At 35.6% G+C, this 53357-nt stretch overlaps 2 protein-coding genes across 2 annotated transcripts; one reads left to right on the forward strand and one right to left on the reverse strand.

The window, feature by feature from the left end:
* The first annotated feature begins 20217 nt into the window (after window positions 1–20217).
* On the forward strand, window positions 20218–21935 carry LOC138322410 (uncharacterized). The gene is made up of 2 exons (XM_069266439.1): window positions 20218–20549; window positions 21778–21935. Exons 1-2 carry the CDS (start codon window positions 20219–20221, stop codon window positions 21846–21848), a joined length of 402 nt encoding a protein of 133 aa, XP_069122540.1. The 5' UTR covers window position 20218; the 3' UTR covers window positions 21849–21935.
* A 16926-nt stretch (window positions 21936–38861) lies between these two features.
* On the reverse strand, window positions 38862–52755 carry LOC138320754 (speckle targeted PIP5K1A-regulated poly(A) polymerase-like). The gene is made up of 11 exons (XM_069263936.1): window positions 52488–52755; window positions 50583–50776; window positions 48941–49549; window positions 48319–48433; window positions 47962–48071; window positions 47290–47528; window positions 45883–46112; window positions 45380–45466; window positions 44933–45057; window positions 41936–42130; window positions 38862–41539 (listed from the first exon to the last, which is right to left on the reverse strand). The coding sequence occupies exons 1-11, from the start codon at window positions 52528–52530 to the stop codon at window positions 40727–40729; spliced, it is 2760 nt and encodes a 919-aa protein (XP_069120037.1). The 5' UTR covers window positions 52531–52755; the 3' UTR covers window positions 38862–40726.
* Window positions 52756–53357: the final 602 nt, after the last annotated feature.

The following is a 53357-nucleotide window of genomic DNA, read 5'->3' on the forward strand; positions in this document are numbered from 1 at the left end:
GAAGTAATGATCATCATAACATCATTGTCTCATATTGGACTAGCGATACAGAAGTAATGATCATCATTACATCATTGTCTCATATTGGACTAGCGATACAGAAGTACATGTAATGATCATCATTACATCATTGTCTCATATTGGACTAGCGATACAGAAGTAATGATCATCATAACATCATTGTCTCATATTGGACTAGCGATACAGAAGTAATGATCATCATTACATCATTGTCTCATATTGAACTAGCGATACAGAAGTACATGTAATGATCATCATTACATCATTGTCTCATATTGGACTAGCGATACAGAAGTAATGATCATCATAACATCATTGTCTCATATTGGACTATCCATACAGAAGTAATGATCATCATAACATCATTGTCTCATATTGGACTAGCGATACAGAAGTAATGATCATCATTACATCATTGTCTCATATTGGACTAGCGATACAGAAGTACATGTAATGATCATCATTACATCATTGTCTCATATTGGACTAGCGATACAGAAGTAATGATCATCATAACATCATTGTCTCATATTGGACTATCCATACAGAAGTAATGATCATCATAACATCATTGTCTCATATTGGACTAGCGATACAGAAGTAATGATCATCATTACATCATTGTCTCATATTGGACTAGCGATGCAGAAGTAATGATGATCATCATAACATCATTGTCTCATATTGGACTATCCATACAGAAGTAATGATCATCATAACATCATTGTCTCATATTGGACTAGCGATACAGAAGTAATGATCATCATTACATCATTGTCTCATATTGGACTAGCGATGCAGAAGTACATGTAATGATCATCATTACATCATTGTCTCATATTAGACTAGCGATACAGAAGTAATGCTCATCATTACATCATTGTCTTATATTGGACTAGCGATACAGAAGTACAGAAGTAATGATCATCATTACATCATTGTCTCATATTGGACTAGCGATACAGAAGTAATGATCATCATAACATCATTGTCTCATATTGGACTAGCGATACAGAAGTAATGATCATCATAACATCATTGTCTCATATTAGACTATCGATACAGAAGTAATGCTCATCATTACATCATTGTCTTATATTGGACTAGCGATACAGAAGTAATGATCATCATAACATCATTGTCTCATATTAGACTATCAATACAGAAGTAATGATCATCATTACACCATTGTCTCATATTGGACTAGCGATACAGAGGTAATGATCATCATAACATCATTGTCTCATATTAGACTATCCATACAGAAGTAATGATCATCATTACATCATTGTCTCATATTGGACTAGCGATACAGAAATAATGATCATCATAACATCATTGTCTCATATTGGACTAGCGATACAGAAGTAATGATCATCATAACATCATGTCTCATATTGGACTATCCATACAGAAGTAATGATCATCATTACATCATTGTCTCAAATTTGACTAGCGATACAGAAATAATGATCATCATAACACCATTGTCTCATATTGGACTAGCGATACAGAAGTAATGATCGTCATTACATCATTGTCTCATATTGGACTAGTGATACAGAAGTAATGATCATCATAACATCATTGTCTCATATTGGACTAGCGATACAGAAATAATGACCATCATAACATCATTGTCTCATATTGGACTAGCGTTACAGAAGTAATGATCATCATAACATCATTGTCTCATATTGGACTAGCGATACAGATGTAATGATCATCATTACATCATTGTCTCATATTGGACTAGAGATACAGATGTAATGATCATCATTACATCATTGTCTCATATTGGACTAGCGATACAGAAGTAATGATCATCATTACATCATTGTCTCATATTAGACTAGCGATACAGAAGTAATGATCATCATTACATCATTGTCTCATATTAGACTAGCGATACAGAAGTAATGATCATCATAACATCATTGTCTCATATTGGACTAGCGATACAGAAGTAATGATCATCGTTACATCATTGTCTCATATTAGACTAGCCATGCAGAAGTAATGATCATCATTACATCATTGTCTCATATTTGACTAGCCATACAGAAGTAATGCTCATCATTACATCATTGTCTCATATTGGACTAGCCATACAGAAGTAATGATCATCATTACATCATTGTCTCATATTGGACTAGCGATACAGAAGTAATGATCATCATTACATCATTGTCTCATATTAGACTAGCGATACAGAAGTAATGATCATCATAACATCATTGTCTCATATTGGACTAGCCATACAGAAGTAATGCTCATCATTACATCATTGTCTCATATTGGACTAGCCATACAGAAGTAATGATCATCATTACATCATTGTCTCATATTTGACTAGCCATACAGAAGTAATGCTCATCATTACATCATTGTCTCATATTGGACTAGCCATACAGAAGTAATGATCATCATTACATCATTGTCTCATATTTGACTAGCCATACAGAAGTAATGCTCATCATTACATCATTGTCTCATATTGGACTAGCCATACAGAAGTAATGCTCATCATTACATCATTGTCTCATATTGGACTAGCCATACAGAAGTAATGATCATTATTACATCATTGTCTCATATTGGACTAGCAATACAGAAGTAATGATCATCATTACATCATTGTCTCATATTGGACTAGCCATACAGAAGTAATGATCATCATTACATCATTGTCTCATATTGGACTAGCGATACAGAAGTAATGATCATCATTACATCATTGTCTCATATTGGACTAGCGATACAGAAGTAATGCTCATCATTACATCATTGTCTCATATTGGACTAGCCATATAGAAGTAATGCTCATCATTACATCATTGTCTCATATTGGACTAGCCATGCAGAAGTAATGCTCATCATTATATCATTGTCTCATATTGGACTATCCATACAGAAGTAATGCTCATCATTACATCATTGTCTCATATTGGACTATCCATACAGAAGTAATGCTCATCATTACATCATTGTCTCATATTCGACTAGCCGTGAAGAAGTAATATATCAAAGGTACTTACGACGCAGCAGAAGCTTGCTATCGCAAAGTCTAAAAAAAGATGGAAAAAATGTAAGAACACAAAACTAAATAATAAAATAGATATAGAAAAGTAAACGTAAACAAAAATGTGGATTTTCATATTTGCTAGAATCAGTGAGGATAGTCATTTGTCATTAAAATGTTCAGCTGTAATATCTTATTCAATATAGATCTCTATCAAATAAAGGGGCCGGCGATTTTTTTAACCATTGAAAAGTTTAAGCTTGTAATTTTAAAGATAAAAATTCTAAAATTAATTATTTCCGTCCCGAAAAAATCTGTGGCAATATGTCCTATATGTAATGACGTACATTATGTAGTGGATGTGCATGCATCATTTATTGTATCACATGTATGTTATCATATTTACGAATTTGCAAAATGGAGGAAATAAGGAGAATAATTATATGCCAAATCTCATTGTATTAAGTCACACATACCAAAGTAAACACTTGAATGTGTTAACTGTGAATACTCCAGGTAAATATGCATGCTGTAAACAAACAAGACAAATCAGTACAACTCAATGCTTTCTTATCTCCTACTTAAAAACCTTACATGTTTATGGCCTAAAGAATGTTTATGACTGTCGCACAATGTAAATACAAAAAAATTATAAAATCTCACTCGGAACAATCTGTGAGAATTAATGATGTTTTGTACGATTCTAGGAAAGTCAATACTGGGGAGGGATTATGTTATGTCTATTTTATACCCATAATGCATTAGCTCAACACGTGACAATGTATTATTTATGTTACAACAATGCTACAATCGCCCACATCGTGGCAGTCTGAGATAGAATGAAGGTAGTGGTAAATGTAATAAAACTCACCAGCCTTTAATAGGATATCTTATGCGTCAGATATTAATGTATACTAACATCGCATTGATAATAGATGAAGGTTTTAAAATTCAAGTTTTATATTATGCGATTGGTTAACATACGAATTGCCTCAGAACATCGCACGAAAATGGAGAGAACGGCGCGTTTTACATCTGCGGATTAGAATTTTTTAACTTTATTGCTATGCCGACCAAAATTAAGTCAAGTAAAGTTTAGATGACATTTAGATAAGAACTAGTAGCGCATACGAAAGGAAACAACAAGATATATCTGATTCACATTGCTCTATTTGTCTATCTATATGTTACAGAAAGGGTAATCGCATAAAATATTTCAACAGATATAAAATATTCGGGACTACATAACCAAATGATAAACATAAGAAAATATTCAGTAATAAGTAATAGTAAATAGATTTTAATATACCCCGGTAATAAAAATACAAACCTTATAAAGTTTAAACTTCAAAATTGCATCAAATCAACAGATTTTCCTTTCATTCGGAACTGCTATTTTTGTCAATAAAAGGCATTTCGTGATTTGAGTGGAGTATAGTTTTTATAATGTACAATGATTGATACACGTTTCCAAGATAACCACTTATGTCTGTAAATCTGCGGTTACACGGCTTGCCTCGTATATTAACTGAAGTATGAGACAAGCAGAAGCAGAAAATGAACAACATTACCTATAATAATTATATAGTATATACTTGAAACTTGATCCGCGAAAATTAATAGCTGTGAATTTGTTTTGATTACAGGTAATCTAAATCCCGAAATGAAGTCGACGTGAATATGTCGTTCGGCCCGCAGATAAAAAAAACCAAAAGCTGTGTAACAACAGCAAAGCTCGCCTCTGCACACTAACGTGGTTATTCCGGCCCATTATGCCTTTTGGAATTCTCCAAATCTAGCATTTTTGTCATCTAAATAATTGCCATACCCATAGTAGCAATTATTATGTATAAGAATTGTAGACATCAATTTCGAATGTTACGGATAACAGTATTTCAATACTAGCACCGAAACAATAATCTGGCCATTTCGGCGCAATAGCCATCTTGAAATTTTCAAAATCAAGCATTTTCTTCTTTCAAATGATTGTCTGTACCAATTACAACAATTATAAAAAAATATCATTGTAGAAATTAATATCAGTTGTTAAAATTACAGTATTTCAACTCTTGCATCAAAACCATAACCTGGACATTTCCATCGCTGACGTCAGGGTGTTTCCATATAACCCCTCTCTTCGCCGAGAAAATAAGTTTTACTCATATAGTAAACCACTCACAACGATGAAAATCAGGCACGCTATAAATTATTTGTCTTAAAAGTAAAGAAATTAACTCTTCTTATATCTATATATATGAGAAAAACGAAAAAAAAATATAAATCAACATGATAAGATTATTTAAGAAAGAAGATCTCAGCCAGGATATACACCTGTGGTGCAAAACAGAACGAATACAGAAAAACTAATCATGTATTCCGAAACACGTACACACAAGCGCATTTAAAATTAGGCTTCATATTTCCAACAAAAACCCATTATTTAACACACTCCATACATTAGTTATAGTGTAAATATTCATAGAAAATTATACAAAATGCATTTCATACATATTCTGAATTCCTTTCCTGGTAAGGATGGATGACATGAGTGCAAGAAATCTTTAATAACAGTAAAAAATCTAGATGCAGCACTATGCAATGCTTTTGCTAGTTGCGTTTTAAGTCTATTCACAATTCAGCTGTTTGTGGTAGTGAAAGTCCGGAATTCCACAATTTTCGGACAAAGTAACACTGCGGCCGAGGGCTCATATCAAAGCATACGAATTACGACTCACTTTGACACCTTACTAAAAACTGTTAGGACTTTTTTTTCTACATGTATTAATCTGTTTTTGTAGAGATTCGTTATTGTAATTATTTGTTACCTGTCCTTTGTTACGAGTTACTACTTACGTGAATTACTTACATGACGTTATCATAAGATTTCATTTCATATGAAATGTACTTATATGTTCCACAACGTAAAAAACGAAAAAAATTATCTGCATGCAACTTATATTCAGATATTTGATATAAATTCCGGGCTTCTCAATGGACTTTATATCAATATATCGATTTAAGTATGTGACATACAAAAGGGTAAGAAATGAAAACAAAAAAATAAAACTTCGAGCTTGTCTTAAACTGCATTTGTCAACAAAATGTAAGGAAGTCCGTACGATATGAATTACAATGTATTTTATTTTGACAATTACTATAATAAATAAACGATTGGCGGTATATAAGTCACAACTATTCCAACCTATTTGGCAAGCACACATACTCGCGGAAATACTTGCCAGCTGTGTGACAACTCCCACACATACCGATATGTAAAGGTAAGATATGAAGCACACTCCTGAATACAATTATGTTAATACACTTAATTCTTATGTCATATACACTAAACGTGTGAGAACTATTCAACATTTACGATTTCTGTGTAGAATTTACGTATTAATACTTCGTTCCTGAAACTATATGAGGTATCACAGAGGTGAAATATGCAGCTTTAGAAAATACATTGTTTAGTTATCTCACGTTTCGTGCTAGCATTATAGCGGTAGAAATTAATTAATATTAAAGAAAAAAATGAAATCCATTTTTTTTATTTGTGTGCTTTTGTCTTTTTGTTTTTTGTTTTTAACTTTTAAAGTATATAGATTTTCCACTTATGTTTTTCTACTCTATCTTGTTCTTTTGTTCATTATTGTCCAATTTATGTAACTCTTTAATATAGAGGAATCAAGAATGAATGCATCTACATCACCAAACAAATAACAGATCTAATTATACGTCATTGGTCAAGAAGCTCGTAGTAATCAGGTTTTGGGACGTGACAAACCACCACCTATAGGCACACTATGGTATGGTACAGGCTATAGAGAGTACAATAGGGTTTTATGTACGCTACAGTCAATTTGTGCTATCCTACTTTGGTAAGAGCGGCATAGCTAACGTAACGTTCCAATGACTTACAATATAGGAGACAGTCCAAACAGATTTCCCTGAAAAGAAGTCAGTGGCTATATTGTCACAGTGCCCTGACTTTAGCATGAGGCATAACGTCTTATTCAGATGAAGCTATATATCGCGTATGAAGTCCAAATGCCTGTTAATATGGAGGAAAGCTTCGACATATTTACCGTTCAGCAAAAGTCAAAATGTAAGTAACAGTTACGATTAACTGAGGCGGAACCGTATACAGAGGATGACATTTTGGGACAGACGAACGGAGGGATATACAGCAAACTCCAAGTATCATGGAAGAACTCGTGATTTAATTAAAAAAACAACCCACAAGACAGTCTATTGGTAAAGCTGTCAACGTTGAAAGGTCTGTGATACCTGTTCTGATGGGCGTAGTTTAGACTTAGTGTGGAGGCGAAACAGCCAATAGACAGGCCTATAAGGCTTCTGAATGGATCGTTGGCGAAAACATTCCTCCGGGATTAGCTTTCGTTTTTCACGAGGTTTGAATTGAAAGTTTGATAGTTAAATATATATCGTTTTAATATCATTACCTGATTTTCTGACAACCAACCTATGATAAACAGAGAACCATCGATTTTGAACTTTGAATGGTGGTATCAAAGTAGAAAAATAAGTAGTAGTAGTCTTCAGTGTTCAAGATGAACCTGATTTCTCTACTTTTTCATTTTCGATAATACAGTTTACAGTATAACAAAATGACCACAGCTTCTTCTTCTGTGATAGTAAAAAATCTACTTAAAATAATTTCTGAATTTGATGTGTCGCAACCAGTGCACGTGCATAAAAAATTAAACTCTCACTTTCCTCATATCAACCGGTACTATCATATTTTCATAAAGATTAAGGCTCTGCAATTTTTTTTTTATCATCATGTGTCCTTAGTGACTTACATGCTTACCCTTGAAAATGTAACTGATACTTAATACTATATTTGTTATTCGTACTGTGGATTATTTTCGCATGGTGGATATTTTGCTGTATCGCGGGATGTAGTCATGACTGTGAACATGTAATCCATGATATGGTCACACAAGTGTAAAATATATAAGATTTAGCTGAAAAATTTCGAAATTTTCCATTCATTTACCATTTCTTGATTGACGTGAACGTTTGTTTATAGTGAAAGCTTCTGTCCGTGAACGTAATCATTTGGAAAATTGTTTGGGCTTATTACACTCACAATGCTCCAGTCCAGTGATTTTGTGTTACTGGCTGTTCTTGGACCATATTTGATATTGGACTACACTTAGCCGTCTATGGCTGGTACTTTTGATGGAGTAGCTAGAGATTATACTGGTTATATATACTAATACCTGCATACTTTTCTTCTGAAATATGTTTTATTTGTTTATGTATCCCTTTCTATGAATTACTTATATGTTACCGATATTTCATTAGATAGAGAGGAGAGAAAAATAAAAGATTTCAGAATGTTTTGTCATTTTAAGTCCCCTGCCTCTGGCCGTGAAACTGTAAGGGGACTATAATGTTTGTTTCCGTCTGTCTGTCTGTCTGTCTATCCGGATTTCGTTTCCAGACGATAACTTGAGAACAAATCAACGGATTTTGATCAAAATTCACAAAATGGTAGCATATGAGAAAATACAGCTTAGGCTTGGATTTGGGGTCAAAACGTCAACTACAAAGGTCACTGTTATTAAAAATAGATCTTTTCACAAATTATTATATTCCAGACGATAACTTGAGAAAAAATCCACGGATTTTAATCAAACTTCACACAATGGTAGCATATGAGGAACTATAGCTTTGGATTGAATTTGGGGTCAAAAGTTACTGCATGGCTTTTGAAAAGTTCCTACTCGCAAAGTATTTTATAATTTAATTTAAATACTGATTTTTCTAACACGTTTAGAATAGCTCGGAAATCCGGAACTGTCTTATCTATTCCAATTTGTAGTGTATTGCCGATGTTGGACACGTGATACGACTCGGGAGGTTCCGATATGTACGGGTATAGCTAATGTCGGTCACGTGATGCAACGCGGATTTTCGCTATAACCCGAAAGTTTTAAATATGACGTTTGTATGTAACCGCTTTTAAAATGCATGGTATTTCTTCCCTCTAACTGAAGGTGTGCTTTTATCGATGTAAAGCATCATATGCACAGTATGTATCCATATTCACACATTGTAAGTTTTACAACCGGTTGTTAGAGTGAAAAAAGATGAAATATAATTTATAAGCATTATCATTTTACCAGCCTTAAAATAGAAAGTGTAAAATCTGGGTAGCTAGTTCGAAACCCACGATAGACATTCTTTGTAGATACTGGCCGTAGGGTTATGACTTCTTCTTTGCGCAATCCGACTTTCTGCTACATCTTAAACCGCACGTGCCCTTGAATAATTCTAGTTGTTCATAGGATTTAAAAAACACAAATTAAACTTAGACCTAACGTCTTCATACAATCTTTGTTTTCGTTTTGTTCAATTTCAAGCAGTTTTATTGGATGAGACGTCAGGCATTGCCAATATAAGTGCTCTCTGTATGTGATAAAACACCAAATAAAACACACCTATCGAGGGCCGACTACCCGAGATAGAGAGGCCCGAGATAGGGTTTTTTCTCTGACCAATTCAACTTAACCAACTCGTGGTTTATTCAACTCACAAAAATCTCATCCCCCTTTTCAACCACATCAAACATTGCAACAACTCTACTATCCAACTGTTAGATAGCTGTATAAAACTCAATTGGTTACACATGTAAATTAACACATACAGCTAAGGTTTATATAAAATTACACATGCATTCCATTTGCCATATCATAGTTCCATGGCCATCGGAATAGAATGGATTTAACACGCAGTTATAATGTTAATTAATCATTATTCTTGTTTTATTCTTGTGGATATCAAATGTAGATTTGATATCGAAAATTCATATTTTCAGTGATACTTATGATGAGGGAATTTCAAATTCCAAAGGAGCAAAGGTGTTCTTGGAATCCAGGTCATGATAGGTTCACACCTTTAAAGAGAGTTGCAAAAGATAACTTTAAAATGGGATGTAATTCGACACCTTGGCAATTCACTTATGGAGAGGTGTCATGCAGATACAAAGGATATTGTTTAATGATTATAAATCCTGGATTATTTTAAATGTAAATTGAAGTTGACTTTATTTTGAAAACATTGATACTGCAAACAAAATATATCGGATATGTACTAAGTGTTCATTGTGCAGGAAGGGTCATTTTGAACACATGTTAAGGACCAAGAGATATTCGTTAATTAATTGACATTTTCGCAAAAGTTACTTTAGGGATTTTCTTCTCTGACATAATAGCTTTACGTAAAAGTATTGCGTATTTTCTAGAAAAGTAAAATATTATTGTTCTCAATGCTTAAAAACCATGGATATTTATCACTAGATTGGAAGTGTTAAATATTTGAATATCCAACGGTAATACTGTTGGATAGTAAACTATTCAACTGGCCACAACTGAATTGTGAGTGAAACTATATAAATGTTGTACACAATGGATGACGTCACAGGATTTTAACCACAAATGTAGAAACTTTCATTAACAGTAACACACACAACACAAAACAAAAAGATAGCTATCTCAAAAATTCAAATTAAGAGCAATTAACCCAATATGAGTATTACATAAGATAGTTTTTATTAAGTCGTGAAAATAGATGTTTAAAATGAAAAAAAATAATGAAAGAAATATTTAAAACAAATAACTTATGGCATTAGCCCCTGCTCAAACTAAAAAATAAAATGAAAAAATAATGAAAGAAATATACAAAAAACAAATAACTTATGGCATTAGCCCCTGCTCAAACTAAAAAATAAAATGAAAAAATAATGACAGAAATATACAAAAAACAGATAACTTATGGCATTAGCCCCTGCTCAAACTAACGTCACTTTATATGCCTACGTATCACTATCCAGGTGCACAAGAACGTAATTATGCTGATAAAAAGTTGTGTATGTTTCGGACCCAACCCCAAGTATTACCGTTTTCTCGAAGACCGCTGTGTTGCCTGCAAAGTCTAGCAAAAAAAGCAAAAAAAGAAAAACCCCTCAAGAAGCCTACAGGGCAAACATTTATGACAACAAACAACCATGCAACTAATTACATATGTTTTTTCTTTTAATTTTTATGAATGAAAAGAATGATAAAGTAAAGCGCACTGTTATGTATGGCGATTATTTGTTAATTGTTTCTTTTGTCATTCTTTAAAATTGTGTTGGATCAAATAATTACTTGATCCGTTGAATTCCTCCCCTTGGAAAACTCTGTTTCTGGATAAAATTGAAACTGTTGGTGGAGATAAAACTTTTAAAATGAAGAGAGAAGGTCTTTTAAGAATTTCAAATTCCCTAAATATTTTCTGGAAAGAGATTATAAACATTTGGGCAGATTTGTCTGGTGATGAACTCCCCACAACCCCTGGCAAAGTTGCATCTCAGCCAATCTGGTATAATAATTACAAAAAAATTGATAACAATATAATTTTATATAAACAATGGTGTGAAAAAGGTGTATATTTTATTGGAGACCTTGTTGAAAATAATGAATTTCTGTCATAAGAAAACTTTTGTATGAAATTTAATTGGAATATTAATTTTATTGAATTTTATGGAATTTTGAATGCAATACCTAGATTTTGGAAACATATTTTGTAACAAAATAATACACTACTGGACATAAAACCATGTAAACATATTCAATACTTAAAAAGTCATAAAAAGGTTACATTTTTCTATAAATGTTTACTGACAAAAGTTACGGAAGTACCAAAAAAGAGTCAAGATTCCTACCAGAACATGTTAAATGTCAATATTCCCAAAGATTCTTGGTCTAAGTTTTACCTTATTCCAAGATATATTACAGACGACAAAATATTGAAAAATTTTCAATTTAAACTTCTTCATAGAATAGTATATACAAATACCAAATTAATGCAAATCAAAATGAACGAGACGGAAAGGTTCATGTTTTGCGAAGAGGAAAGAGAAACTTTAATGCACCTGTTTTGGGAATGCTGTCATATACAATCATTTTTATCATCTTTTTTTTACCTTTGAAGAACAAAATATCACTTAGAAGTGTCTAGGACTCCAATTATTATGTTGTTGTTTTTTTGGAATTTTGGACAATGAATAAATAGATGTGATCAATTTTTTTATTCCTAATAATAAAGTATTATGTATAACTGTGTAAATTGAAAAAAGAAAAATCCCTACAATTAGAGATTGGAAAACACTTAACATTATAGAATTGTAGAAATGTATGGATTACACACTTATTCAAATAACAAACAAATTACTATATATCAAAAGTCGAACTTTATTGATAGACATTTAGAATAATAATTAAAGTAATAAAATTGGAATTAGTTTATGATGTCATAACTAATAAGGCAATGTCATTTCAATAAAGTTGTTCTTCATTGTTTTTCTATTAAACTCCAATATTGCAATATATTATAGCTGGTTATGCATGGATGGAATTACATTGAAAATTTTGGTGCTATGTAATATTTTTTGGTCATTTTTTTGTTACCTGAAAGTCTTTTGAATGTTGTTTCTTTACATATATCTATTCATGAAAAAACTTCTTTTTTTCACATTGTAGATTTACTTAGCAAATAGTGTCAATAAATTACCGTAAATAATAAGTGTTCTCCTTTAAACATATTGCTAAGACCGTGTTTGTTTTCAACCAAAATTGCTTACATTGCTATATATCTTTCATGTAAATAATCTAGACCTCTTGTGTACAAATAAGCTCTCCCTTCAAAGATAAAGCTCTTTCTTTTTATTGTAATTAAAATTGTGTATGACATATGAATGTGACATCAAAAAAAATGAAAATTAAAAAAAAATAAAACTATGTTTACTTGTGTCCACAACATGAACAAGGAATGCCTATCTATGTGAACTCGACCCCCATCCCCCCCTCAACCCCCAGCCCCACACCAAACAAAAAAAATACAACAACAACAAAAACACATCGAGCCCCCCTGTCCTTGTCATGCAAATTGCGGTTGCAAATTACTTCACGCAAAAAATGGCATATTTCTTTCGGTTCTTCTATATAGCTATGTTAGAAGATTTCTACCGCAATATTTACCTATGTTCAAGCTGCACTTATATATATGCCCCTCAAAGTCACTAGCAGGCTATCTGGCAAATCGAAATGTCCTTAATGCAGATATCGGACTATGTATTCAGTATCGACCGCAATTAGCCAGTGGAAAATCACTGTATTTGTCGGTAAACGTAACGACCATATATATATCACAATGTAAATCACAATTCAGTGTCTAAAAGTGATTTTAACGAAGTTATGTCGGTGTACAAGCATAGCATTGAGCAGTATAACGGGAAACATCGATGTGACATACGATATTGCCAAAAGTATTGATCGGTATGAAGATTCAGCTGAAACAGTAAACGAAAATTGAGAACAGAATAGTTTTTCATGTAATATGTCATTCATTGTTTTCCGAAAAAAAGGTTTTTTTTTCATTATTTCTACAATAAATTCTAGACATCTATAACTATGGATAATTCCTCACGTCGCAACGAATTCATTTTCCTTATATTATTACCGAAAACTGATCCATATTGTCAAGGGCGGTTGATATAAATTGTAGTTTCAGGTTTCATCAGCGATATGATTGGTCGCCTAAGTAGAATGTATACATAAATCCTGACTTCCGGTGTCAATTGCCAGTTGGAATCATATATAGGCGCGTTTGATGATAGAACAAAGCAGGCGGACCCAAAGGCTCACAGAAACAGGTGAGAGAAATTCTTTTGATATTTGTATGAGGTAGAATGGTGTGTATGACTATCATACGATAACACTTGATAATTGTACAGCTCTGCAGTGTGGAGTAGTAAAGTTTCTGTCGGACGACGAAATCAAGTAGATAAAAGGTGAGAAATTTTAAATAAAACTGCTCCTCCGAACCATTTTCACATATATTTTTTCCGATTTCGAATAGAAATATAAGTGTTAGCTATATTTTGTAAGTAAAGGAGGAATATATGTACCATGTAAATAATTGTGTTTTATAATGTTTTATGCATGTAAATTTAATTTGAGGTTTTGACCGTTTTTATAGTACATGCACCTTTTTTGTTAGGTTGTTATCGATAGCAATACAATGCGTTTTGTTATACGGTACTACATAATGAAAACAAGACATAAACATATGTTTCTTTTTTTCTATGACATAACTAGGATATTTATGTTAAATCTAGAATCATGGTTTACGACATGATAATATGATCACCCGTGGAGCTTTCTATATATCTGACGTTTCTATCAGTACGGTTCTATTTATTTACAAAAAAAAGAGAAACATTTATCAGTATCGGATAGTTTTTTGTATTTAAAAATTTCCAAATTTTTATAACATTAAAAACACGAATCAGCTTTATAATGTTAAACTATTTTAATAAAATAATAACATCTACATCAAAAAATTAATTATGTAATAGGCATATTATTTATAGATCACTTTTAAGACATTTTGTTGCCATGCATTTAACTAAACATAACATTCATATCTAATGTATATAGCCATACCTTTAACCAAGCAGAGCATAATTTCTACACAGAAAGAAATTTTCTATTGCCATACTATTAAATCTATCCAAAATAACATAATTTCATACTTTTAACCCAACAGAACACAATTGCTGTATCCATAATTTTACCTAGCAGCCTATGACAATGTACAAGTAACCGATTAAAAGTAACAGATTACGTTTGATATTTTGCTAACACGATTTCCATCTTAATTTCAATGTCTATGTTAGTTATTTAAATAAAAGAAAGTCAGGCAATGTCCAAGTTATACTAGTCACGGGATTGTCCAGTGCTTTGTTACATGTCATTGTAAGTTAATGCATGAGAGACGGATTGCAGCATATAATCTAAATGATTGGTTAGGTCGTCAGAGGTCAACAGTTGGAATGTCCTGATAATATCTGACAAATGTGGACTGTGGAGCGTGATAAGATGCTTACGATATGACCGCCAATCATTTTAAATGACGTCATTTAAAAGACATTGAGTTTTGCTTTTTTAATTCAGTTTCGTTTTAATACCATAAAATATATTTTAATCGAGTATTGACCCGAAGACGTGCCTTTATTTTGCATATATTGATGGATGTAAGTTTGGAAGCAGCAAAAGATCGAGAAAAGACAAACGATCATCATATAATAACTAACTAAATCGACCGATTGAAATCATATTCTAATTTACAATTATGACTTTTATTAATTAATTTTGCCCGGTATACGAGAATCTTTAAAACCCGTCGCCGTGTAATAGCGTAATGGATCTTTTTTTCGTTAACAATCAACATTCTAACATTTCTCAAAAATAGATTAAAAAATATCTTTAATCTATATGCTGCATAATGATATTTGGTCATTGATAAACATTAGTTATTCCTAGCCTTTATACACTCAAATTCAATGGTTCATGGGAAATAATGAAAAAAGTCTCACATGTTAAGTTGCGTGCTAAGAGGACATACGTTTTTATTCACATATGTTTCTGAATAGAGATTCGCTACAAACAAAGCAGATATTTCTTCCCATGTTCCCACTGGTAAGAGCTTCTTTCCAAATAAATATCTACATAACAGGGGCAAATCACGATAAACATACAACTATAGAAGCTTTAAGATTCCCAGCTGATTCTGGAAAATGTTTTCAAGGATCGTATTCCGACAATATAATGAATTTTGATGGATATGAAACTTCAGGAATATATAGTAAATCACAGTGCTATTGAAGCACTTCTGTCATATAGGAGAGAGTGTGAGAACACAATTCTCTTAATTATCAAACGTTACACGTCAACTGGGGACAAATTTAGCGGAATGGCAAACACCCTGACGCTGACGACGGCTGTGAAGCCATTACTGGCGGAGTTATCGCCACATACATACAGGCTAACCACACACCGAGGATCAATAGACACGCCTCACACAGACAACAAAAACTTATTCGCGTTTCTTACTTTTCAAAAGTATCCTAATGTCTTCTTCGGGCCTTTAAACGTTGTCAGATTAGCTTTAGATTTTAAGCGGGTGTTTCGTTTGATTATACCCAAAACAACATTCAAACATTTTATCCGTCTTTTTAATCTAATTGTAAATTACGCGCAAGAAATATTTCTTGATTACAGAACTGTCAGCATATTACTGTCACTCCAAACGTCTCGTTTTATTTTTTTCTCTCATAAAATCAATAATTCTTTCGTAATTACATCGTCTACAACTAATATCCTTCGCTCCGTGAGTTTGCACTCAACAGCATTCTGGGATGCATTTAACGTAAGAAGGTTATATAAATTCCACGTGGAATTTTCAAAGTTTCACGTGGACGCGTGGCATACATACTTGAAAAAGGATATCACCAGAGAAATATTGATGAAGGCTAATCCTGAATGATGACAATTGTTGTGACCCCCTACAAGGTCAGCAGATCAAAAATTAATACCTTATTGTATTGGTGTTGAGACAACGATATTGCAAGAACAGTTCATTTAGATGAGAAATATGATTTTTTCATCGAATTCTCGACGCGGATAGTATTTCGTTGTCGGTATCTTGTGATGTCGATAGCGGTATCTAAGGACTACTATACCTCTGGTACCAGTAATGACGTTTATATTTAAGAATGGTCTGAATACCACTACTTGCTCATCAAGGGCGAATAGGATCGATGACGATAAGGTCAAGGTCACAGATCCATAGAAAGAACAAATTCCAAATGGACTTTTCTGCTCCAACATCGTCATCAGACTCAATATTTCTTACGTAATGGAAACGTATCACGTTTTTTATACAGCGTCATACCACTTTAAAAATGAAGTTTTATAAATAGAGTTTTTAGTCTTCTTTGTTGACTAAAAGATTAGCGGCCGCCATATAATGTATTCATGCGTCTTTCTCTATACATCCCGCTCCGGCACTATTATTTTCAATAGCTGAGACATTATAATAAACACATTGTGATATTTGACCAGTAAAATATATATCTATTTTAATATTTACAGAGGCCATCCTTTAGTAATTGTGCATTTAAGGAATCTTTTAAGTTAAGTTAATAGCCGAAACTTTTTGAACCGTAAGAAATATGATCGACGAAAATTTCGTCTTAATGGGAAACGTTTAAATTGATACGTTACTGCGAGATAAATGTTTGAAATGCTTTCCTCCAGCATTTGAACCAACCTGAAATGCAATGATTTAGGTAAATAGATTATAATAAAATACATTGTATATCCATTTCACAATAGGAAAACCTTAGCAAACAGTGTTTATTCTCCGTCTGAAACCAGAAACTGAAAATATTAGCACTGTATAACAGACAAAATCGATTTCATTGTTGTAGAATTATTACAAAGCTAACTATAAAACTACAGCAAAGTAACAAAGTACATGTACTCTAGATTAGTTTTATTCCCAAGAGAATGGGGATTATAGCGGAGAGCATTATCATGTTTAGTGAATACTTTTAACCATATATGAAGCAGGAATGAAAGCAACGCTTTCGTTCAAGAGATTAACGTAAATATGTAAACTCTAGATTTGGTAATCGTATTGATTGCTAACTGGACACTTCTCTTGAAAACATTATTTTATTGGTGTTTCGTTGACAATCAGTTCTGACAGGAGTATACGTCTTTAAACATTATTTAACCAGAAGAAACATACCATATAAATAAGAATGTGATACTGTTAAATCGTGTTGGTGTGTCGGAATCAGTATATCGTGTGAGACGTCTGATAAAGCGTAGCATATCACGTGTCCCTTCTTCAAAACGTCCAAATATACATTTCGCTAAATTTGAAATTTGCTGAAAAAAAAAAAAAGCCCAGATCTTACCATTCTTTACAGATATTATAATTAAAATCAATGCACAACCGTCTCTGTCCAGAAAAAATACCCATCAAGAAGTCATAATATCATTATAATTTGATCTGCTTACTAAATGGAATTAAAGCAACAAACAGAAACCAGTTCAGCATTAAAATACTATTGCATGATCATAAAAGGCGACTAATTTTAGGATCTTTTATGTTCTCTTCTTCCTAAATAACTTGTTTATTCCTAACGTCTACCTCGACACTCTCTCGCTTCTGGCCTTCGGATGAGCGTTCGCTCCCTGTGAGGTAGCCCTGGGTTCTATTCACCTGCCGAGATGCACCAAAGTGGTAGTTTCTGCTCATACTTAGCGCTCAGTATTAAGGGAGTGAAACGACTGGGTCGCCCGTTGTCAGTATAGTGTGATCGGGGGCAGCGTCTTGCTTGGTGTCATCGGCGGCATTCTTCAGTGATATTCTGTATTTGCATTTTACAGAGTTATCTGCCCTTGCGAGTAGGTATTGATTGTGACGTCATGTGTTTGCGAGCATAGCGTCATATTTTTCGGCGAAAACGACGTAATTTGCGCTCACAAAGTTATGACGATCGATACCTACCTGAATGTGAGCTAACTCTGTAATATGCAAAGACGGAATAGCACTAACAATGGCCAACAGTTCCACTGTACAAGAAAACACAACACGATTATGCCACTGTCTCCCAAACCACACAATTTGTACTTTACACACGCATGACACCACGTGGGAAGTCGTCCTTATATGACACTTGCTGTTTATTTGACGTAAATTTGATAAAAGAAACCATAACACGACAAAAATATCCTTATTTTTGATGTACTCAACTGTACCCAAACCACTGCTTAAGCCGAACATCATATAGTAGTATTAGTTCAGATTATAAACCAACATGAAGAGGTATTTTTCTAAACGTAGCATTACAGTACAGTGCATTTAGTATCGAGATGTTGTAATAGCAGCCTAAATACATGTAAGCCAGCGATGTTTAAATAATACATCGTAGTAATGTTACATTGTTTCATTTATTCTTTAACCCTTCTATCTCATTCATTCCTTTTGCTAATTTCTTTCCTCATTCATTTATTCATTCACCCATCCATGTATTCATTTCATTCATTTATTTATCCACCAGTCTTTTCATTCTGTTCATTTTTTTCATTCATTATTATATTCATTCGTCTATCATTTCATTAGATCAATCGTTTATCTTTATATCTGTTTACATTGAAGGACAGTAATTATTACTCATACGAATTCTAGACGTTTTGGTAACGAGTCGTTTCGGTAACGAGTCGTTTCGGGAGTACCGAAAAGTCTTGCGATCGTTTCGGTACATGCAAATGTACACGAGTTTTTCGGTACATGGATATAAAATATTTTGGTAAGAACTTTTTAGTGGTTTTTCTGAATATGTCTTCATTTATTTGTGTTTTCATGGCATATTTGCGACTTTCGTTGCATCAACGAATGACATTAATGTAAATTCAATATGCACTGTGTAATCGATTTCAATCAGCAACCAAATTCTCCTAGATCAATAAAATCTACAGGACGCTCGTAAATTACTTTATGAACAGAGTTGTTTAAACACGCAAATTTGCATTTTATTTCAATAATAAGCACAAATAATAGAGCTTTAAAATGACATTATTTAAGTATATTATGAAAATACAAGTGTATGTTCTATAAACCGCTGAAATACTGCATTAACCAGTATCAAAATCTTATAACGCACCATTGGGGCTAAAAAGATGATGTAGATAATTTTACAACGCATCTTGTGAAACTGGCTCATATGCGTTTGAAAGGGGAAGAGTCTTGCGTCGCGTGCCCGTCAATTATACCTGAAACCACATACACTCAAAGGGACGTCCACGGCAACGCGTCAAAACTTTGCAGCAAGAGAATTTTGATGTGCAAATTTAGCACAAGTAACCATACTTCATTGTGGAAACAGATAGATGGATTAATATGCATTATTTGTACTTATTGCGATATCAATTTCACTACATGTGCATTTATTAAAGTGTCCGTTTTTTGCCTTAGAAAATTATATGTTCAAGAGTACAACTACATGAGATCAAATATGATTAAATTTTCACAGCTTATGAACTCTACTCCTTTGGAGATTTATTTAAATTATGAAAGTTTTGTTTAAAAAGTTTTATCATTTGTCCCCTATTTATGTTGGATTTATTGAATGTAAATATGTTTCTCTACACAATGTATTTCGAAACGACCTGATACCACTCAAACGATTTTGTGATATTTACTGTTATGGTTCTGTTTATATATATTTACAGGTATTGTTAGAACAAGATGACACTGCAATCAGTCCTGCTCATTTTTACAACATTCGCCCTTATACAACTAACAAAGGCATTATTCTACACCAGTAGTAAACAAAATGATTTCCCTAGAATTGGCAAACGTCTTAATATCTATCCATCAGAGGAGTTGTCACACATGTCAGTCGCCTCACATCCAAGGCAGGATATGGATTACAGTCCGATGGAGAGCGACGAACAACTGCTGGGTCCTTTCTATAACAAGGAGGAAAGCGAAATATCATTCACCTCAAGACGTGAAAATCAAAAACCAGCATCGACCTTCTCAAACTCAATGCTGTATAGAATACTCGACAGGAATGGTAAGACTTTTTTTTTTTAATTTAACCTGGTCCATCCATAGTCATCTGTTATTGGTACCTATGGATATTTGGAAGAACTGTTCTTTGACAAATGACAAGCATTTAAACTTAATGGCTGTATATTTTATGATACGCAACATATGTATTTGCCCTCGTGTCAATAACAACTTAATATGACTGAAGGCAAGGCGTTCGCAGCCAGATTTTTTAATATGAATCATGCACGGCATAGGAAGAGCGAAGCTCTACTTAATTTTTTTTTTTTTTTTTTTTTTTTTTTTTCATGTAGAAGACATAATTTAGAAATAAAAGGACACACTTTAAACTATAGAAGTATATGATTAAATAATTGTCTAGCATAAACTCAAAGATTCGGATTTCTCGGTGTCCATTCAAGGCCCGGAATGCCGCGTATGCGAATCCTATGATTTCGCGCCATTTGTTGACGTTATGTGACGTCATGATTCCTTGTGCTCATCTTCGCCTTGGTGGATATTTTGACTGCATTCTATAGCTTTTAATTTTCAAAGTGTTACCATTATTATTTAAAAAATAATTAAAAAAAATGTTTTATTACCCCTGTTATGCATTTGCATTAGTTAAATATATATATTACTAGGGGAGAGCAGTACTGGAGCAACGCTCAACCTCCCCATAGGTATAAAAAAATGGCGGCCTCAAACTGAAGCTGTCAGTGTGTAGGATTGAATTTTGAAGATTGTGTTTTTCCGTGTATCCGTTACCTTAGAATTGCTTCGCACTTCGTGCCCTACGAAGGGTTGCGCCCTTATAATATAGCATTGTCGCGATATTGCTTTCCGTCTGGATTATTAACTGACCATTATTATGCATGATATTGTGTTATCTGAGCGTTCCTACCTAAAACTATGACCTTAGGTGTTAGAATTGATGACTGAAATGATTCCTTAGACGTCTAGCTTAAATATGTTCTCAAGTTTCCACCTACTACTTATTAAGAATATCCTACACGTTTCCATGGTGAATGGTGAAAATGCCTAGAACGCAACGTTGATGGAGGATTTCGATAGTTTTCAAAAATTAAAACCCACACACACATTTTCATAATCATTTTGGATAGTATAGCAAGACAAACGTCTCTTTGTCTTTACAAATGAATTGTGGTAAGATCAATAATCAATTCTTTCTATGCGATGTAAACTTTAAATTTGTTTGCTTTTATAAATTACCGTTTCTTTATGTTAAACAGGTTACCGTTTCTCTTCCAAGGACCAAGCCTCCCGGGACATCGACATACAAGGCGCAGAGAAATATTTCTGACACCACAGATCACGTGATCCACGGTGTCCATGATGTTTTTGCTACACTGATATTTTGTTGATAATAAAGAGACATTTTCCTCGTTTAACCGCCTTATGTTAGACGTTAACACATTAAATCATTTGAAAATGGGTATTGTTTTCAGAATGGATGGCAAAGTCTATGTTCCTTTTTTTCAAATCTAGCAAGTATTACAAATTGCATTGGAAACACAACGCGTAATAAATACATGTATTAACATTCATCACAAATATCTATGCATTTTCAGTCACGTCATAAAACAAACCATTAGAAAAATTTGAATGAACATTTTATTGTATGATTACATTAAATAAAAAATGGCACCATACATAAATATGGTAATATTTTTTTTTTTATATTTAATATGATACAATTACATTTCAACATGCACATGCATGGTCATAGCATAACAAATCCGGAAATGACAATTACACCAAATAAAACCAAAAAGCATGTGTTGTGGTGCCAAACTTTACCACAAGCACATATTGACCAAACAAGCAACATTTATGATATCCAAATAATCAAAAATGTATCAATTTTTTTGGGAGGTAGGTGAAAATTATTGAATAGGTTTTGATCGATATTCGTCCTTGATAACGTTTTTAGAGAAAGGGAAAGGGAAATAACTCTTATAAACTAATCATCAAAACGCTGAAACATGTTATTGTCATGCTTCCAGATGCATAAAAGTTATGTGTTTAGTTGTCTTTTATACATTTTCAGTTTGTCACAAAAACAAATTAAAAAATATTTGAATATTATGACCACAAAATTAAAAAAAATAGGTGACATTTTTATCTAATCTATAGATTTCAACATCATAAATAAATGAACGCATGTATCCGGAAATGACAATTATACAAAATAGAAAGTAAACGTCTATGGGGTTGCAAGTTTCCATCCCTAAAAGGCAGAGATTCATTGCTATGATTGTTACATTAAAATTCACTCTTAAAATAACCGCTCTGCTGACTTTGTGCATATATCCTGCTTTATGAATAGCATAGTATTATTAGTTTTAGAAAGCACTAATGTGAAACATAATAATATAAACAATTGCATATTATGGGATAACAATTTACAATATATTAACAATAAATAACAATTGCATTAGGGTGATCGGGTGGCACTCGCCTTTCACCAAGCCGGCCGGGTTCGATCCCCGAAACGGACGTGAAAAGGTTAGGGTCACCTGCCCGATCACGGTTATTACACCTATGCTGCTTCGCTGTCTGTTTACATAGCCCGAGAATAAGTTTTATGTTAAACAGGTTACCGTTTCAGAAATGTTGAAAATGAGATGATTTGTTGAACCTGCTGAGTTTGTATTGAAAGAAGAGAAACAGAAAGTTTCCAAGGACCAAGCCTCCCGGGACATCGACATACAAGGCGCAGAGAAATATTTCTGACACCACAGATCACGTGATCCACGGTGTCCATGATGTTTTTGCTACACTGATATTTTGTTGATAATAAAGAGACATTTTCCTCGTTTAACCGCCTTATGTTAGACGTTAACACATTAAATCATTTGAAAATGGGTATTGTTTTCAGAATGGATGGCAAAGTCTATGTTCCTTTTTTTCAAATCTAGCAAGTATTACAAATTGCATTGGAAACACAACGCGTAATAAATACATGTATTAACATTCATCACAAATATCTATGCATTTTCAGTCACGTCATAAAACAAACCATTAGAAAAATTTGAATGAACATTTTATTGTATGATTACATTAAATAAAAAATGGCACCATACATAAATATGGTAATATTTTTTTTTTTATATTTAATATGATACAATTACATTTCAACATGCACATGCATGGTCATAGCATAACAAATCCGGAAATGACAATTACACCAAATAAAACCAAAAAGCATGTGTTGTGGTGCCAAACTCTACCACAAGCACATATTGACCAAACAAGCAACATTTATGATATCCAAGTAATCAAAAATGTATCAATGTTTTTTGGAGGTAGGTGAAAATTATTGAATAGGTTTTGATCGATATTCGTCCTGGATAACGTTTTTAGAGAAAGGGAAAGGGAAATAACTCTTATAAACTAATCATCAAAACGCTGAAACATGTTATTGTCATGCTTCCAGATGCATAAAAGTTATGTGTTTAGTTGTCTTTTATACATTTTCAGTTATGTCACAAAAACAAATTAAAAAATATTTGAAAATTATGACCACAAAATTAAAAAAATAGGTGACATTTTTATCTAATCTATAGATTTCAACATCATAAATAAATGAACGCATGTATCCGGAAATGACAATTATACAAAACAGAAAGTAAACGTCTATGGGGTTGCAAGTTTCCATCCCTAAAAGGCAGAGATCCATTGCTATGATTGTTACATTAAAATTCACTCTAAAAATAACCGCTCTGCTGACTTTGTGCATATATCCTGCTTTATGAATAGCATAGTATTATTAGTTTTAGAAAGCACTAATGTGAAACATAATAATATAAACAATTGCATATTATGGGATAACAATTTATAATATATTAACAATAAATAACAATTGCATTAGGGTGATCGGGTGTCACTCGCCTTTCACCTAGTCGGCCGGGGTTCGATCCCCTAGACTTCTTCAATCCGTATCGCCAACAGAAACAGAGATGCTGAAAATGAAATAATTTGAATCTGTTGAGCGCACATCAAAGAAGAAACGGAGACGTTGTCAAAAGGATACTTCCAATATTTGCTGGAAGTCCATTAAGATCGCATCACCAACAGAAACAGATATGCTGAGAGGGAAGTGATTTCGTTGAACTGGCTATGCCCGCATCGCGAGCAGAAACATAGATGATGAGAGAGAAGGATATGTTTTTGAACTTTAGCCAATATTTTCTAAATTCTATTATGATCGCATCGCAAGAGGAAAAGGTGATATTGTAAATGAGACATTTTTTGGTCTTGGAACTCCCTTACGCGATATTTTCTATAACTCTATTAACCGATATTTTCCTAGACTCCTTCAATCCGCATCGTCAACAGAAACAGAGATGCGAGAATATAAGATAATTTTGTTAAACTTGTTATGCCGCATGCAGCGACTGGTAAAACATCGTTGATGCGAATGAGATATCTCCTGGAACTCCATAAGCCACCATTTTCTAAGACTCCTTAAATGTTGAAATATGAAATGATTTCGTTAAAATTGTTATGTCGCAGCGACCGGGACAATATAGATGATGTGAATGAGATATTTCCTGGAACTCCTTAAGCCAATATTTGTTTAAACTAAATTAACACCGCATCGGAACAGAAACATATATTTGTATAGATGATTTAAAGATACAGATAATGTTTTGAAACACAGATGAAGTATATTCATCAAAGTGTGACCATTAAATTGATGTTGTTTTTATATTTTCAACTTTACTGACCATAAGGAATGAGTGTGACCGCCAAAAGTAGCAGTGATGGCTTAACTACTTCTAAACCATGAACTTCGTGGATAAAAAGACCGCATCCAGTTCATAGCAAGGAGCTTATGGCCCTAAACATTCCAAATGATCAGGTCACGAGGCTACTAGATAGGTTACTATGGAACGTCATAGCTGTCTCATATGGTTCAAATATACTATATGAATTTGTGTTCTCATTATATTGTATGGTTTTATCATTATATGATTTGATCTTATCAATATATGGTATCATTTTATCTATATTTGATTTGATTTCACCAATATATCATTTGCTTCTATCACTATTTTATTTTCATTTGTCATGGTATTATTGTCTTTTATCATTATATCAATCGATGTTATGACTATTTGATTTGGTGACATATATTTGATTTACATCTACCATTGTTTTATTTGGTGTTATTATTGTATTATTTTCATTTATCGTTATATTATTTGATTTCATCTTTATTTGATTTGATTTCATCTTTATTTGAAGTATAACCATATAATGGAAAAATATAACCATATAATGGAAAAGTATAACCATACAATGGAAAAGTATAACCATACAATGGAAAAGTATAACCATACAATGGAAAAGTATAACCATATAATGGAAAAGTATAACCATATAATGGAAAAGTATAACCATATAATGGAAAAGTATAACCATACAATGGAAAAGTATAACCATACAATGGAAAAGTATAACCATACAATGGAAAAGTATAACCATATAATGGAAAAGTATTACCATATAATGGAAAAGTATTACCATATAATGGAAAAGTATAACCATACAATGGGAAAAGTATAACCATATAATGGAAAAGTATAACCATATAATGGAAAAGTATAACCATACAATGGATAAGTATGGTGTAATCGATTGATATAATGATACAAGAAAAAAATACCATGACAGATGAAAATAAAACAATAGTAAAAACAAATGATACATTGATCATATCAAATCAAATATAGATAAAATGATACCGTATATTGATAAGATCAAATCATATAATGATAAAAACATATAATATAACGAAAACACAAATTCATATAGTATATTTGAATCATACGAGACAGCTATGGCGTTCCATAGGTTACGGCATCCGCACATGTTTATAACCTCCATCGACACGTACAGTCGGGTAATGCTACCATCAGGAGACAACCTAGCGAAGTACTATAAGAAATGACAGACAAGAAATTGATCGTCTGTCAAAAGGTAACATTTTTACAAGTATTCTTCACAATAGCATATTGTTTAACCCACCAGGAGAAACACATAAGAGGAAACAGCTGTTGAGAAAGACCTGAGATTAAGATGTTTCCTAAATTTCGTAAAAACGGAATCTCCAGCAGAAACAGGGAGATTGAGAAAGCGATTATTTTCTAGAATTATCCTTACAGACGAAAAGGGACTTTTTACATCTCGCACTAAAGTAGCAAATTTATAGACCAGCTAGGGCAATTACTATTGTTTTTAAATTTAATCCTATTTTTGCAATTATAGCATGTTCCCTAATATCCACAATTAAAGGTGATGACATGAAAAGGGGGATGAACAATTGAAAAAGATTTTGGATTGTTGTCTTGGTAATAACTACAGTAGCTATATAGAATATTCTGTGCACGTGCAACAAATACCTAACGACCATCTCAGATTTTTTATCCGTTATTAAGCATATATACTTATGTTCGGTCTGTTCTAACGGAAAGTCTTTCAGCATTTATCAAATGAATTCCGTAGATTTAACAAACGAACGAGTCTGAACTATAATCAGACTACTAAAACCCACTTTGAATTGTACTTGTACATGTAAAATAGTTTTATCTATTTAATAACTATTAACTAGTTAAACAAGTGTATTTTTTCTGGGGGGGGGGTAATTATCACTCCATATATGCCGTTTGAGATACGTAATAATTGATTGCGATGTGTGGTAGGTTTTGCTTTTTTTGTGTGCTGCATTTTTTATTTGTACTCCAAATAGTTGTTGGTAACGTGACGGTATAGATAATACGTCAAAATGTCTGTTTCAAATTTACATTCTGAAGAGCTTTATAATTTGTCTAGACATGGTGACAGCGCGATGTGTCAGTATATATGGCACGCCGTGATGTCATAAAATCTACATTTATAAACATAATTTACTAATTGAAAGTATTTCTGAATGCATTTTGTAAAAAAAAATATATTTCATTTTGATTTGAGCAAGTCCTTGACTTAAGAGATCGGGATAACATTTTTTTTAACTAGGATTTTACTACATATGACCACTGGGAAGAATAATCCATACCCTTCATATCTTGACATTACAGTTGGTTAGAGAATCCCTGTGGTAACAATTAATTAAAAAGTGTCGTGGACACTTACATGACATAGGCCTATGCAATATCCAGTAAATGCCACTGACAAAATCAGTCTGGCCTCTATACGGTTATCAACTTACGTTCTTACTTCAATAGCTAGAACATATAGATACATTTCGCTTGTTTGAAAGCAGTACGATTCGTAAATAGTATTATACATGTACATGTATATAAACTTTAAAGCATATTAAATGTCGGCAAGAGACTTACAAATGTACAAATTTCATCCGCCAAAATATAAGTTGTTCTACATGTAAAGTAATATTGACAGCGTTCGAAATTAACGTAATGATCAAAAGTAGATACTATAATATATATATATATATATATATGTATACTATTGGTTAAAAATTCAAAACAAATTTTAGTAGTTTCAGTCAACTTCGTTGAGAGCCTACGATACTAATCAGGATAGATCCAAATATATTTTGTTAGTAAAACTATTACTTTAATTGCTAGTAATTATATAAACTGCAAGGATGAATTGTAACTTCGTAAAACCAGTAGTTTTCAGTCAGGACCGGTAACGTTTAGGGTCAGGCAGTCCTTAGGACCAGTACGAAAAAATACTTAAGGGGGAACACTGAATAGATTGATATTAAAATTTGATTATAATAATCGAACGTAGCATTATGTAAACATATATACATGTATGTACATTATTTCATTGTTTCATATCAGATATATATATATATATATATATTTTTTTTTTTTTGTAAATTGCTTACAGTAGGTAGGCTATACACTTTTGGTAAGTCTTGGCCGATGTCAAGTCCTTTTGTTTTTGTCGCAATAAATTGTGCTGATATTTGCTACGAATACATTTACGTACGAAAAATGGCGTATTCAGCATTACCTCCCTTGATCTTTTATTTTCTATTATCTTATTTTTGTTAATATATCTGTGTAAACATTATTATGAATAAAAAATTGTATATCTATATTACAACAGATATAGGAAATTATATGTGTGTCAATTTTCATGATTGTTTGGGATAAATTTGGTCTTTTATTTTAAAACATAATAATAAATCGTTGATCACGGTAAATTTTAGTAATGATATATAAAAATTGTCACCATTACCTAGCAACGGACGAGTTGGACGGATGGATAAAATATCCATTTAGATCTTTTCTCTAATTTTCAATTTTTTATATCCTCGTAAAACGAGGATAGATACACACTTAAAAGAAAGTAAGCTATGTATTTTATTGAGAGAATGTTAAGCTTCTGTGCTTAGAGACCTATATGATATATCTATAGATTCAGCTATGCTATAGATTGTGTGTCCAATTAAATTTACCTGATCTTCGTTCAAACATTTATTTTCGTAACTGTATCATAATCTAATGATGCATCATAACAGCTTTACTGTTACTAGACACAGACGTCAGAAACAAACAAGATGCCCACAGGGCCTGTATCGCTCACCTGTTTTGTTTTTAAAGTAATAATCACAAAGACTCTGACAATTAGAAAAATTAGCAAAATTGACTCCAAAAGTTTAATTTTGAATCACAACCATACAATGATGCTATTGATACCATACAACTATGCAATCCAATACATAGGTTCAGAAAGAAAGTAATCTGTATATGAAAATAGTAGTCTAATTGACCTTTTTGACCACGCCCGCGTCTATTGCCGTCTAAGGCTCCGGGGGTCAGCCCTATCATTTGCACAATTCGGAATCCCCACCCTATAAGGATGCTGTCATTGCATTATGGGTGCTATCCCATGTTAAGTTGCAGAGAAGAAGTCATTTTTATGGAAATAGCCAAATTGACCCCTTTCGACCCCGCCCTTCAGGCCCCCGGGGTGTCAGCCCCATCATTTGTACAATTTTGGATCCCCACCTTATAAGGATGCTACCATTGCATGGGTGCTATCCCATGCTTTGTTTCAGAGAAGAAGTTGTTTATATGGAAATAGCCAAATTGACCAGTTTGACCCCACCCCTCAGGCCCCCGGGGGTCAGCCCCATCATTTGAACAATTTTGAATCCCCACCCTATAAGGATGCTACCATTGCATTATGGGTGCTATTCCATGCTTGGTTTTAGAAGAAGTCGTTTATATGGAAATAGCCAAATTGACCCCTTTTGACCCCCATTATAGCATTATGAGTGCTATCCCATGCTTGGTTTTTAGAGAAGAAGTCATTTATATGGAAATAGCCAAATTGACCCCTTTTGACCCCGCCCCTCAGTCCCCCCAGGGGGTCAGCCCCATCATTTGTACAATTTAGAATCCTCACCCTATAAGGATGCTACCATTGCATTATGGGTGTTATCCAATGGTTGGTTTCAGAGAAGAAGTCGTTTATATGGAAATAGCCAAATTGACCCCTTTTGGCCCCGCCCCTCAGGCCCCTGGGGGGTCAGCCCCATCATTTGTACAATTTTAAGTTAGTAGCCCATAAGGATGCTACCAGTCAAATTTTGTTGAAATCTGACCAGCGGTTATGGAGAGGAAGTCGATTGTTGACGGACGACGGACGCTGGACACTGCGGTATCCCATAAGCTCACCTCGGTCCTTCGGACCAGGTGAGCTAAAAATGTTTCTGCAGACATACACTATACAAAATGTATGCACACAAATGCTTCTGGCTTTCAGATTCATTGAGCAATACAGTCCATGCATGTTTTCTGAAATAAACAACACATTGTTATTATTAACAAGAGGACCAAAGGGCCTGTATCGCTCACCTGGTTTTTGTTTTTTGTAATTATCACTAAGACTCGCGCGGATCGTACAATTAGAAAAATTAGTAAAATTGACTCCAAAATTTGTTTAATTTTGAGACACAACCATATAATGATGCTATAGATACCATACAAATATGCTATCCAATACAAAGGTTCAGAGAGGAAGTAATTTATATGAAAAAAATAGCCTAATTGACCTTTTTGGCCCCGCGTCTAAGGCCCAGGGAGTCAGCCCTATACTTGACCCCGCCCCTCAGGCCCCCAGGGGTCAGCCTTATCATTTGTACAATTTTGAATCCCCATCCTATAACGATGCTACCATTGCATTATGAGTGCTGTATCTTGCTTAGTTTCAGAGCAGAAGTCCTTTATATGGAAATAGCCAAATTGACCCCTTTTGACCCCACCCCTCAGGCCCCCCGGGGGGTCAGCCCCATCATTTGAACAATTTTGAATCCCCACCCTATAAGGATGCTACCATTACATTATGGGTGCTATTCCATGCTTAGTTTTAGAGAAGTTGTTTGTATGGAAATAACCAAATTGACCCCTTTTGGCCCCACCCCTCAGGCCCCTTGGGGGTCAGCCCCATCATTTGTATAATTTCGAATTCCCACCCTATAAGGATGCTACCATTGCATTATGAGTGCTATCCCATGCTTGGTTTCAGAGAAGAAGTTGTTTATATGGAAATAGCCAAATTGACCCCTTTCGACCCCGCCCTTCAGGCCCCCGGGGGGTCAGCCCCATCATTTGTACAATTTTGGATCCCCACCTTATAAGGATGCTACCATTGCATTATGGGTGCTATCCCATGCTTGGTTTCAGAGAAGAAGTTGTTTATATGGAAATAGCCAAATTAATCCCTTTTGACCCCGCCCCTCAGGCCCCGGGGGGTCAGCCCCATCATTTGTACAATTTAGAATCCTCACCCTATAAGGATGCTACCATTGCATTATGGGTGTTATCCCATGGTTGGTTTCAGAGAAGAAGTTGTTTATATGGAAATAGCCAAATTGACCCCTTTTGGCCCCGCCCCTCAGGCCCCTGGGGGGTCAGCCCCATCATTTGTACAATTTTAAGTTAGTAGCCCATAAGGATGCTACCAGTCAAATTTTGTTGAAATCTGACCAGCAGTTATGGAGAAGAAGTTGATTGTTGACGGACGACGGACGGCCAGACACTGCGGTATCCCATAAGCTCACCTCGGTCCTTCAGACCAGGTGAGCTTAAAATGTTTCTGCAGACATACGCTATACAAAATGTATGCACACAAATGCTTCTGGCTTTCAGATTCATTGAGCAATACAGTCCATGCATGTTTTCTGAAATAAACAACACATTGTTATTATTAACAAGAGGACCAAAGGGCCTGTATCGCTCACCTGGTTTTTGTTTTTGTTTTTTGTAATTATCACTAAGACTCACGCGGATCGTACAATTAGAAAAATTAGTAAAATTGACTCCAAAATTTGTTTAATTTTGAGACCCCACCATATAATGATGCTATAGATACCATACAAATATGCTATCCAATACAAAGGTTCAGAGAGGAAGTAATTTATATGAAAAAAATAGCCTAATTGACCTTTTTGGCCTACGTCTAAGGCCCAGGTACCTAAACTTGAGTCAGCCCCTATTCAAGGTTTTATACTTGATGCCCCGCCCCTCAGGCCCCCCAGGGTAGTCAGCTACTTATCAAGTGTGAACAATTTTGAATCCCCATCCTATAACGATGCTACCATTGCATTATGAGTGCTGTATCTTGCTTAGTTTCAGAGCAGAAGTCCTTTATATGGAAATAGCCAAATTGACTCCTTTTGACCCCACTCCTCAGGCCCCCGGGGGGTCAGCCCCATCATTTGAACAATTTTGAATCCCCACCCTATAAGGATGCTACCATTGCATTATGGGTGCTATTCCATGCTTGGTTTCAGAGAAGTTGTTTGTATGGAAATAACCAAATTGACCCCTTTTGGCTTCGCCCCTCAGGCCCCCAGTGGGTCAGCCTTATCATTTGTACAATTTTGAATCCCCATCCTATAAGGATGCTACCATTGCATTATGAGTGCTGTATCTTGCTTAGTTTCAGAGCAGAAGTCCTTTATATGGAAATAGCCAAATTGACCCCTTTTGACCCCACCCCTCAGGCCCCCGGGGGGTCTGCCTCATCATTTGAACAATTTTTAATCCCCACCCTATAAGGATGCTACCATTGCATTATGGGTGCTATTCCATGCTTGGTTTCAGAGAAGTTGTTTGTATGGAAATAACCAAATTGACCCCTTTTGGCCCCGCCCCTCAGGTCCCTGAGGGGTCAGCCCCATCATTTGTATAATTTCGAATTCCCACCCTATAAGGATGCTACCATTGCATTATGAGTGCTATCCCATGCTTGGTTTCAGAGAAGAAGTCGTTTATATGGAAATAGCCAAATTGACCCCTTTCGACCCCGCTCTTCAGGCCCCCGGGGGGTCAGCCCCATCATTTGTACAATTTTGGATCCCCACCTTATAAGGATGCTACCATTGCATTATGAGTGCTGTATCTTGCTTAGTTTCAGAGCAGAAGTCCTTTATATGGAAATAGCCAAATTGACCCCTTTTGACCCCACTCCTCAGGCCCCCGGGGGGTCAGCCCCATCATTTGAACAATTTTGAATCCCCACCCTATAAGGATGCTACCATTGCATTATGGGTGCTATTCCATGCTTGGTTTCAGAGAAGTTGTTTGTATGGAAATAACCAAATTGACCCCTTTCGGCTTCGCCCCTCAGGCCCCCAGGGGGTCAGCCTTATCATTTGTACAATTTTGAATCCCCATCCTATAACGATGCTACCATTGCATTATGAGTGCTGTATCTTGCTTAGTTTCAGAGCAGAAGTCCTTTATATGGAAATAGCCAAATTGACCCCTTTTGACCCCACCCCTCAGGCCCCCGGGGGGTCAGCCCCATCATTTGAACAATTTTTAATCCCCACCCTATAAGGATGCTACCATTGCATTATGGGTGCTATTCCATGCTTGGTTTCAGAGAAGTTGTTTGTATGGAAATAACCAAATTGACCCCTTTTGGCCCCACCCTCAGGTCCCTGAGGGGTCAGCCCCATCATTTGTATAATTTCGAATTCCCACCCTATAAGGATGCTACCATTGCATTATGAAGTGCTATCCCATGCTTGTTTCCGTTTATATGGAAATAGCCAAATTGACCCTTTCGACCCCGCCCTTCAGGCCCCCGGGGGTCAGCCCCATCATTTGTACAATTTTGAGTCCCCCCTATATGCTACCATTGCATTATGTGTTTCCATGCTTGGTTTCAGAGAAGAAGTTGTTTATATGGAAATAGCCAAATTAATCCCTTTTGACCCCGCCCCTCAGGCCCCCGGGGGGTCAGCCCCATCATTTGTACAATTTAGAATCCTCACCCTATAAGGATGCTACCATTGCATTATGGGTGTTATCCCATGGTTGGTTTCAGAGAAGAAGTTGTTTATATGGAAATAGCCAAATTGACCCCTTTTGGCCCCGCCCCTCAGGCCCCTGGGGGGTCAGCCCCATCATTTGTACAATTTTAAGTTAGTAGCCCATAAGGATGCTACCAATCAAATTTTGTTGAAATCTGACCAGCGGTTATGGAGAAGAAGTCGATTGTTGACAGACGACGGACGCCGGACACTGCGGTATCCCATAAGCTCACCTCGGTCCTTCGGACCAGGTGAGCTAAAAATGTTTCTGCAGACATACACTATACAAAATGTATGCACACAAATGCTTCTGGCTTTCAGATTCATTGAGCAATACAGTCCATGCATGTTTTCTGAAATAAACAACACATTGTTATTATTAACAAGAGGACCAAAGGGCCTGTATCGCTCACCTGGTTTTTTGTTTTTTGTTTTTTTGTAATTATCACTAAGACTCGCGCGGATCGTACAATTAGAAAAATTAGTAAAATTGACTCCAAAATTTGTTTAATTTTGAGACACAACCATATAATGATGCTATAGATACCATACAAATATGCTATCCAATACAAAGGTTCAGAGAGGAAGTAATTTATATGAAAAAAATAGCCTAATTGACCTTTTTGGCCCCGCGTCTAAGGCCCAGGGAGCCAGCACTATACTTGACCCCACCCCTCAGGCCCCCAGGGGGTCAGCCTTATCATTTGTACAATTTTGAATCCCCATCCTATAACGATGCTACCATTGCATTATGAGTGCTGTATCTTGCTTAGTTTCAGAGCAGAAGTCCTTTATATGGAAATAGCCAAATTGACCCCTTTTGACCCCACCCCTCAGGCCCCCGGGGGGTCAGCCCCATCATTTGAACAATTTTGAATCCCCACCCTATAAGGATGCTACCATTGCATTATGGGTGCTATTCCATGCTTGGTTTCAGAGAAGTTGTTTGTATGGAAATAACCATATTGACCCCTTTTGGCCTCGTCCCTCAGGCCCCAAGGGGGTCAGCCTTATCATTTGTACAATTTTGAATCCCCATCCTATAACGATGCTACCATTGCATTATGAGTGCTGTATCTTGCTTAGTTTCAGAGCAGAAGTCCTTTATATGGAAATAGCCAAATTGACCCCTTTTGACCCCACCCCTCAGGCCCCCGGGGGTCAGCCCCATCATTTGAACAATTTTGAATCCCCACCCTATAAGGATGCTACCATTGCATTATGGTGCTATTCCATGCTTGGTTTCAGAGAAGTTGTTTGTATGGAAATAACCAAATTGACCCCTTTTGGCCCCGCCCCTCAGGCCCCTGAGGGTTCAGCCCCATCATTTGTACAATTTTGAATCCCCACCCTATAAGGATGCTACCATTGCATTATGAGTGCTATTCCCATGCTTAGTTTCAGAGAAGAAGTCGTTTATATGGAAATAGCCAAATTGACCCCTTTTGACCCCGCCCCTCAGGCCCCCGGGGGGTCAGCCCCATCATTTGTACAATTTTGAATCCCCACCCTATAAGGATGCTACCATTGCATTATGGGTGCTATCTTGCTTAGTTTCAGAGCAGAAGTCCTTTATATGGAAATAGCCAAATTGACCCCTTTTGACCCCACCCCTCAGGCCCCCGGGGGTCAGCCCCATCATTTGAACAATTTTGAATCCCCACCCTATAAGGATGCTACCATTGCATTATGGGTGCTATCCATGCTTGGTTTCAAGAAGTTGTTTGTATGGAAATAACCAAATTGACCCCTTTTGGCCCCCCTCAGGCCCCAAGGGGGTCAGCCCTATCATTTGTACAATTTTGATCCCCATCTATAAGGATGCTACCATTGCATTATGAGTGCTGTATCTTGCTTAGTTTCAGAGCAGAAGTCCTTTATATGGAAATAGCCAAATTGACCCCTTTTGACCCCACCCCTCAGCCCCCGGGGTCCGTCCCTCAGGCCCCAAGGGGGTCAGCCTTATCATTTGTACAATTTTGAATCCCCATCCTATAACGATGCTACCATTGCATTATGAGTGCTGTATCTTGCTTAGTTTCAGAGCAGAAGTCCTTTATATGGAAATAGCCAAATTGACCCCTTTTGACCCCACCCCTCATGCCCCCGGGGGGTCAGCCCCATCATTTGAACAATTTTGAATCCCCACCCTATAAGGATGCTACCATTGCATTATGGGTGCTATCCCATGCTTGGTTTCAGAGAAGAAGTTGTTTATATGGAAATAACCATATTGACCCCTTTTGGCCTCGTCCCTCAGGCCCCAGGGGGTCAGCCCCATCATTTGTACAATTTCGAATCCCCACCCTATAAGGATGCTACCATTGCATTATGAGTGCTATTCCATGCTTGGTTTCAGAGAAGAAGTTGTTTATATGGAAATAGCCAAATTGACCCCTTTTGACCCCCCCTCAGGCCCCGGGGGGTCAGCCCCATCATTTGTACAATTTTGAATCCCCACCCTATAAGGATGCTACCATTGCATTATGGGTGCTATTCCATGCTTGGTTTCAGAGAAGAAGTTGTTTATATGGAAATAGCCAAATTGACCCCTTTTGAACCCGTCCCTCAGGCCCCCGGGGGGTCAGCCCCATCATTTGTACAATTTAGAATCCTCATCCTATAAGGATGCTACCATTGCATTATGGGTGTTATCCCATGGTTGGTTTCAGAGCAGAAGTTGTTTATATGGAAATAGCCAAATTGACCCCTTTTGGCCCCGCCCCTCAGGCCCCTGGGGGGTCAGCCCCATCATTTGTACAATTTTAAGTTAGTAGCCCATAAGGATGCTACCAGTCAAATTTTGTTGAAATCTGACCAGCGGTTATGGAGAGGAAGTCGATTGTTGACGGACGACGGACGCCGGACACTGCGGTATCCCATAAGCTCACCTCGGTCCTTCGGACCAGGTGAGCTAAAAATGTTTCTGCAGACATACACTATACAAAATGTATGCACACAAATGCTTCTGGCTTTCAGATTCATTGAGCAATACAGTCCATGCATGTTTTCTGAAATAAACAACACATTGTTATTATTAACAAGAGGACCAAAGGGCCTGTATCGCTCACCTGGTTTTTGTTTTTTGTAATTATCACTAAGACTCGCGCGGATCGTACAATTAGAAAAATTAGTAAAATTGACTCCAAAATTTGTTTAATTTTGAGACACAACCATATAATGATGCTATAGATACCATACAAATATGCTATCCAATACAAAGGTTCAGAGAGGAAGTAATTTATATGAAAAAAATAGCCTAATTGACCTTTTTGGCCCCGCGTCTAAGGCCCAGGGAGCCAGCACTATACTTGACCCCACCCCTCAGGCCCCCAGGGGGTCAGCCTTATCATTTGTACAATTTTGAATCCCCATCCTATAACGATGCTACCATTGCATTATGAGTGCTGTATCTTGCTTAGTTTCAGAGCAGAAGTCCTTTATATGGAAATAGCCAAATTGACCCCTTTTGACCCCACCCCTCAGGCCCCCGGGGGGTCAGCCCCATCATTTGAACAATTTTGAATCCCCACCCTATAAGGATGCTACCATTGCATTATGGGTGCTATTCCATGCTTGGTTTCAGAGAAGTTGTTTGTATGGAAATAACCATATTGACCCCTTTTGACCCCACCCCTCAAGCCCCCGGGGGGTCAGCCCTATCATTTGCACAATTTTGAAACCTCACCCTATAAGGATGCTACCATTGCATTATGGGTGCTATATATATATATATATCCCATGCTTAGTTGCAGAGAAGAAGTCGTTTATATGGAAATAGCCGAATTGACCCCTTTTGACCTCGCCCCTCAGGCCCCTAGGGGGTCAGCCCCATCATTTGTAAAATTTTGAATTCCCATCCTATAACGATGCTACCATTCCATTATGAGTGCTATCTCATGCTTAGTTTCAGAGAAGAAGTCGTTTATATGGAAAGAGCCAAATTGACCCCTTTTGACCCCGCCCCTCAGGCCCCCGGGGGGTCAGCCCCATCATTTGTACAATTTTGAATCCCCACCTTATAAAGATGCTACAATTGCATTATGGATGCTATTCCATGCTTAGTTTCAGAGAAGAAGTCGTTTATATGGAAATAGCCAAATTGACCCCTTTTGACCCCGCCCCTCAGGCCCCCAGGGGGTCAGCCCCATCATTTGTACAATTTTGAATCCCCACCCTATAAGGATGCTACCATTGCATTTGGGCGCTATATATCCCATGCTTAGTTTCAGAGTAGAAGTCGTTTAAATGGAAATAGCCAAATTGACCCCTTTTGACCCCGCCCCTCAGGGTGTCAGCCCCATCATTTGTACAATTTTGAATCCCCACCCTATAAGGATGCTACCATTGCATTTTGGGTGCTATCCCATGCTTAGTTTCAGAGAAGAAGTCGTTTAAATGGTAATAGCCAAATTGACCCCTTTAGGCCCCGCCCCTCAGGCCCCTGGGGGGTCAGCCCCATCATTTGTACAATTTTCAGTTAGTAGCCCATAAGGATGCTACCAGTCAAATTTTGTTGAAAACCGACCAGCGGTTATGGAGAAGAAGTCGATTGTTGACAGACGGACGGACGGACGGCCGGACGCCACGGTATGGCATATAAGCTCACCTTGGTCCTTCGGACCAGGTAAGCTAAAAATTAAATTACGGTTGATTTAATTGATTTAAAAGTCTTTACATCCTATTATAAAAGCAGCCTGTGTAGCAGAGGTCACTCCTCCTACTGCCAGCGTCATTTTTGTTGTGTATGTGAATGTCTGAATGTTTTTTGAGGCTGTAACTAAGTGGTGATATAACTTTAAGATGATCTTTGTATGGCAGCATCAGAGAAAGGACAAATAACATGCACTGTACTGTGTATGACTCTTCATTGTTATATATTTCATCTTTAATTATTCATATGAATGTCTGCAGTAACTTATTCAATAGTTTTGAAGATCAAACTTATTTTTTCAATTAAAGACAGCATGCAAGCACTCTAATTATTGATAACTAAAACAAATATTCATACATGTACAAGAGATTTATTTCTGATAGTATGACCAGCCATCACATGGAGGTTTCAAAAGAACAAACATGTGCACCTATCTGCATTTATATCATGATACAAACATTTATTTCAAAAAAACAAAAAAATTGCATTTGAACAGCTGTGCAAGTTACAATGAGAGCACATTAATTTAAAAATCAACAACACTGAAAAGCTTTGCTCATTGCAAAACAAATGTATTTCTAGTATTTCTAAACAAAGAATTTGTTGCTAGCCAATGTGCAATTTGTTCATGAATGTATCAATGTTTAAAAAAAACCAAAGAGTGGTCAGTATATATGTTCATTGGCAGGTGCCATTATTTATAACAATTATAATCTAAAAACATTTCTCTATTCGTTTTTTTAGACATATATCGCACTGTGACGACACCACTAGCAGACTACCTATACTTAAGATCAGTGTAACAGGCCGTTAAAAGGACTGAAAATGTCTATAGTTATAATGGATGCATGACTAAAAGGTTATTCATTGTCTTGTCATAGTTTGGGCCAAATATTTACTGCTACAGTATATGGTAGTAAGCAACAAATAGCACTGCATGGTAAATGTGTGAAAAATAGCACTGACTATAACCACAGTGCACATGTCTTTAAACGTCAAGATCAATGTGTCATGATTCCAATACTGAACCCAACCACTTTTAAAACAGAACGAAAGGAAAAATCTTTTAAACATGATGTATACAATTGTGCTTATGTCACCATTACTACAATAACAATATTACCAACAAATAACAACAATAGATGATATCGCCAAAACAATATAGCTCTTACAATCTGGACGTTAGGACACGTTAAATTTCACATAATCCCTCTAAATCAACCTGCTCTGAGTAACAGAGGCCCACAGACTTAAATTAAAATTCTTAACAACAGCGAGATCAAGGCCCACAGACCTTAACAGTCATCTTACAGTTTTGAACATGTACTTGCTGTCTTTGATTTAAGACAGGCTCAGAAAAAAAGGAAAATAAAACACCTGGTCAGGAAGATCTTGGTAAAATATGAAAGTTTATGTTCATCAGTAGACACACAATGACGAAGGACCAAGCACAATGAAATATATATATACATATAACGATAACGACAGACAGAAAACAATGTATGAAGTTATGAACTATAGGTCATTCTGACCCTATATCAATTACATGATCTATAAAACATCTCAATAGTACAAATCATATATTGTATAATTTACAAGTAATTTGGTTGTAATCAAGATACCTTAATACATATTAAATTCTTAAGAAAATGACAAAATATGAGTAACGAACAGTGAAATGGGAAATAACTCTTATAATAGTATGCCTTCATGCAGACAGTTGTAAAGCCCAAACATAATGGAGGTGAACTGTAAGATGGGCAAAATAACAATGACATTTGTCTACTTTATCTTTGTAAAGGTAACCAGAAATGTAACAAGGGGCCATAACTCTGTAATTGGCATTACAATATTTTTCTACTTGTATACATGCAGATTTATTTTCCAAATTAATAAAGAAAATGATGCCACTAAACTTTAAGCATATACTGTTTTCTTAATCAAGACGTGTCTGGCTCACAAAAGATAAATTAGAAATATAAAAATAAAAGCAGTTTTTTATCCTTTGTTTTCAAAATCCTTATAGATAAGCTTTCTATTGAAATATATGATTGAACAGGAATTTCAACGAGAAGTGCTTTTCTGTACCAGAATAGCTCTGAAGACAACAAAATTGTCTAAATTTCCAACTGTGGGATTTCCAACTCACAGAATAGGAGTACATTTTCATACTGAATCATTTAACAATTTGATGTTAATTATGCAAACACGAGTCTTATGAGAAATGCTTCTCCATTTTAGCAAGAAACTTTTTGATGTAATGAAAGACACAGTAGAATTCCTTTTGTTCTTTGTCCCCAAGTGCAGTGAACAGCAGGACAGCATTACTTCCCTTCACAATAGACTTGACTATGAAGTTGTACTCCACAATAGGGTTTCTGGCCGTCTTGAAGTGGTCGTAATATAAACGTTCTGACACTGCCTGTTCTAACTCAGAACTGTCTGTGTAACCGCGTTCCTTGAATGCTGACATGAATTTTTTTCGCTCAGCCCACGTTCTACAGAAGATCTTTATGTCCATGTCAAGATAGACATCAGCATCCTCGTAGTCTGCGGTAGTGTCCTCATCCATTGGCTCAGCCTCTTGTCCACCTTCAGCTCCAGCTGGACCAGGCGTCGGTTCCTCCACAGGGACTGGAGCCTCCTCAGTAGTAGCCTTCTCACCACCGTTTGCAGCATCAGACGGCCCAGGTTCTGTGTCAGTCTTTGTTCTCTTACTGTCTGTTTCCTGTGAGTCTGGGCTTTTAGAGCGTTTCATGCCCTTTTCCTTGTGGTTGTAGTAGCGTGTCTTTGGTAAAGGATCTGTGATATTAGTTTTGTTTATCTCTACATCAAACATGAGCACTCGTTCTAATATCCCATAGACAAATGTGCACATCCTTTTGCACCAGGCGACCTGTACATTTCCAGTCTTCCTCAGTGAATGGAGCAACCCTTGATCCAGATTATCAATCTTTAGTTCCAATGTGAACTGATAGTCTCCGAGCTGGATTCCAGAAGTTGTCTTACTGGTAAGATCAGTAAACTCCTGAAAGATAATAAACATCATGATAAGCTGCCATTCAATAGATTTTAAATCTATTTTTTATATATTTGTCATCTGCAACCTAGCGTGTTAAGAAAGGAAAATATTTCAGATAAGATTTTCAAAGTCCATGTCTCTAGGATATATTCACGAAGTCTACAAAATTTAAATGGTTTATATGTAAAAGGAACTATTTTTTTAAGCAAAAAACTTTCAACTATTAACTGACCTAGATTGTGTTTTGTATTATTCTTGGTAAAATTTGAAGCAAAAGTCATATATACAGAGATTCAAGGACTCAATCAAGCATCATCACCATTTTAAATTGATCAAGTTACCATCTGTGCTTCCAGTAGAATAATTTAAAGTAAAATGATGTTCTGTATTATAATAGCTCACCACTCCCTCAGGCACATCCTCTGTAAACAGATCCAGTATTGTCTTGGAGTTAGCATTTTCTGGTTTGCTCCATTTTGCTGCTTTAGCTGCTGCAACTCTAAACTCCATAGAGATGAGCTGTCGTGTCTTCTCATTGATGTTTAATGTGATATTATGGTCCAGTACAAACGGATCTTGGATGTTCACCATTCCAGTCTAGTAAAATAAGAAATAGCATTTATTTTTTTTAATTTGATGAAATTAAATCCAATAATAACGACAGAAATAATAAGCTATCAGCCGTCTCACTAGTACTGTTTTTGCCATTATTCTGCTGATGGTTTTTTTCACCAAAAGCAGAATCAAACAAGAGGCCCATGGGCCTTAATGGTCATCTGACTATTGGCACAATACAACATAGTTGTTTAAAGATTTTAGACATATTGACCCCTGTGATTTTGAATGAAGATCAAGGTCATTCATTTTAAAACAAATATGGTAGCCCTTCATCCCAGCATGTCACAGGCCATATATCAGGTCTCTAGGCCTAGCCTCTTATTTATTCACGAAAAATATTTCAAGATTTTAGCCAATTTGACCCCTGTAACCTTGGATGAACCTCAAGGTCATTCATTTGAACAAACTTGGTAGCTATTCATCCCAGCATATCATAGGCCCAATATCAGGTCTCTAGGGCTCCTTGTTATTCTCAAGAAGTTGTTAAAAGATTTTGACCTATTTGACCCCTGTGACCTTGAATGACAGTCAAGGTCATTAATTCAAACTAACTTAATAGCCCTTTATCTCCGCATGTTTCAGGCCCAATATGAGTATCCTGGGCCTTTCAGTTCTTGAGAAAAAAGTCATTAAAATATTTTAGTTTATTTTATTTGACCCCTATGACCTTGAATGAAGGTCAAAGTCATTCATTTGAACAAACTTGGTAGCCCTTCATCTCAGCATGCTGCAGGTCCAATATCAGTATCCTGGGCCTTTCGGTTCTTCAGAAGAAGTTGTTGAAAGAGTTTAGCCTATTTGACCCCTGTGACCTTAAATGAAGGTCAAGGTCATTCATTTGAACAAACTTGGTAGCCCTTCATCCCAGCATGTTACGGGCCCAATATCAGGTCTCTAGGCCTCTTATTATTTACAAGAAGTTGTTTAAAGGATTTTAGCCTATTTGACCCCTGTGACCTTAAATGAAGGTCAAGGTCATTCATTTGAACAAACTTGGTAGCCCTTCATCCCAGCATGCCACAGGCATAATATCAGTGCCCTGGGCCTTCTGGTTCTTGAGAAGAAGTCAATTAAAGATTTTAGCCTATATGACCCCTGTGACCTTGAATGAAGGTCAAGGTCAATCATTTGAACAAACTTGATAGCCCTTCATCCCAGCATGTCACAGGCCCAATATCAGGTTTCTAGGCCTCTTAGTTATTCATAAGAAGTTGTTTAAAGGATTTTAGCCTATTTGACCCCTGTGACCTTAAATGAAGGTCAAGGTCATTCATTTGAACAAACTTGGTAGCCCTTCATCCCAGCATGCCACAGGCCCAATATCAGTACTCTGGGCCTTCTGGTTCTTGAGAAGAATTTGTTTAAAGATTTTAGCCTTTTTAACCCCTGTGACCTTACATGAAGGTCAAGGTCATTCATTTGAACAAACTTGGTAGCCCTTCATCCCAGGAACCTACAGGCTAAATATTAGTACCCTGAGCCTTTTGGTTATTGAGAAGAAGTTGTTTGAATGAAAAGTTTACGCACGGCGGACGGCGGACAGCGCATGGCGCACGGCGACGGACGGAGCATGATGACTATAGGTCATCCTGACCCTTCGGGTCAGATGACCTAAAAATTCAAATAATCTGGATGCATCAAAACATGGTGAATTTAGGTGTCAACAATGTCCAGGAACTATATACACTGCACCAAGTTTGAAAGACTGGGCTCTGCACCATAACACTTTCTCAGACAAATTGTTTACTCCAGTCCATATAAAATCATATACTTGAGTAAAAGATCTGTCTGTGCATGAAGTTAATGCTGCCCATCATTCAGAGCTTACGCTGCAAAAGATACAATGTTGTACGATGTTATACACTGTTGCAATTCGAGGCCACGAAGGCATCTGATGACATCAAGATGAAGTCACAGTGTTTACAGATCCCGCGTTATATTTGCACTGGTTCACACGATGTTATTATACATGTTTTCAATTATATACATGGATAGTTATCATTTTCACACTGATTACATTTAAAATCATCATTCAACAATGCTGTATGTGATATAAAAATGATAAAGATCATATGAGATAATAATTTCCTCTAGTTTTACTTTCGCTTTTATAATAGTAACTGTTGCTATGGTGAATTGTACAACATAGGAGAGTTCCAAAACTGTGGACAGCATTAACTCCCTCCCCGTAAAGAGGGTCGGCGCACCCTTTTTTAGGATATAAGGAATAAAATCAATGATAACACATATAGACTCCAATATGTGGGAGCAGTTGTAAAAATGTCTTTAAAATTGAATATTTTGTGTTTATCTGGTGGCTATATGCCGTAGTTCAGTACCCTGCTTTACTATTTCTTTATTTACTACAAAACTATTGCAACTTGAAACTGCTGCCACATGCAGACATCTATGATTTGTTATAACGAAAAATATCATACAGGATGTTTGAAGTGCATTATACAAGAAAAGGGTGCGCCGAGAGAATTTATTGAAGGGTGTTAATGTAGCACATATTATATGATGTCACATGACTATACCCAAAGGAACGATAACCGCGTTTTACACTTGAAGGCTTCCGGGTATTTGGAAAATAAATAGTTTGGATAAATTTGTTTATAATCAAATCAATAAAATATCTCAATCAATGAGATCAGTACATTTTCAAAATTATATATTTGTGGTACAGCATTAACTACCATGCGTGAGGATTGTATTATTGTACCTGATATATTTATTACAGTATCTTCTTGATAACCTTTGCAGATAAACAGTATCACTTACCTTCATAGGGATTCCTAAATTACTAGCCTCTGCAACAATGAAGGATTGTCCTGTTCTCATTAATATGCCTGAAGTGTGGAAATCAAACTCGGCGAAGAAGGAGAAAAACCCAGCTAACAATTCCTCTGGAAATATAAAAATATTTCAGATGTACAAACATTTTATCATACACATGTGTATATATATAATATTATTAATCGGTTCATCGTTTCCTTTGATGTTTACCAAAAGAAAACACAACCAAAACTCCTTAGAGCTTTCTGCAACATTTCATCAGAAATGTTTCAGTTTTACAATTAATTTTCAAATTGTACAAAATACTGTTTCTCTATATCAACTCAAAGCTGAATACCTTCTTTTAAGCTTGCACATGTGCTATGTGCAAATTAAATAAAACAATAAATGTGTCATGTGCAAAGTTAGCAAATGACCCTGGTAAAGTTTTACCTGTTGTCTGTGAATTCATTGTTGGAGGGATGAACTGAGCAGCCACAAATGAACAGTCCCATTTGTTGATTATTGTACGTTGATGACCTAAAATTCAAACATATTGACATTATGGGGTAAGCTAAAATTCAATTTATTACATCTAAGGGACAAGTCCTCAAATGACAATAGCAACAATCGCCAATAAGAAAATCGCCAATGAAAACAAGAAACTTAATTAGTTTTGGTGATGTACAAGAAATAGCATTTGATCAGATCTAGAGTATCTATAAGACCTTAGACAGCAAATGTTGTCTACTCAATACAAGTGCTATATGACTCGTTGAACTGAAGGGATGTCTTTTCAATTGCATTTGAAGCCATCATTTTTTTCAGAACAATTGCTGGCAACCTGAAGTTATAAATAATGAAATAACACCATGTTTTTCATTTCTTTGTTTAAGCACTAAACAGCCTGTTAACAAACACCACAATTTCATCTTTTGAATGCCTGCATGACTTACCCGCAAGATCTGCCATTTCCTGTACAGTGGGTAGAACCTTAGGTCGAACGCTCTGTAGATAATAGCAGACCATGAGAGTGAGAGCATAGTTAGAGAGACATGGTAAAGCCCTCGGGTTTCCAGCTATCCCCTTCAGTTTAGCCCAGTATCGTACTACATACACCAGGGGACGAACCCTTGCGTCATACAGGCTCAGTGTCTGTAGAAGGCGAGTGTTCTGTAGAGCCAATCTACAAGGTAAATAGAAATCAATTGTAGCATGCAACTATTATGTCTATATCTTAATGAGTTTTGATACAATTACTACTTTTCTTCAAAAAGATGCTATATAATCATAAAAGGAAAACCAATCTCTGATGTTTTGGTAAGATATCATAACAATCATTTGTTTCTGCACTATCCCATTATCTATTAAATATTCATTTTCTTCTGTTGTATAAAGGAGTATATATGATAGGACCAGTATTTGGCCTTAATTTTTCAGGCCAAAAAATATTAACTCACATCAATAAATACTCTCATACTTGCCATTCATCAAAACATAACTTTTTATAACCATGTTCACGATGTGCTCCACCTATGACGTCATCAAATTGATGATTTTCCTCTTCTCGCTAAATTTTGCTAGAAATTCATCATCTTAAGGTTAGAAAAGGCTTGAAAGGGATTTGGACGCCACCTTGGAGCAACTTAATATTTTGCATGAATATGCGTAAATACACGATACACAATTAACTTGTGAAAATCTCTTTCTGCTCCACGAAAGCAGCCACATTCATTTTTAGAGAAAACCAATCAAAAAGTATGATTTTTCAAGAATTTTTGTGAAAAATGGTGGGAAACTGCATGTTGATGATGTCATAGTGAACATAATTGGCACATGCAGGATATTTTTGGGATGTAATGTGTTAGCAAATGTATTCAACTGTTATATGGCAAAATATGTTGTTCTTTACTGGAGAATTAATTTTGCAGCCATATTCGAGTCTTAACGTACCTTCTCCTTTTTACATTATTTTTTATTTTATTTGTATCCTTTTATCTTATCACACACGAACAAAGCCAGATCAAGAAAATATATGAAGAAATTAAAATAGTGTGTTTTTCAACATATGATTCAAAGGGAGATAACTGATGATTAAAGAACAATTGATATGTAGACAAAAATGAAAATTATATACATTTTGTTTTGTTAAGACATGAAAATATCTCATTTTAGTTGTTTAATAAAATATTTCTATTAAGTATTACACATTATTTCATTTCAAACTGTAAAGAATTTTTTTTTATCTCGGGACCCCATGCAAGTTCACACGTCAGTAACATCCAACATCTGAATAAATGTGTATATGCCGTATGTATATTCTCAACAAAGAAGTTATTGATATCATTTGATAAATTTCTTACTTGTTATCAATGGAGAGGTCACACTTGATTCCAGAATCCTGATGTGTGAAGCGTACAATGGGACATCGATTACTTGGTATCAATGTCAGCTCCGTACAAGCTGGAGCATGGTCGGTTAGAATTCGTAGAATCAGCTTGGCTTTATCTACAGGTAGGATTTTTATCATATCATCATGGCCAAGTGGACCCCTCTGTTTCTTCAGGAATCTGATATCTCGGACATATGGCAGTTCTATAGCCTACAAAAAAAAACTATCACATTTACTGGAATCTGACGTCTCAGACATGGTAAATCTATAGCCTGCAAAGCAAGATAATTATCACATTTACTTTTAACTAGTAATCAAAATACCTTTGAGTGGAAAGACATTTCTTTAGTTATTTATATAGTTTACCTAGCTAATAGCAGGGTTTTGAGATCCCAAAACACTGTGGGTAGAGTGCAATTTACCATCGATTAGTCCCATCTGCCGGTGTATTTGACGTTATAAAAATAACGCCAAATGATAACGTTATAATAATCACCGGATGGTTGGACTTATCAATGTTAAATTGTACTTTACTCATCTTGTTTAAGGATCTCAAAATCCCTGTATTGTTATACACTTTTAGTTACTAACAATTCCGTTTCCCTATGAAAGTATAGTACACTATCAGTACATTTTTACCTACCTGCGAGCGACAGGGAATCCCCAGGTTTGTAAGGTCTATATAAACATCCATGTCACAGCCTTTGATACCAAAACCATTGACAGATGATCCAAACTGGTTGATGCTAACACCTGTAGGAGTAAAGAACCTCAAATACAGCACTAGTTCATATATATTAGTAGACCATAAAAGCCTTCGTTCCATAAAATCTTGTATAAAATGTAATGTATATTATGTACCTAGTAAAACATCTAAAAAGCATTCTGCATTGAGTGTCATTAATTTACACACCCATTCCCACCAACACCGTTACTATACCAAAAATACTCTCCAATAATTCCATACACTTATATATATAATTAATTCCATACACTTTACCTGGGAAAAACATAGTGAGAACTTCTTCCAGTAATTTACAGATAATATAGCGTGACTGGAGCTCCTGCGAAGTGACTTGTATTGCATCAGCTAGCACACCCATTTCTGTCTGGATCTAAAACCAAATAAGGTGATTTGTTAGGGATGATCTTCTCAAAATTACAAAATGCAAATGGTACCTTTATTTTGCTCTATTATTTATATTTCTGCTTAAAGATTAAAAAACAATTTTAAGTACATTTGCATGAAACAAAACAAACCAGCTCAAACAAAGAAAACTGAGGTTTTATACTTGTAACCAAATTACACCTAGAAAGTACTGAATTGTCTTCATCTTTAAAATGTAGTGGCATCATAATGTAATTATATAGAGTTTCTACAGCTGTCACTTAATAAATTGCAAATGAATTCTAGAATTCTATATGTCCTTAATTCTTTAATTTCTTCTTTTAAATAAGTTATCTGTTGATTGTAAAATCTTTTTTAAGCTAAAAGTAACTTTCAATTACTTTTAACAGTTGAAATGTCCCTTTAAAGACCATGCTTCTTTTCAGTGAAAGCACATTCCATGTAATAGTGCAAGGGCAATTATATTCCATCAGTCACTCAGGCTAAAACTCACCCCTTTTTGAGTCTGAGACATCATTTCCTTGAGGAAATCCTCTACAGTAATGGGGAGGTCAATCACATCCTCCCTTTTTATCTTTGGCTGATCCTTCTGAACCTGCTCACCATCACCCTTTTTCTTCTTCTTCCTTTTTTTCTTTTTCCCTGGAAGACTTGGCATGCCTCTCTGCCCTTGCGGTCCTTGTCCTTGACCTTGACCTTGTTGATTTGCTTGAAAATCAGGATAAACATTTGGATCATAACTTGGGTCAAAATTCCTCATGTTGCTACCATAGCCACCATCCATCTGCCAGTGAGGTTCATAGCCTGGGTCTCCACTGGGGTCGTAGTACATTCCCCCTGGACCAGCCTGTGTGTCCCAACTCGGATCATATTGGTGTTGTGGTCCTCCATGTGGAGGTTGAACCCCTCCAGGACGGGTCCAGGAATGTTGTTGGCCTTGTCCTTTCTGCCAGGGAAAGTAAGGTGTTTCCGAAAGCTCCTTGAAGTCACGTTTTCTTACATTTAGTTTTGTGCTGTTCAAGATATGGGGGTGGGTAAAGCTCAGGCAATTATTTGCTGCTTGCTCATACTTAAACTCTACTATAGCATACTGTGGGAAACGCTGCAACACAAGTAGAATGTATATATAAATATAGTGATACAATGTACTGTACACACATATGCATGTACTTAAAGCTGTGAAGTTTTGTTTTGTGATGGACATGTATGTTTCCATATATACCCAGATTAATATTTGAACTTATAACAAGAGGCCCATGGGCCTTAACGGTCGTCTGACTATTACTACAACATATAGTCGTTTAAAGATTTTAGCCTATTTAACCCCTGTGACCTTGATTGAAGATCAACGTTATTCATTTGAACAAACTTGGTAGCCCTTAATCCCAGCATGTCACAGGCCCAATATCAGGTCTTTAGGCCTTCTGATTATTAACAAGAAGTTATTTAAAGATTTTAGCCATTTTGACCCCTGTGACCTTGAATGAAGTTTAAGGTCCTTCATTTGAACAAACATGGTAGCCTCAATCCAAGCATGCTGCAGGCCCATTATGAGTATCCTGGGCCTTTTGGTTCTTGAGAAGAAGTCGTTTAAAGAGTGTAGCCTAATTGACCACAGTGACCTTGAATGAAGGTCTAGGTCATTATCTGAACAAACATGATAGCCCTTCATCCCAGCATGCTGCAGGCCCGATATGATAACCTGGGCCTTTCGGTTCTTGAGAAGAAGTTGTTTAAAGATTTTAGCCTATTTAACCGATGTGACATTGCATGAAGTTCAAGGTCCTTCATTTGAACAATTTCCAAACTTGGTAGCCCTTCATCCCAGCATGCTGCAGGCCTGATATCAGTACCCTGAGCCTCCCTTCGGGTCAGATGACTTGAAAATCTAAATTTCATATAGGCATTACTATATGTATTTATTAGCATTAGTATGCTGGAAACATGTAGATGTTTAATATTTCATTTTTAATGATCATTATTAACATCTGATTTTGTTATGTTTTTACATATTTTGTGACAATGACATTTTACAAAACATTGAAACAATCTTCCAATGTTAAATGTTTCATTCTTGGGTAACTATTATAGAATATCTTTATCTGAAAATAATATCTCAATTGGAGAATAAATACCTCATCTTTCTTGTCAAAAATTATTTTGTCCACTGGGCCAAAGTTGTTGAAGTAAACTTTTAGCTCCCATTCGGTAGTTTTAGGTGGGAAACCCTTCACAAACACACTGCAGGCAGCATGCTGCTTTTTCTCTCGGTAGTAATTTAACTGATTGATGTGTCTTTTTCCTCCAACATGACGGTCATATTCCTCAGCTACAGTACAACAAAATAAAAAAAAAAGAATAAGAGACCAATACACAATGTGGAAGGCTTTATATAATGTAGCCAAAAGTTTGGAATTAGAAATGTTTTTGATTGTACAGGTATATGTATATACATGTATATCTTGTAATAACTAACATTAATTAACTCTAGTAATCCTGAGGTCCTGACTTCCATCTGAAGTGGAGGTAGTGAATTATCTTGACAAAATCCAGTGCTCTGTTCGCATTACATAGAGTCTACTGTCTACATTATGATTCATTTAAGCATTGATGTCACTCTTTTTTAACTTCATCAGGGTATGAAAGACAATTTGTTTGCAAACTGTGTGAATCCACATGTAGCTAAAAGGGAATTCTCACTAAAGTTTCCAAACAAAATTTATTTCATAGCCCGATGCATCTTCGATACTACAAAGATTCCAATCACTAAGATCTCTACAGCCCTGGACTATCTCATAGCAAAACTAAAGGCAGCTCAGGGGAACAAATTTGAACCAATCACAGGCCTGCAAAAATTTCTTTGGAAGTTAACAGAGAGAGTGACGCCCAACTTCAAAACCACACATACAGTCTACCAAAGTGTACGATTATATGGCTCTTTTGATGTACATCAAATTGAAGGACTAAATTACCTGGTATATTCTGTTGCCTTCAGTTTTTCTATGAGATAGTCCAGGAGTGTAGAGATTGTATGTGATCTGATCTAGAACCCCTGGAGTATCTAGGATGAACCCGATGAAGTTAAAAAATAGTTACATCAATGCTTATGAATTATTTTTTCTGACTACTTGGTAGCATAAAATACGTTTAAACGTATGATTCCATTGATTTTCCAATGAAATTTTTTTTCTACGCAACTTTGACGTTTCTATATCTAATGTGACGCCAGGATATAACATCAGGTTTTCATGCCATTCTCGTATTTTTTCTTCATAGTACTCCAGTATGAAGAAAAATAATCTGACAATCAGAAAGTAGGATTTAGTATGAAAACAAATAAAAAATAAATATGTAATAATTTAGGTTTCAGCTTAAAGATGCTCCACCGCTGACAAAAGGTATTTTTGCACTATTAAAAACAGGAGCAGATGATTTAGTATTTTTCTTCAGTTACAAAAGTTACTTACTTTACACCGTTACCACCACTGAAAAGTTTGAGCTTCTTATTTTACTTCAAATTAAAAATATAACAATAATTAATTGCATCCCGAAAAAATTCTGTGCCACTATATCCTATATGGAATGAAGTACTGATTGCGCATGCACCAAAGGCGAAGTAAATTATATTTCATATCATTTTTTGTGTTGATTAGACATATATATACACGATTAAACACCAATTATTGTTCAAATGATCAATATCATTTATGCTCTGTCGGCGGTGGAGCATCTTTAAGAAGTCATAACATCACAATAGAGATGTTACATGTTACAGAAAGAGAGGAAACCTACCGTGCATTACGTTTTACTACATTTTACAAACAACCATATCATTTGGTAGATCTGCCTATCATACTGCATTAATATGATCTGTACAAATTTTCCGGAAACAATTCCAAATATGAATTTAGAACAAGTCAATGGCCCGTTTCCAAATATGCAAAGAGCAAGTCAACACAATTATGTATCATTTAACAAATGACATTTTACCTTCAAATATTTGAAACAACCACTGACTTGTAAAATATAAATCGTGGTACCTGTATTGATGGTGATATCACATATTTCACAAATCACAAACATTGTGGTTGACCAGCCGCGTGTTTCACCGATTAATAGCGATATGCACTCGTTTCATTTAGTTGACTTGCGGTAACAATATAACAGAACTGTAACTTTGGTTGATTTTAAGTTGTTTGACACAAGAGTATTGTCGTTGTAAGCTTTAAATATAGTTTATAACCAAAACACATCCCAAGGCAGGCCTGTTCCTTGTGTGTGAGAGATCCTTTAAACAGTCGTTATCATTTTAAGTGTTAAGGGAGAGCTCGGACCATAACGAAGTCTGACTATTACATACCCGGACCATGGCGAGCACACGGATTACAGAAATATTTTCACTAATTAAAAAATATGCCGATTGCTATTCTTTAAATTTTAGTTTATGTGCATTTCCACACATATGAATGTGTCGATTTTACTCATTGTCAGTTATCTTATATTGTCAATCAGAGACGGTCCGAGTTTGAAACGGAATGGTCCGAGATCTTCGGGTTAAAATTCTTGTAAACTTCGTTTATCTTTGTCGTAAAAGCGGAAATTCTTTCTCGTGTATAGTTCATAAAACCGAGAAATATATATTACGGAAATTGTGTTACAAAGGGAAATATCTCACTTTCAGTATTTAGATATCTTGTAAAAATTGATATGAAGATACGACAGATGGGTTTTTATTTATTGAACAATTACCATAGATGAGTAGGCCTATGTCAAGTCAGAACACTTGAAAAAAATGTTACATTTGGTTAATCGGCAACGTTTAATTCAGTTTGAGCATACGTCACTCCTGTAACGAATGCCGGTAATGTTTTTGTCATAACATTTCTATTTTCATAACACAACACATTGCC

This window comes from Argopecten irradians, chromosome 4 (genome assembly GCF_041381155.1).
Source record: "Argopecten irradians isolate NY chromosome 4, Ai_NY, whole genome shotgun sequence".
In the NCBI taxonomy this organism is placed as follows: domain Eukaryota; kingdom Metazoa; phylum Mollusca; class Bivalvia; order Pectinida; family Pectinidae; genus Argopecten; species Argopecten irradians.

Coding starts and splice junctions, on each gene's coding strand:
- LOC138322410 (XM_069266439.1), top strand. CDS start 20,219: ATGACACTGCAATCAGTCCTGCTCATTTTTACAACATTCGCCCTTATA. Junction 20,550..21,777: donor TAGAATACTCGACAGGAATG/GTAAGACTTTTT, acceptor TATGTTAAACAG/GTTACCGTTTCTCTTCCAAG.
- LOC138320754 (XM_069263936.1), bottom strand. CDS start 52,530: ATGTTTGTGATTTGTGAAATATGTGATATCACCATCAATACAG. Junction 49,550..50,582: donor TTTTTGACAAGAAAGATGAG/GTATTTATTCTC, acceptor CTTGTGTTGCAG/CGTTTCCCACAGTATGCTAT. Junction 47,529..47,961: donor GGATTCCCTGTCGCTCGCAG/GTAGGTAAAAAT, acceptor TTTTTTTTGTAG/GCTATAGAACTGCCATATGT.